A 72089-nucleotide genomic window follows, 5' to 3' on the forward strand; every position below is an offset into this window, starting at 1 on the left:
TAAGTTTCTCCTGTAAAACAGACTGAAACATCCTCCTGCCTGCTCTGTTTCATTTCCAGCAAAAATGTCTTTGAAACCATGGGAGTAAAAACCAAAGATATCTCTGAAGACCCAGAGGGATCCCACGAACTGAAATTCTAGTGTTCTGGAGCTGAACTACATTTGCAGCTGTCTCACAAGTGGAGGGCTAATAGTCTAGATTTAAACATGCAATACTGTTCCTGAAAACATGGCCACACCAGACCCTTTTAAGTGTTTCAGGTGCCTGAACGTAATGAACATAGGTGAAAACCACAGGACATTCCTCCTCTTCTACCACTCAGATTACTTTATTTTTGTTTTCCATAGAAAGGAATTTTTTTTTCCCATCCATTTCCTAGAAATTCATCCCACAGGAACAGATTTGAAACTTCCGAGCATAAACTAGACTCTCATGACCTCAACACCTGTTCTGTGCTGGTGACTCCATCTGAAGTTCATTGCAACACCAGGAGCCTTTTATTATCAAAAGGAAGATAATGCCAAGCGTTTTCTAAGCTGCTGTGACAGCCTGTTGGTGTGTCACAGCTCCACAGCCCAAGGCTGAATGAGAAGAGATCCTTCGACAGCTACCTTTCCTCAGAAAACCTCTGGGATTTCTGATAGGGAGGAACCACTATCTCAGGACAATCCCCACAAAAGACGACATGCAGGGAAGTTTCCAGCAGTCACAAAAAACATGTCTGGAAGGGATCACAAAAGACCCTCTCGCACTGCCTTATTTCATGCAAAGAGCTAGCAGCCACTCCCCATCTTATGAAACACTGGGAGAAATTGCAAGGCCACCTTTCAGGAGCAGTCAAGAAGATGAGCGAGACAGAACAATCAGCCCCAACACCAATAGAAAATGAAAGGGAAGTTGGGCAACATGACCACTGCTTAGGCTGGACCTGAAACAAAGATGACCTAATCCAGGGTTATTTTTTATAGATGAAAAGGTGAAAATTATATAGATTTTTACAGCACTGATAGTAACTTAACAGAATTGTTTTCAAAGATTAGGGAAGAAAAAAGCTGAATAAAAATCTGATAGTGGACAGGTAATCAAGTCAGAGGTGACAACCTTCAATAATTAAAAGAAGGAAGACCAACACAGTGACTTAACTAGCTACCAAAGGCGTTCCCCTTCAAGGGATTGCTGCTCTGCCAGACAGAAAAAACCCACATAAATACTGGTTTGATTCACATTTTAATGTGCCACATACTTCATTATCATCTTATACAACATTACATTAATTTACACAGAATATTTATATCAACTGGTAAAGTATCGATGTAACAAAACTAAACACAAAACTGCTGCTTTGAAGTTTGTTTTCGATTAAACCACTGGTAAATTCCCATCTTTGTCTGAACAGTCGTGTAAATAGGATGAATTGGAGTCCAGCACGTCCTCAGGATGATGCGATTTCTACTGCAAGTATCACGGGCAAGCATCCAACATCTTGATCTCCCTGGACAATCAACAACCCAAGAAACATCATGTGAAAGGACGAAGGTGTTGGGTGGTGTCTAATAATTCCGCTGCTTCCTCCGCGCCACTGCTAAGCGCAAGGCCTGAATAATCAACTTCTCGTTATTGAGGACATTGTAATCAGTCAGATTCACCAGTTTGTCAAAATTCTCTTCACTGAAACACACCTCCCTTGTTGTAAATGGGGAGAGGATGCTGGAGACGTCAACTTTGCCCTCGGCCATCTCTTCAGGACTCCTTTCCACACCTGAGGGACAAACCACAAGGAGATGCACCAACAAGGTTTTGTTGCAGGATGGAGCTCATCTCAGTCATTTAAGTAATTATGGGTAGAAAAGGGAGATTTGGAGGGAAAGGCAGGATTTGCCAGAGGGACATTAAATTAGTCTAGGAACACCATATTCTTGTCTCTGGATCAATTCTCTGTCCAAAAATGTAAACCCAAACAGCTGGGAAAGGGAACAGCATTGATTACCAGCAGCAGCGCTTGCTGACCACTTCTTGGACCATGAAGCCTTTGCTACCCAAACTAGAAAAGGGCAAGCAAAAGGAAGGCAAAATACTCTTGTACTGGGTGAAATAACAACCTTCTCACTGAAAGTTCATGAGAAATGATGGCACTAACAGGACATAGTTCATACCAAAACCAAAGATCTCTGTCTAGAGTCTTCAGTCTGGGAGATTACTTTTAAATATGAATAAAACCCAGATGAATGGACTACTGCCAAAACCTCCAGAAGGTTTTGCCTCTGTCTTTGCAGCAGAGCATAATGAATATACGTCTGGAGACTAAAACAGCTTGCGTGGAGGACCCATGCTGCATGTATTTTGGGAGTTTTACCTACATATTACATCTAGTAAATCCCATGGAATAAACGCCTATTTTCATCTCAAATGTATTAAGAAAGCTTTCCACAGTTCAGATGCACTGACAGAGACTGGTTATATTTGTTAGTGATGAGACTGATAATGCCAGCAGCATTGGAAAGAAGTTCAGAGATGATGGTGAGATGTCAAATATGAAATGCAGAGGACATGCTAGGTGACCTTTTAGTAAAATTTGTAGCCACAGATGACTCACCAGGAGCTTTGTATTTCTCGAAGGTGTCATTCACTAGGGGGAAGAAAAGTACTGTTGGAGCTTGTGGACTGTCAGCATCTTCAAACACATAGCACTCCTTCAAGTTTTCTCTGTCTTCCTCACTTATCTCAATTTTGGGAAATGGAATTCCTTGCCCGGAGAAGTACTTTGCAATCTGATCCAGAGGCTGGATATATGAATAAAATAAATAAAATTAATAACAAGGAATCACAATTTTAAAAGGAATCAGGCATATGGATTTTTGTAGCTCCAGCTGAAAATATAAATATTCTAAGGCTTTATCCTATGTTCTGCTTTTATCCTATGTTCTGCACTGCTTTAGGCAAAACAAGAAAACAATCACTTTCTTTGAGTCTGCAAATGGAGTCAAAAGCCACAGGACTGATTTTATAATTCCAGTGAAGCAGGTTCAGAAGGGGAAGGCAAAGAAACTGCAAGAATGAAGAAGGAACACATCAGTCTAAATCATTCTGCGTCATTGTCTTGAACTTCATTTTTTACCACTTCCCCAATCTTTGTCCTCTGCATGGTTTATGATTATTTGATAATGACTCCCTATTAACAAAGATATTCATCAGCATACCTTATGACCTCATGAAAAAAAAACTTTAGCAGCTATATTTACTATAAGTCTATATTTTATATTATTTCATTATATATGCAGCACTAATTATATTCTTTTTCATTATTACTCAAATCTGGCATCAGCCCATACATTTCCCTAAGAGTGGCACAAGATAAACGGGCCTAGAGACATAAAAGTTTTCCCATTTAATCTGTTAAAATATTGTTGGAACTTTCACTTTCCTCTGTAACTTGCTCAGTTCAAGTATAACCAAAATCAGTATCAGAGCTCGAGAGTACTTCTTGGTCAAAACTCTTCAAAAACTCTTGGCTCCACTGCAGTGAAGACCTTGATGATTTTAAAGTATCTATATCTATCACTGTCTTCTAATACGCTTCCTAGTTACTGAGAAATAAATCAACTAATAATCTAAATAATAAATCAGATAATAATAATCTAATTCCCATTCCAGTACTGGAAAGTTACTTGGTTTAACTGATGAGTGCTAGAGACCAAAAGACCACGAAGGAAAAAGATCTCAGATGTCAGGGCTTTTCTTACCAGTGTCTGAGATCCTCCACTGTAATTTAAATGCAGGATGACGTCCACCTCCCTCTGCGATCTCAGAAGCGGTGGGTAGCTGGTATTGATGAAAAACCCAGTATCAACCAGGGAGAGCTCATCGTCTGCTGTTTCCATCAGTTTATTTGGGAAGGAGTCTATCACTGTGTCTGAAACACAAACATGTATCATTACAACAAATAAAAAACAAGACTGCAGAAACTTAAAGAGGGAAGAATGGAGAATTCCCTTTGCCCTGTCTTCCTTTGACTCACTAACAGAACCGATTTATAGAAGTAAGCGGTACACCACAGCTTTCCTCTTCCTTCCTGGACACCTCAAGCAGCTTTGGCCCTAAAGGGGAGACGTCTCCTGCCTCCTCAGGCTGAGCTCCCCTTGCCCACTGGAACACAGACCCCAGGCAACCAAATTCAATTTCTACCCCTCAGCCCCTATCAAAAATGTAACGCTGTTCAAATCTGGCTTCCGTGTCTTCCATTTGTGGAAGGGAGGAATTTCAGGAAAAGTCAGTCTTGTTTGTTCCTCCTGGTTGGAAATCCTAAATGAATTCTCAAATCCAAACCTCCTCATAATATTACAGAAGAACATGCTGTGTTACTGTGCCTTTCCAGGTAGAAAATCCTTCACTCTCCAGGTACTTGTTATGCATCTGGAAGCCTCTAATAAAATTGGGGTACTGTGCAATGGTTGGGCGTCCTGTCAAGACATCTCGCAGAGCAGAGGAGAGGATGCTCGAAGGAGTGAATAGACACGTGTCTACCTCATAGGGATTCATGGACAGAAAAGGTTCTTCCTCTGCAAAAAGGAAAAAAGTCTTGAGTTTAGGAAAATTTTCTGAAATGATCAATATTTTTTAAAATGGAGAAACTAATAACCAGAGTTGTCACCATTCCCCACCCCAAAGGTCAAACGTAGTTATAAGCCCTATGCTATCAAACAAAACTCGGCATTAGGCAGTGAATTAAATGACAGCTACCTGCAGGCACAGCAAGCTGCCCGGCAGCAAACACCATCTCCTGCTCGGGGCTTCCTCAGATGATGCCCACTGTCAGCGTGTGGTGGAGCTAAGTTAGGAGACCAGTCACTCTGGCTTCCCTGGGCAATTAACAGCAAGGGAGACCTTGCTCCATGGGCAGTTTGTTGGAGAAGATAAAAACCATTTTCTCTAATGATGGTATTAGTGGCCAAGGAGGACCATATCCTAACTTCTTAAGATATGCTCCTAGGACAACATGATTTTTACATATCTACTGGAGACTAGTTTGTGTCTGTATGCCCTTGAGAAAAAAAAAGGCACAGCTTTGCCAAGAAACACAATTTCATTCCAAATTGGGCAGGAAAAATTTCTTAGCTGACATCTCTGCTTTGCATTCCTTGTTTGTCTCAGAGTTCAACAGCATCTCTTTAGGCATTAGACCTCTGCACAGAATGTAAGCAATATACCGGTTTTAAAAATTACCACAAAAACATCTCACCAATATCTTTTACTCTGTCTCTGGTCCATCTGCACCAGAAGTCCTCTGAATCAGCAGCCAAGTTCCAGACATACATCACATCTATGGAGAATATACTACTCCACATGCCTGTAATGTGAAAGAGAGAATAGAAACTGATTGACGGAGTAGTCTTGAAAGAATTTTAATTGATACATACCTGCAGTCCTTCCCCTTGGATACTTCCTTTCTGTTTTGACGGATTTCTTCCTGGGCACCCTTCCCAAGTATGTCCTTGCTAACACAAACCTACACCTGCTCAACCTGTTTGCCGGCGCCTTCCCAGCACCATCCAACCATGTGCTCACTCACACCAGCTGCCTCTCAAGCAGGGCCACCTTTCCGTCCCAGCAATAGTCACCTTGCATATAGCAGATCCGAGTCTCCGAGAGTCTCTTCACCATCCTTCCCATAAAGAACTCGCTTCCAAAATGTTCTGCGGGAATAGACGCTCCATATTTCAGGAGGCCGACTTCGTAAGGAGTGAACTCCAGCCATTCTATGGCAACAGCAGCCAGATCATGAAAAGGCAATAACATGTTAAATATTGCTAAACGTAAGAGTACTAGAGAGCAGGAACAAAGCAGCGGAAAGGAACAGGCTAGGTCATAACATGCTGTTCACCAGCTACAGCTGTATCTATATTGCCTGAAGCCCAAATGCCCTAAGTTCCTTTCACAAGGAGGGAGGGCAGTCCCAGGCAGAGATACAGCAATCCCCAGCAGAAAAAGCCTGGTCTGAATGAAACCACAAGCATTCCTTGCAGTTAATCTTACCCAAAAGTATGTGTTGCTCATGTGTAACTTGCTCCCTTTAGGGCACCAGTGACAGAAAGCTTAGCATTCACTTGGTGCCTTGTACTCAGTTGCTTACATTGAATACTGCAGAAAATCCTAGCAAAAGGAATAGCAATTTTCCTGCCACTGGAACCAAAAATGCAAAGTTTTGCCCTCAACTGTTCAAAATAAGACCTTGTGGAAGCATCACAAGAATTAGTTTCTTTACAAGGTTTTTGTGACCACAATAAATTGTGAGTTTGGCATCTTCTGTGGTATAATTATATTTTCACTTCTGGCAACACAGAGAACTCAAATTCTAAAGAATAAACATCTTGGGATTTTTTTGTGTTTAAGTGCTAGTCACTACTATCTGAAATTTTAAAAGTTTGGGGGTATTCTTTTATCCTGCAGTTAGAACTACAGGACCATTGTATTGTGGAAGTAGATTACATGAATTTAGTCTTAGCTCAGATTACTTAAATTATAAAGTTGTTAAGAAATCTAAACCATAACCATTACCTCTGAACGCCTGAGCACTGTAGTTGGACTTGAGGTTGATTGCCACATAGATGGGCAACGGGTTCTGACCATTATCCACTGCCTGCCGTTGGTCTGAGAGTCTGTGTTCATCTTTCTGGTTTTGATTAAAAATGGTTAATGGAATGAGGCAAAAAAACCCTTCCACTTGAAATAATACAATATGAATTATCAGCTTTGTCCAGGTTCTCCTTCCCGTTCTCTGCTCACTGACTTGTTCAGAAATATCTGACATAGGATATTCTGGATTTGGCAGGTACCCCATAAGAAGCAGCTACGCCCTACATGGGTTATTGGATTTTGAGCAATGCAGAGAAGTTGCTTGTAGATTCAGCAAGGAAAAAAAAACACTCCCAGGAAGAAATATGCAGGTAAGTGAAAGATACTTTCCTCGGCTGGATCTCAGCAAACAAAAGTGACCAAAATTTGAGATATTTTGCAAGTATATTCATATAAGATATTTCATCGCATGTGACAATTTAAAACTTCTGGTATAAACACAAACTAGGAGGAAACTACTTATGTTATACTCTTTTTTAAGTATCAAAATTTCTATCACTTTTCTTAAAACTTGGTAACTTATTTAGAGAATGGCTTTTTTTCTTGCTATTTGAATCATCTCCATACACAGTCTATAACAAAGTCACTTTATAAATGCACATCTTCTTTGATGCTAGTGAAGCACATTATTTCAAAGTTTTAAGAGCCTGTTCTAGTCAGAATATTTCACATCCAAAGTGATCAGTTTACATTTCAGATTATTATTTTCTCGGGGTTTTTCTTTCTTTGAGACAGAAGAACACCTCTGACTGCAATGCCATGACTCCTGCAGTTCAAGGTCAACCTTACTTTAAAGCAAAAGTAGTGTTTTAATAGTGGATCTGAATATACAGAATTTAATCAACCACTAGTTATTTGCATTAGTAGTAGTGAACGGCATGCCAGGACTTCTCCTTTATAGCTATAGCAAGTTCATCAGGTTTCTAGAGAAAGGAGTAATACCTTGTCATGCAGCATGGATTCAATGACCAGCCCCCACAGGTCTATGAAGGATGTGTTATGTCCTTCTTTAGTCCTCTCCATCAGGTCATTATAATAGTATTTCAAACAGTCCAAAGAAAAACAGCAGATCTTGGACTTGGTTACTTGCTTGCGAGCTTCCTTAATTGCATCCTCCAGATATTTTTGTGACCAATTAGCATCCTCGTATAAGTTTGCCATTGTCCTGAAGAAACATTAGAAGAAAATAATGAAAGAAGAGTAACGCTGCGGTTTGCCTTCAGAGACTTTTGTGAAACCTGTTTGTCTGTTTCTGAATTCTTACAGGGTTCCCGACTCCAAAGTAAACACACCTAAAACACTCCCATTTCAAGAGCAAATAAAACCTCCAAGCCTTCCTGTTTTGATGATAGAAATTTATATTGGCTCAGAAATGATCTGAGAAATCCAAGGGAGAAAAAAAAAAAGAAAACACTACCACCCAAGGCTATTAAATGCAAAGACTCCACAAGTCCTCAGAAAATCCATTTTTTTGGAAGGTGGGGAGTATTCTAGGGAGCAATCACTACTAGTTTGCTCTAGTCCTACATTTGTTTCCAAGGATCTGCTAACAGCTCCTGTCTGTCAGAGAATAGGACGGTCCTTCTGTCTTGGGCACATCCTGGTACAGCCGCTCTTACTTGTCTTCTTGAAATCAGAACACAGGTTCATTTCAATCTCCACACACATACAGAGAAGTTAAAAGAATTTTGGCAAATACTGAAACAAACCTACCATTAAGGTTTGGACTTATATAAAGGACTGACACACAATTCAGTGCAAAAAAACCCACTCCACTACACCCTCCAACCAGGTGTAGATGAGTGCAGCTACCTGGCACACACTTGATTAAATACTTCAGTTACTTTAAGTATGACATCGTCTGCTGTAGGCTCGCTGGGAGAAGAAAGCACTTTACAGTGAACAATCACGGCTGCACTCTCTCTGAGGTCAGTCACTTGGATTGTCTGTGACAGTATTAATTCCATTAGCCCCAAATACATCTTTTACCAGAGGGAGATGCACTCTAAATCCAAAATGGAAGTGAGAATAACCAGCAAATGGCAGGATAAATTCTTCTTCCCATCTTTCTTCAATTTCCAGTTTAAAGACCAATTCGTTGTATTCGGTCTAAAGTATAACTGATAAAATACAAGAAGGTAACAGAACATTTACAGGAAAATATCAGCCATAGACTGTGCCAGACTGGTGACAAAGGCAGCTGATGAACGTGACAATTGTCTCTTATTCAGTATGTCTTGTTTCTTTGCTCTAGGCGGACACAGAGATTGTGTGGAAAGTGGAAATGTTTTGTGCTTTAGTAAGTGCCACGTAAGGTGAGGGTGCTGTACAAAGAGCCAACAGTACTGAGCGGAGAGGACAAACATAAACCTTGTTTGGGTCATTCTCACCATGTGGTACCCGATAAACCACCGATGTAGGAAATGCAGTCTAACAGGCTGAGCTTCTGGAGACCCAGGAGGCTGCCATACATGGCTGTCAGCGATCGCGTCCCTCCCCCAGTCGTCGTGATGGCCACCACCGGCACCTGTTCGACACAGCCAGGCAGGAGGAGGGAAAGCCAGGCAGGGATTAGAGGCAAGCCATCCTTCTTACTGCAGAAAGCAGGCAGCAGGTTACGGGCATGGGTACGAGCAGTGACGTTACTCCAAGGAAAAAGGACGCGCTGGTTGCAAAAGGCCTCTGTTGCCACCACCCGACTGGTGGGAGAGGGAAGGATTATGTCTTACCCACCCAGATCGCGTAGGCGGGAGGCTGATTACTTAACATATAATTGGAAACCAACATCATCACCCTGGAATTCTTCTCGAAGTGTATTATTAGAAGCTGTCATATAAAATACAGGATTTACCATGCCGGAGCAGATTAAGGACCCATGACTCTGCCTCAAACAATGACCAGTGTCTCAGAAGAAGGCACAGAACCCTGTGATCAGCCAGACCACACCATGGCCAAAGCCTTCCTGGCCTCAGGCCACTGATGACTTTATGTCCTGCAGCACAGGCACCAGTGGGGCTTCCCTTCCTCCAAGGCCAAGTGGAACTGAGGAGACAGACTACTCTTCTCTTGATCTTGCCCTGATCTAGCACACCCTCTGCTTCCATTAGCATCTTGGGCTGTGTGGATGCTCACATGCCCCGTGGAAAATGTCTATTTATACCTTTCATGCATCAGCTTCTAATTTTATCACGTGATCTGCTGTTCTAAAGACAATGAATATAGCTTGAATAAAATATTTTTCCCATGCTGTTCAAAAAAAAAAAAAAACAAAAAAAACCTCAAACAAAAACCAAACCAAAACACTAAAACTCAAAAGTTGTTCTTCTTATCCTAAACTTGGTAGGAACTTAAAATCTAGGAAACTTTATAAAATAATTATGAGACAAAATCTGATCATCTTAACTAAAATAAGAATAATTTCAAAAAGTTATATCTTTGGTTTTTTATGTTTTCTATCTTTTTCATTATAAATTGAAATTCTAATGATAATTTTTTTTTAGTTCAAATGTAAATCAGTTCATAAGGTAAAGAGGATTTTTTTCCCCACAATTTTGGGGTTAAATACGTGAATAGCAGGGCCAAATTAGACCTTTTCAAAAAGCAGCTTCGGTCTTACCATTTTGGTCTTATGACCTCAATCACTTTTCTATGTGTCTGGAAACTCTGCGGCAGCTATGTAAAAACGTTGTTTCAGCCTTTCTTGAAAACTTTATTTCCTATATTATTCTCTGTTCTGAAATCCAAAATATGATTATTAGTTTTTTTAAATCTGTCCCTTATCTACAGCACTATTTCTTTTAATTGTCAGCTAAAGAGGATTCTCACTGTTGGTATGTTTGTACTTTCCTGATTTTCAACAACTCAGCTAGGTGTAAACTTGTGACTGAATTATGGGCAGCATGAGCAAGGGCTACAGTGCTAAAGCTACAACTCAATGCTGTTCAGCCCACTGTTCTGTTCTAACTTGATGGTTTTATTCTAGTTTTCCCAACAATACACCTTTTTTGCTGCAGAAACCAGCCAAAATAATTTTATTCAGATGTCTGTGTGAAGATTTTTGCTTCCCCCCTCAAAATCCTTTACAAATGCTATGATCAGCACTTTGTCTCTGAGCAGCACTCCATATATAAATTTTGCACCCCACTATAAATTTTCCTCCTCAGACCTATGAGCAATATCCAAAAAAGCAAGAATGGGTTGAAATGAGGAGCTATTGAGAAGTTTTGGGGTCTGTAAAGTCATTATCTTGCCCTTCCCACTCTGCTGCATGAAGCAGTGACTGCTTTTCTTGCTCATCCCTTGCACCAGAACAGCAGCAATAATTAAGCCAGTTTAATTTCTGGTTTCAATTTGTGACCCAGGCCCTGATCCCCAGAGAGGGATCACTACCAGGGAGTGAATTAGCTTGCCTCATGCTCTTTCAGATCCTCCTCCAACTGAAGAACCTTTTTCAGAGCAGCAGCAACGTATTTCTTCCTTTTCCGCAGAAAATCTTGCTCTTGTGCGCACAGGCTAAACCCCAAGCGCACATCCAGGCCTCCTGAGCTGGAAGAGACAATAGGACAAATCAACACACACATAATTTACAGCCAATTTCAAGACCTGTTGGGCAGGTAGTCAGTAAACTCTGCAAAATATCTGTAAAACAAGGTATTTCCAAGTCTGCAAGTTGATTAAGGAACAGAAGAAAAAGTAGTAATAACGAGGATGAAAAGGAGTTTCTAAGGTACTTTAGTTTTCTTGTGAACACAGGCACAAAGACAAGATGCACAAAGACAAGACACACAAGCCAAGGAAAGATCACCAAAAGGGATGATTTCAGGAGTAATTTTTTTTGAATATATTTTTGTCAGCATATCATACTAGAAAACTCGAGAAGATGCCCACGTGGGCAGCCACACTGAATTTTCTCCCTTGAGAAATGTGAAGCACAAGCCCAAAAAAATTTGCAGGGAAAAAAGAAAAAGGTACAAACCAAATCAAACATCAGCTAATGTTTTATGCCTTCAACAATACAAATACATCTGTTGCTGAGAAGAGCAAATTGACCAAATTCCATGGGTCACATCACCCTCTGGTGGCTGCCAGCCCCATCCTGACCTTTTTTCTCACCAATATTTCACAAACTTGAATGTTTCAAGGGTTAATGCTAGTAACGCCTGTTCTTCAGCAAATTTGGTACCTCACCGTGTAATTTGGAAAACAGAATAAGGTCAGTTGAGTGACCTGATAACAGCAAACAACATTTTTAGCAGTAGATCAAAATTTCTCTTGCTGTCTATAAATCTGTTAGATTTACTTTTCAGTACATTTTGTTATCGGCTAAGATTGGGCAGGTAGCTCTTCTTTCTATGCTCTGAATTTCACCTTCACAAACTGCTCTCACGCTCTGAAAATCCACTTTGCTGCTCTTCTGCATATCACCCAACATTAATACGAAGTTTTCAGCTGTGCCATAAAACCTCTTTCTTTTCCATTTTACCCATCCCTGGTGCAATTCTGTGCCTGCGAGTGGGGTGACAGAGGCGCAGCTGGTCTGGTCTCAGCAGTTCTGTTCAGTAAAGCAGAAGGGGCAGAAGCTGGGCAGCTCTGCTTCATTTTGGTGACTTGGCAAAGTTCAAGAGGGATAGAGTTTATACTTCAGTTATTACGCAGAGCTATTGGCACCAATGGGCAACGAAATACTTGAGTAGCGCCGTTGCCCTCCTGTCTAAGAACAGTAGTCCTAAAAAGGGCTAATTTACTCTGAAGAAACCTACCGAGGCTTATAAACACATATGGATCCTGTAACTGCTGCAGACTTGCGCTTACCTCAGGCACCATGTGAGTACAGGACAAAGCACTCACATGGCACATGCTCCTCTCTCCACCTAGCATAGGAAAAACCTAGATAACTAGTTTACGGTAATCCTGGGTGATAGGACAAGAAGAGGCTATCTTACCATTTCTTTGCTGTCAAGGACAAGTGAAAAGAATGATCCTAGAAAGCCAGAAAATAAAACTAATTACGACCAACTTTCAAAAAAATTCTTTTCTTCAAGCTCAAGCAATGCTTATTCAGTAAGATGAGAGGTTCTCAACTAGTAATTCCTATGGCTAAGGACAGTATTTTTGTACAATTAATCAAAGTCTTACTCCCCACTCCTCTTATCTAACAAGTTGGTTTGTCTGGGGCAGTTAGCATGCCATGAGCTTGCATGTTACGCCAGCTCGCAATGTGCACAATTAGAAGGAGCAAGAAGAATGAGACAAATTATCTTATTGAAAACAAAACCAAAAAGCAAACAACAAAAAACCCACATGAAACCCCAAAACATCAACAACAAAAAATTAAAAAACAACACTAGATCATACATACAAAAGCATTATCAGTATCAATATTCAGACAAGTTAAGATCTGAATTAAGCTCTTATTCTGGATTGTTTTTTGAATTACTAGCTGTTCTGGAATTACCTCAATATCCAAAACATAATTTTTTGAATGCATGTGCACATGATGGTCATTTTTGTTCCTTGAAACCACTTAATTACTATTTTGGGATGCAGGCTTGCAATAATTTTCATATTCTTGTAATTATTGTCAACACATGCTTCCTTAAAAGTAAATAAGACAGTCTGAATTTCTTTAAACATTTTCAAAAACAGCTCAACAATTTTTATACAGTGGTTTTGTTCACTTGGTAACTTTACTTCTAGCAAGACAATATTAAGCACATTTTGAAAATCTTTATTTCAAACAGTTCACAGCACTCACCTCTTCTACTATTATTTCTTTCTGCAAAGGAAGTGAATTCAGAGGGAAAGAAAGGACCTCAGATTTCTCCGCCAGCTGAAACAGTGTAAAAAGTGGTAGGGATGCACACGTGAAAAGTTTGTCATCTCTAGAACTTCTCCTACTAAGAGACCTACTTCAGTTCACCAGTTACAGTAATTTGCTTCTCCTAATTCCATTGAGGGGAACGCACCTCTTCTGGCAATGTGATATCCAGTCTTGTCTGGTCATTTATGACGCAGTGAAATACAATAATCCTAAGGCTGGGGTCAGAGTCCAGCAAAATCTTCTGGCTTCCTTCATGGGATCCTTTCACTGTCAACATAAGCTCCTGGTCTAAAGAGAGAGGCAGGGAACACAATTTTAATGATGCCAAGCAAACACATGTAACTAATCAATAAAATCCACTTCTACCCTGCATGCTTTTTGCCTGGCATTCCTTACACGATGACTTGGTGGCTGAAGCAGACTGAAAACTGATTTAAAACATCCTGGTGGATCTGTATAAATTATCAGTAGACAGAAATTGGTTAAGTGCTTTCCACGAATAAATAAAACCAAGATTTAGATTTAAAGGAGTGTCAGTTCAAAAGCGTTTTGAATTATTTACATTGAATAAGAGAGTAATTTACTTGATGTCAGTTCGTTCTGGTTCATCATGTACATTTTATTGCATGTTGTGTCTGCTACGACATTCAAATGACTCGAAACCCAAAGCAGATCACTTGACATGTCCCCTCACGTCACAAAAACTGAAAGAACCTGTCAACCCAAAGCCCGTGCTCCTTGTACAGAAAAGCCTTTATGTTTACAGAGAGATTGTATGCTCCTCTCTTGCAAAATCAGGGCCAAGGCGCATATCATTTTGGGTTACTAAATCTTACTCCCCGTGTTACATTTCAGTCTGAAACTTCCTGTAATGCAACTCAGCCATTGCTATAATTTTCTTCATAAAGGCCAATTTTCCATTCATTAGTTATCTTGAAACAGCCACATTTTTTTGAGATTTGCCCCATGAGCAGCTTTATACAAGCTACTGTTTATTTGAATGAAATTAAAGGCCCAAGAAGAGTCCTGCTATACTTAATTAGAGCTACATTTTACAGGAAAAGTCCTGGTTTGGTGGTGGTTTGCATTTTGTGCAAACCCCTTCAATATAATTTTACATTTAAACTTAAGAGCTTAAGTTTATTGGTTTTGCTCTAGGAGCCAAAACAAAAAAAATCCCTTTCAGCACCCTGAATGTGCAGAAACTTTGTACGTACTCATACCCAAATCAAACATACAGGATAAGATTTCTACATATTGATTTATGATAACGCTAAAAGAGCATCCAACTTAGTGAAAAAATTTCATTTTGAGCAAGCAATAAATAAAGAGAACTAAGACAATTTTCCCCAACTTTTAAATTCTATTATATACCGCTCTATTTTTGCATCAGTTTAAGATCTGTCTCAGAACTGAATACTTGACTAACTTGAATTTTGACAGATAAAATCTTTCTGCAAGGTGGGGTGTGGTGACACCATGTATTATGTGACACAGCTAGAGTAACACGTACAACGATTATTAATTTTTCGACATCTGTTACAACGACTGAATCACAACACAAAAACAATAGGCTAATGAAGCAATAACCTCACTTGTGGATTGCTGCTTCAGCTTCCCCAGATCGACTCGAACCTCCAAACAGGAAACCTCACGTGCCTGTAGCAAGAGAAAATAAATGACGATTGCGAGAAGTGTAAATGTCATTGTGAAGTGATTCATACCCTTCTCAGCCAACCCCTCTAGCTGATCAATGAGTAACACAATTATTATCTATTACTATGCCTTCAGATAACATGAGGGCAATAGTATTTTTTTTCTAAGTTCGAAAGTGAGGATGAACAACTCGTGAGCTGGACAGTGCAGCTGATAGCACTGGCTTTGGGACACAGCTCAAAAGGTTCCAGAGTTAAAAATAAGAATTTTTGGTATGCAGGCATGGGGAAGATGATAAGAAATATACATTACCACTAGTACTCCGTTAGTAATAATAGCATCAGGATAGTCCAGTCTGAAAAATAAAATGGAAAATACAATGCCATGGGTGGGAAAACTTGAATAAATATTTAAGTCTATGAGTTAACACACTGCGCATTTCCCCTCCCATCAACTTTGCCGTTTCTGACTTTAATTTGCTTACTCAAAATTATTCAAAAAAGCATAGCTCTAGATGACGAGTTGCAAGTTTTTTCTATTCACCCCTAAGAGAACACAAAGTTGGATTTTTACTCCTGAGATTTTTCATACTTGCTTTAGTAAATGTATTCTGATATGTGATATACTTGGTTTGAGGAGAACTGGAGGTTGTTACAACTGTCTTATTTTGATCACAGCACAATTTGATCCAAGGTTTTGTACGTGAAAAACTAATACACTTGTGTAGATTTCCACAATTTCCCCAAAACTACCAAAACAGCAGAATAAATTGTAGTCACCTCTATAAAGTGATTTGCAAAACACCTGTAAGATTTTAATATGTCACTGTATGTGTAGATGTGTTTCCACTTACCCATTTAGAAGTGTATTAATATACTGCAGATGCCATTCTCTATAAATGCTTGAATATTTTTCCCTCAGAACAAACAGGCAATGTCTGGGGAATTTACCATTTGATTAGTTTCCCATTTTATTAAATTGCAGATGTAATTTCATACAATATCTCAATAACTCAGATTAGTCCAAGGGGAATATATAGATACGTACATAAAATTATAAGGATTGAGCACCTCAACCTGCTGCCGCCAATACGAAATGTTTATTCAGACTTGACAAGATTATACATTCTGTAGTCTTACATAGTTAATACAGTTTGAGATACATATTTCATCTCAGTTGAATATGCTGCCTTCAAAATCACATGAATGTCATTATTATTATCATCCATTTTAAAAGGTTTATCACAACTATTAGATTCCAGTATAAACACACATTAAAGTAGCTTTGTAAAATTTCTCATGACAAAGAATTCTACCAAAATCTCAAAGCTGATAAACAGTTTAAAGTTTCATTTTCAAATCAGTGTTTCTACCTGCATGCAGGGAAATGGGTTTAAGTACCACTCAAGTGTCTTATGGTATCACTACCATGAAATCCTTCACTAAAAAAATCAAGGAAAGCAAAGAAACAGCATGGTGAATATTAAAAGATCCTGGCCTGGCGAAATGAAGGTGGACAGATGAGAAAAGATGTCTCTTTGTGGGGGTAAATACCCATTAGAACATAGTATTTATTTAAGGTATTGGTATCAGCAAAGTATAAAGTTAGGCTGACAGGTAGGAGGTCCAAGGTGGAAGAACCTGTGCTGTTGGACAGAACAGCTTGGATGGATCCTGGAAAGAACCAGGAGAGCACAGGCACCAAGCACTGGCAGCTGAGATGTCCCTCTTGGGGTGTCATCTCTGCGGTCACTGCTGTCAGGAAGTCCAGCTGGTTTTTGGTTACTCTCCACACTGCATCTCCAACTTCTATATCCCAAATTTCGAGTTTTCTATTTGTCACAGCATAAGAGAGATGCTTTCAATTTTATTTATTTCTAACCTAGCAATCCATACACTTGTTTTAAGAGCAACAAAGGCACTCACCTTTCTCTGAAGCCTTGGAGCTCAGCTGTGGCTAGAAACATGCCTGAGCTGGATGCAGAAGAGCTCTTTCTATTCATGTTGGACGGAAGTATTTTGAATATTTTGCCTATCTTTAGAGCATTGAATAATGTCCAGTTCTTAGGACCAGCTGGCAATTTCTTTAACAATCAACTCGCTATTAGACAGCCCTCACTACACGTACTAACATTCCTGTCCTCTCCTCCATCACAGCTTATGATTTGTGGCTTTTTTTAATGCAGACCTCAGTTTTCCCATGAGAACTGGGACTGTGTTATGGCTCGTAGCAGGGGAAGCCAGGAACAGAGACCTGGGCATCCTTCTCACCATTAACTCTCGATTGAAGGGGTGCCTAAGACTACAGTAGACTCTGAACCTAGGGATCACCTTCGCAACACCTGGTATGCACCAAACACCTTCTTCCTTTAAGATCATGCCTGACTTATAATAAAGTGGGCAATGTTGTATAAGAAGTCACAGTCAAATACATTCTCGTTTTATAGTTTGCCTTTAGGCTGCTGTGCTCCATTTCACTGGAGAATCTGCATTTCTTTTACACCTATCTGCAAATATTATTATCTTTTTCATATCAGATCCAGCTTCTCTTCCTTTTAGTAGCTTCCACATAGTGCAGGCTACTTTTCCAAGCTTTCTGATGAAACAGGAAAAGCATGGGTGATGGTACTATTTGAATAAAGAAAACCATATTCACCTCAGAGATTCCTTGGTTGTCATCTTTCTTGACTTGAAACTTTTGTCACCAGTGCTCCTTGAGGCTCTGTGACTTTCTGTCACAAAAACACAAACACAAACAGTACATTTGGCTCCCATGGATGGAGATTCAGCCTACTCAGAGGTTCCTCAGCAGCACCCCAACCAAATGGCTAGCTGCTGGTCCCTCCTTCAGCATGGGGGAAATTTCTCAAAATAACACAGCAGAACTACAGAAAGAAAATAAAAGACTTTTATTTTCTAAAACTCATGCTTTTGTCATATTTCAATAATTAATACTTAACTTTTATACAACTTTTTGTACACCTATTTACATTTATTTGCATTAAGTAGGCTTTGTTTTAAACATCGTCTTTCACATTTGAAAAAAAAAGAAAAAAAAAAAAGGTAGAGGGAGCTGAGATGAAAAGTTGTGTAAGAGTGGTCCTTCATTCTTCTAAGAGTTGTTTGAGATGCACCTCCTCAACTTGGGACATCTGTAAGATCAAAAGAGGCCAAGATCAGGAGACCCAGCAAACACTCTGGGGCCCTCAGACCTCTCCTTGGAAAATCAAAGTACCTTTTAGTTTATCAGAAGTCTTTTTGTGGCCCCCTAATATCACGTGTGGGCTTCAGAAGTCAGAGGGGAGGGGGATGTTGAGCGAACGAAGCCACCTAGTCCAGCGGGACCCCGTGTCTGTAGCAACTCTTATAGGTTCATGCTGTTGCTGGACCCTACCAGTGGGAACACAAGGGGAGAAATCCTACATCATCATTGATAACCACCAGAAAACAACACAAAAAGCAGCAAAAGTACGCAAATCAGTGACCTGTGTACAACGACCTTACCTGTTCTGTCGCTGCTGCTCGAGGGCAGCAGCTCTCACGCCAGCTGGGCTCGTGTTATGGGCCCATAAAACACCATGTGGGCGTTTGCCATCCCTTGGCTTGGTTGCTGGTGAAAAAGGCACTTGGAGGAAGGGTCATGCCTTCCTCTCCATGTCCTTGGGATCAAACGTCTGGCTCTCAGCACTCGCCGCAGGCAGCGGCAGCCAAGAGGTGAGCATTTGCAGGAGTGGCGTAAGAGTGAAGCAAAACGAGAGAAGGGATTCATCTTGTGGAAACCAAGCTACCAAAGTGAAGATTTTCTTCCATTTTAAATAAAAGATAATGGGAATGAATGCAGGAACCAATTTTGTACAGCCCACCAGGGTATCATGAGGGGGATTTTTACAATGTTCTTTGGTAAATCAAAACACAATTTTTGCAGTGAGGTCAACAGGCAAATAAAACGCATGAGTGAAAAAGTCACTACTGTAGCTGCAACCCAAGAAAGTTTCTTTGCCTGGGCTTGCACTTCATGTGTGATATTATTCATGTGAAATGCCAGAAAGAAAGAACAGGCTAACAACGTAAATTTTGCAATTGGTAAAGTCTATAATGAAGATGTGGAAGGAATGAAAACTACTTCAGATAAACAGCATCAGACAAAATGTGCTGGTGGGAATAATTATTAATTTCAGAGATAAACCGCCATATTTACTCCCAAAAAGCATGTTCTCATTGCACTGTTCACAACACCGGACTTGTAGAAACTGTGCTTCATGGTTATCCGTACTTCTTATTAGCGCTATGGTTGTCTCTCCCCTTCTGAAAATCACCCCTAATCGCTGTCAACACTTCTCCCATCCAGCAACACCAAAACCCCTCGCAAAGACCCGCTGAGCTTGTTCAATACAAGAGAGCACGGTTTGATCCAGAGCTTTCTGGTGACCCATCTCAGCTACTTCAGTCTCTCAGACCTTTTCAGGGCTCTGCAGATTATCCCAGGTAATATGACCCATTGTCTCCAAATTCAGTGCACAAACCCTTTCATTAATTACTCCTAACTTCACACTTTTTGGTGTTGAGGGGAGAAAAATCCCCTCCTAACATCCTACGAAGACCATGATATTTAATCAATTCAGATGCACTTACACCTTTATTCCATATCTGACTGACGGGCAGGACAGCTTTGACCACCATGTATATGCAAGAAATAATGCAAATGAAGGATAGCAGGGGAAAAGTCTATCCACCTTCTGACAAGAAGCCCTTTTTACCCAGAGAAGTGTATGAGGATCTCACAGGGATGTTCCCTGACTTATGATGCAGCAATTTCTTCCATTTGCATGCAGAGTTCTTCAGGCCACGATTATTACACAGATCACCCAGGTACTATGAATGATAAAAGTGGCCCAGATGTGTTCTTGCTATAGCAACTGAGCCCATGACCATGATTCTTTCTAAAACCTCTTCCTTGGGACTGCCAAGGGTCCTTCTTATTTGTACAGTCCTGACCATCATCTTACAACCAGTAGAATTCCTACACAGACAGCCCCTGTAGAAACTGCTGAATTTCTGACTTTATCTACTGAACATGTCTTCAAGAAAAGGCAATTGGCTGCAAGGCCCAAGGGAAGAGTTTGATATGGAATCGGCGCACACATGCTCTGAGATGAATCCCAGCCTCCATTGTCATATGCAAACCCACTCACGCACAACATTCAAGTCAGACAACCTGCCTGGACCTCCCTCATCAAAAGACAGGATTATCAGGAGTAGGATTCTCTGTACCAACTCGTTAAGCCATCCTAACTTGCAAAGGAAGGAAGACCATAGACAGGCAAACTTGGGACATCTACGGAAGCTCCCCTCCCCAATTCTATGACAATGTCTAGCCATTGCTGGGCTTTCTGCCAATTTTGGGGCACAGTAAACAACAATCAGTGTGCCCTGGCGAGTCTCCACAAGTTGTAGCAGGAGATTCTGAGACTGCTTTCTCTCTGATGGCTTTTTTATTTCTGAACAGTAGGAAATCTTTCCTTCTCCTTTCATAACACTGAGCTACTGTCCTTTCTCCAGCAAGTCCCAATTTCCCCTTCTGTGAGGAATAAACATGTTATTGAAAGTCTCCAGCAGCATATTATTCTGCCAGGCGCTTCTGAAGTGCCCCGAATGCCTTGAGAAGGTCGTGGCAATATCATCCCTTCTCTAATATTGTTTTAACACCACTTGCAGTCCAATAGGGGGTCGGTTAGCTCAGTCGGTTAGAGCATGGTGCTGATAACACCAAGGTCACCAGTTTGATCCCCGTTCAGTCCACGTGTGTTGCCTGATCTAGTTGAGAGGCATCCCTGCCCATGACAGGGAGGCTGGATTAAATGATCTCTAAGGTCTCTTCCAGCCTAGGCCATTCTAGGATTCTAAGGTCTATGAATAACATAGAGAGGCGTCCCTGCCCATGACAGGGAGGTTGGACTAGATGATCTCTAAGGTCCCTTCCAGCTTAGACCATTCTATGATTCTACGATCAAACTGGTAACAGAAATCCCTACCAGTAACTTCCTTAGAGTCATAAAGCCTATTATGCGGAAAGACTAGAACACCCGTGATCCCACACCAGACTCCCTCTCCAGTTAGAGTGACAAGCTCCCAAATTTGTCCCACAGCATGAATGACCTGAAGTAAACATGTCCACTAGTCAAACTCCACCAATACCTTTTGAGCCTACCAAGTGAAGGTAGTGCTGCTCCTCCAGTTTTCATGCTTCCTCAGCCTCCCACAGTGATCTCTGCTCCTTACTAGATGCAGAATTTTTAGTTCTTCTCCCGGCTGGAGGTGATACTCAAGCCTACCACAGCTCCCCACGTGTAGCCAAATGGGCTGAATGGAGCAGCTTACAGGAGAGCATTTTATAATGCTGTGCATTTGAAAAGCCAGATTCCCCAAGAATGAGGGACCTAAGACATTGGGGCTTGGCACTCCTCTTTCTAAGGGTCAAAATATTTTAATTGTCCTCATACTTCCTTCTGTATTAATTTAATGACAGAAGGAAAACAGGAGGAAGTTGGTGCCCAGGAGGTAGTAGGCAAATAGGGCAAAAATAACATTTTCAGATATTTAAAATCTAAAAATATGTATTCTGAAATTCCAGTTTTCTAGATTGAAATAAAACATCTAGATACTGCTTCCAGAGACTGTAGATTTAAGAGGCAACATCTCATATGAACCAGCTATCCAGACTATTTTACACAGCTTATTTAGAATTTAGAACTCTACTCACGTGTTCTGCAATGTGAACTCCACCTCCAGCTCCTCACGTGCCTGAAGAGGGGAAAAAGAAAGAAAAGGTATATTACTTATTTTTCTTCGTAGTTTTCATTATATCAGTTACATATAATTTGTAATATATATATTTAAAATAGCACTTGGGAAAATTCCCAGAAGAATAATTTCAAAAAAAGCCTGTGGTGCTAACTAAAAATATTGAATTTAAGCATAGTGAAAAAACAGTTGCTAAAATTATTTTTAAAAAAAATCTAAATATCATGTAAGCATGTAGATGTAGGAACTGCTATTCTGCTAATAGAGCCATTTTTCAGATTTTAGTTCCCAACACAAAAAGAAATCAGCTGCTTTAATATTATTAAAGTGCTTGAAAATTCAGAACTTATACTAAGAGTCAAAGATGCCAGAAATATCCAGAATTAAGGCATTGGGTAATTAATTCTAGTTGGTTCCACCCTAGATTTTTAGCACAGATATTTGCTCTTAACAAATACTACCATGGAGCAATCATACAGAAAATAAGTCTTTTCTTATAAAACACAAATTAAGTAGATTTTTTATTCCTATAATGAAATACCACAGAAGGAAGGAAAAAAATTGCTTTTTTTCTTATCAATACCATTGCTCACCTGCGGATTCAGCTGAAACCTCACTCGAACAGTTCGTCCTACAGTGAGTTTATCTATGTCAAAGAGAACAGTGCAGAGTTCATCATCCCTGGTGACCGTGTCTTCATCACAAACCTTCAGCTCCAGCACATTCTGCAAGAAGAGGTTAAGAGTATCATGGAGTTATTTTTGTATCTAATAGCTTGATAGGGCAATAAAATCTTGAGACTAGGTTTTCCTCCCGCTCCCCACCAGTTTTAGGGGTAGCAGGAAAACAGAGAAATGGAAAAGGGAAAGGGATTTGGGAGTATTAACTCGTCCTGATAACTGTACAAACACAAAGAAGCAGGCTTGTGTGCCTCAGGAAATTAAACAAGACAAGCAGGTCACATAGAACACGTGATAAATAACTGTACTGAGTGTTTCCACATGTATTTTATGGTCTTTGGCTCTAAGTGTATAAAACAGGTACTTAAAGAACGTTTGAAGGAGTTCCTTTCCATCATACATAGAACTAAGTGATCTTAGTGCTATTTTTACGCAATCTTTATCTTGAGTTTCACTTGTATAGGGCAAGATCATGAAAAGGAATAATACCAAGGAGGATGTAAGCACCAGAGGTTTTTCTGAGGACTCTTTAACACCTCCAGTGTTTGGAAAATAGCACTATACTTATTGGTTTATTGCCATTTTGCACCATCTACTAACCATCTGCAGACAGCAAACGGTGAAAACCATTTATTTTCACTACCTTCACTCGGCGGTCGATCTTATAGCAGAAAGCCTCATTCCACACAGGGTTTTTGCTGTTCCTGATGGTTCTGGTCCGAACCTTCTCACTTGAGGCAGTAGGCAGCCACAGTGTCACATAGCAGTCTGAAAGGGTGACTGTAGAAGAAGAAGACGAGCAGAGTGACAATAGATCCAGAGAAAGAATTACTGCACAATGCACACTTAACCCTAGTAAGACAAAAATAACACGGGGGGGAACTTATTCCTAAAAATACACCGGGTGAGGGGCAAATAACACCGTGAAGCACTCATGGCAAAGCAGAAGAATCCTCACACATTTGCCACACTTATTCCCACCTTTTCACTGTAAATTAGGCTTTCTTTTCTTTTAAAATGTTACTTCATATCTGAAATAACATGGTACTCCATGTGCAGTACATGCATGCCTCTCCGTGCTGCATTTGGCTTTACATTCATCACTATTCAAATGACTGAGACAGGATAATGTTGTCAAAACATGAAAATATCTCCTGGTACATGTCCTCTGCCACAGGCACTCCCATCAGCTCCGGAATGGCTGTGCTGATGCTTAGATCTCACAATCTTCATTGTGGGCTGCAGAGAGACTTGTTTTCTAGCGTTTCCTCCCCAGATTCCGTGCCTTAACTAATTTAAAGCCATTATCAGAGTACTGGCTTAAATGAAGAACAACAGATTTAAATTTTTTTTGGCCAAAAAGCAAAGCTGAGAAGTTTTATTTCCCATCACAAATTTAAGTGTACCAATTTCATAGTCATTTATGTATTTGATAACATTTTTAGAAGTTGTGCCTTTCTTAGCAACCCTTTTGGAAAACAAAATCAGTTTTGGCACCACAGTTAAATTACTATTCATCCTTCCTACTGCTCTATCTGCAGACTGGAAAAACCTGGCCATCACCCATGCCTGGGGAAGGAGACTGTGGGTGCCACCAAAGACATCAGCTCCTTTCATACCCTGAACTCCCATGTTTGAAGGGAGAACCTCCAGGGAGGAAGACTTGCAGAGGCTTGATACAGGTGCCGATGGCTTTTCTCTTATACCTATAAAGCAACACATATTCTCCCTATTTCACCTTAGCAATGCTCAACTAATCGTCTGGTTCTTATAGCAACCTTGTGAGTCAGAAGAGGTCAAATAATTCAACCCATAATCAATCCCTGCATCATGCTCAAAACCTGTAACAGTGTTATTACATCATATTAGGTACAATTTTCTTCACCTATTTCATTTTTATCATTTGGTAACAGCTAGAAATTTCAGGGATTGTTTCTACCAGCCATACTTTTCCCAAGCTTGTGTACTTAACCACGCTATCACAATCAGTAAAGCCTTGATAATGACTGCGGGAAGGGAAGGAAAGGAATCCCAGAAAGTGGCCTTAGCCAAACATGATCAGAAGGGCACAAGCAATCAGATGTAAATTTGCATGTAAGTGCACTGCAGAAAACGTGAATGACTTGCCCAAGATCCCATAATGCAGTCAGTGTCAGGGTCTAGATTTCCAGGCCCATACCCAAATCTATTAAAATTGTCTTGCTCTGGAACAACAGCAGGGAGAAATACTTTAAGAGTATATTTATTTTTCACTGTTGAAGTAAATCAGAACATGAGAATCAGAGATCACAAAGAAAGATTCACTTCAATAAGTTAAGCACAAACACTGCACTAACGAGAAGAAAACAAAACAAACCCCAAAACTAAAAACAACAAAAAATCCCCACACCCAAGCCCAAACCAACCAACCAAAACCCACATTGACATGGAGAACACCAAGGTTTAATTAGAAAAATAGGAAAGTTAAAGTGGAAGAAATAAATGGTAACTCAGAACTGTAACAAGCATTATATTGTTATCATTATAAAAGAGGTACAAAAGGGATATTTTCACATAGTTGAAAATCCTGAGGTTTCGAGGAAAACTGAAATGTTTGCCTTTCTAATGCCTCAGAAAAGAAAAGGACTACCTGCAACATCCTTCTCACTGCAGACAAAAAACAAACAGGTTTTCCACAATAACTCAAGTTCCTTCAGGAAACAAACTTTCTGCTGAGACAATATTCTTGCTGAAAAGTTTTCAGATCTTTCTGTCAGATCAGGATGCCCAAGTTCTGAGTATGGGGCGTCTCAAGGGAGTAACGATATGATATTCATCTGCTCTTCAGATCCAAATACAAGGTAACGAAGCAATAGGATAGGGCAGACGGGCTTCACGAAGAAAGACTACGATTCAGTTGCAACCTGGACTGTGTCAAAAGAAGCACGGCCAGCAGGTTGAGGGAGGTGATTCTAACCCTCTACTCTGCTCTAGTGAGACCTCACCTGGAGTACTGTGTCCAGCTCTAGAGCCTCCGCCACAAGAAGGACACGGACGTGCTGGAGCAGGTCCAGAGGAGGCCACAAAAATGATCAGAGGGCTGGAGCACCTCTCCTATAAAGACAGGCTGAGAGAGTTGGGGCTGTTCAGCCTGGAGAAAAGAAGGCTCTGGGGAGATCTTACAGTGGCAGGGGGGTTGGACTAGATGATCTTTAAAGGTCCTTTCCAACTCAACACATTGTATGATTCAGCGTGGTAAGGAGTGACTGTCAGCAAGCTGTTCCTAAGGAGGACAACCACAATGAACTGAAGCAGAACCAGGCGGCCTGCTGGAGGGCACAGATGCACACGCAATCGTGCGTGCTGGTTTGCAGATGCATTTGCAGTGACTGCCCTTGGTTGGTGCAGATCACCCCTGAGGTAGCTGAACATGTGGATTTTGTTAAACAAGAAGTCGTGCGTACAACTGTAAGGCCACAAAGGGTGTGCTTCTGTACAGGAAAACAGACCTCTGATCTCTAAGAAACCCAGAATTTTGCATCTTATAAGGTGCTGTCACATCATCTACTAAGCCAAACCCCTTTATCAAAATGGCACAGTAATTATCATACAACAAAGCAGTTCGATCATCTGTCAATGCTAGAGTAAAAAAATATTATGACATAAGCAGTAAACAAGGCATTCAGTGAATCACAACAGATTTTTTTAAAGCTAGAAAATTAAAGGAAAAAGATAAATAAGTACAGGAGCATTACATTGCAGAAGACACAGGAGTAAGTAACCCAGAACACCACAAGTAAGTGCAGCAGAGATTTATTCCCCGATAGTAATCATTAATTAAAAAATACTGTTGTTGTTAAACACGGCTTCCACGTGTTCCAACCACATCCCTCCAGCCAAAAACCACCAAATACAACCTCAGATAAGTTTGCTCTCTACTCTTCTTGCATACTTATAAATTCTGCAGAAGTAATAGAATGTTTTTGGGTATAATTTTGCTATTTTCATAGGCTTTCTCACTTCTGATGATGTTATGTTTACATCACCAGTCCCCTTCTTTCTTTTGTCCAGAAATTCTGTAGGGAATACCCAGGTCTCTTAGTCAAAAGTACAAGAATTTTCATTATTTAAAGAGCAGCCCTCTGATCAGCAGAGCTAAGTTGGATGACATAAGGGTAGGAAATACATCTCATGCAGTGAGGTACGAAAGCAAGAGATCAAAAAAAGAGATCAAACCTTGCTTGAGTTAGCCTCTTTATACTTAAGAACAGAAAGCAATGTTTCAGTTTCACAATAAAATTAATTCTTTCAAACTTGCAGCAATATATATATCAGTAACACTCACCAAATATTTACTTTCAAGAATTATAATAAACATCTAAGAATAGTAGAGGTACTCACGTAAGTCTGCCTTCCGGACATTCCTCACTCTTAGTATTTTTACAGTGAGCAAGTTGAAAGGAGATACTGGTCTCTGCCCGACAATTCAAAAGAAAGAAAAAAAAGGAAACAGAAAACATTGACAGTTAGAGACTGCTGCAACCCTAAAGTTCTAAGGACATAAGTTATAAAAAGGTTTTTGAAGTTGAGCCAGTATCACTTATCAAACCAAGTGGAGCAGGGTGAAAAATTTTTTTGGCGCAGAATCTTCTTCGGGTCTGAAATAGAAGCAACAGATTTCTAAAGCACACAGGAGTTGAGAACAGGTGCTGAGAGGTCAACACGATAAAGATGGCTCCTTTCTAACACCAGTCCATTACTATCGCAACGGATGCCCCTATGGCACACACAGGCGTGGGCGTCCTCCCCTCTGACACCCCACGGCCTGCAAGAGAACAGGTGGTATCTGGGACACCAAACACGGTCACCGTAGCTGTGGAAGGAGAGCTCAGCGACCCCCATGCACCAGCACAAGCTCCTGCACCAGCACAAGCTCCCACGCGCAGCCTACAGGGCCAGAAACGCAGCCGATGGGGATGAGATGCTTTTCATGATGGCTTTGATTCATCTCTGATCTTCAGCCCCAACCCCCTAGCAGAAAGCTGTGAAACTCCTCCCAGAGACAGTTTCAGGAATTAACTCACAACTCCACCAGATATCAGACACCTTGGGCTCAGACACACTAATTCTACAGTGGCTCATAACTTCCCTGGCTCATACTAACATGGCCTTATATTCCTCAGGCTATAAATTAACTCTTTCCTCATTTCACCTTGGAGATAACTACTTAAGATCTTTCTCTCCTCTCCCACACTAACATCTCTGCTCTGTAGGTACCATCTTTCCTTTTAAAACCAATGTATGTTCAGATTTCATTTCTCTCTACTCTTCTTTCAAATTGGTATTTAGCTTTGAGTCTACTGATTTTGTTGTAGAACAGAAACAGATGTTTCATGCGCAAAAAACTTGTCTAAGCTTTCCATCTATATCAGGTGGGAAGAACATATAGTAACTCTACCCATAAATCCCCTCACACCTACAATCATAGACATATTATACCTTAGTAAAGTTAACCCAGTGTCCTAACACATATGGGTCTTATTATTTTGCATCTGAAGTGTCTGTATTAATCATAAGTAGCAAAAGTAAAAATGATACATGGATGTTAACTAATAAAATGTACCTTGCTGCTCTTTCCTTCGTACATGCTATAACTATTGTCCAACCATTTGTCTTTCCAGCTGTGGCACAAGGCTTATCCTGAAGTGTTTCACAATGCTTTGACAAAGCATTAAGCAGCTGGCAATCTGGTGTGACATTGGACACTAACACAACATAATGAAGTAGGTCCTTCTTCCCACCGACGAAAACCTCAGCACCTCTGAAAATGCAGCAGAGATGAAGAACAGCCTCCAAGAAACAGCCTGGATAATCCCTGGCATATCCTCTTGCACTTCCCTTAGGGTCAGCAAGGGGTCTGAAGATACAGAATTGAAGGTCAACAAGGCAGCAGCAGGAGGGTTGGAGCAGTCAGTGACATGGACATATTTGTTCTACAGTACCTTAACATATCCAGACTCTAGCACAGGGCACAGTTTTATGGTGCATGGTTTGCAAGCACTTGAATCGTCAGCTGTGGGACATTTCAGCTGTGTATGACATCTCTACCTGCTCCATTACCCCAAACATGGCCACAAAGGAGAACTCGAACAGATACACCTTGACAGAAAACTAGTTCTTTGCAGGGGAGGGGAAGATTACAGTCTCCAGTCAAAAGCAACCAAAGGACAAAAAGACATCACGCTCAAATTATACAGTGGAACTGCCAGAACTGCTTCTCTATATGCATTAAATAGAACTGGGTCAAACACAGAAGCACTCCTAAGCAGAGAGACCAACAGCCAAGGCTTGTCTATTCCTTCCAAAACCACTGATGTTTGCTACATTTACGCTTGGTCCCTGCTTTCTCACCCTATAAATCCTAAATATTTTTGTCCTCAGCAGTGGTATTTCAGCAGAAGAGGTGGAGCATATCTTTACCCAGGAAGGATGGGGTTTGCACCCCTTGAATACAGAAGAATGGACTTAGGCAGAAGTTCTCCATCCCCAGAGAAGTGCTGTGATAACTAGGCTGGACACCATTTTAAAGGAAATAATGTTAGCTCTTTCAAAAATAGCTCTACTCTACCTCTGCTTTCTGCATCTCAAGTGGACAGTGGTACCTCCCTGCAGCCCTAAGTGGCACAAAGAGATAGGATCTAAGAAGTGTGTTTCTGTGCTCAGCTGTCCCCGTTACCTATTTACGCAGGTATTTATCCCTGCTCAGCTGTGGCAATTCCCATCCTGGTGTATCTAACTCTCCAAACACCCTGAATCAATTCTCAGCACCTTGCTCTGGGTTGCAGAGTCCACTCCCATGCTAGAGACTTGCAAGTCAGACCTTATAGCTCCTAACCTTTAGGTGCTCAAATGCTTTGTCACGTCTAGCTGTCAGTCACACAGAAAAACTACTTGGGGGTGCATCTTAAACAGGATAATCTGCTAGCAATAGGCAATGACTTCCACATCTTTCCCTTTAATGTGATGATGACCATATCACACACTGGGTAAGTTCTGAGGTCAGAAGCCTCCCAGGTCAGTTATTACGCACACTTAGACTTTCAACTTCTGTATTTATTTTGTCTGAGACATGGTTGTTACCTCATAGACCGGAAACACAAGCCAGGCATTTTAATAATCACTGTTGAAACTACTTAAATATATAAGATTGCAAATGCAGGACTTGGTCACCCTATCCTACGTCAGATAAAAGTTCAATTAAGTCCTGTGGCACGTTTGCGCAATCCTTAAGTATCTAGTCCTAGGGAAGTCAATAGAACTGTTCCTGTACATGAACGCTCATCCATATGAATAAGAGATACATAACCAGGCTCTAAAACTGCTCTGTTTCAGTAAAATTCCAGCCTTAAAAGTTATCTTTTTTCCTTGAGGAGACTAGAGTAAAACACACACAACATTCCCAAGTTACATCATGTGAAAGGGCAATTATTTAAGTAAAACAGTGTGTTAGCTCTATTTGGAGCAGGCCACTCTTCTCCTAGCTTTCTCTTCTAAAAGAAATAGAAATCTCACTACTTAAAAAAACCCACACTATGAAGAACAACACAGAAAACAGCCCTGCCAAAAACAGTGGCAGGACTTCAAAAGACAGATAGTGGCCTTGCTTCTGATCTGGGTCAGGTATGTGTCACCTTTTAACTTCAAAGAGTTTTGGAGCCTCAAGGATGGGCAGGATTTCATGACGTTCCAGTGTCTGTCACTTCAGGCAAACGCAGCAGAAACACTTTTCCCTCCATTACATGTTTTGTATTTAGTTCATACGTTTTAAAATATCCCATTCCTGGGTCTTACTAAGCCAGTAAAGTCAGTGGGGTTGTTCCAGAAAAAAAAAAACCCACAAAAAAAAACAAAAAAAACCCCCTCCACAAATGGAGGAGAAGCTACTCAAGGACTGTTTCTTTCCAAGAGCTATGCAAAAATTATGTGGCTTCAGATTGCCATTTTCATGTAATTTTTCTTCTCTTCCTGCTTCTCTTCCAGCTTGAGTGTTAGAATGAATCCAAATCTTAGAAGAGAAACCAAATCAAGCACTACCACAGTTCAACCTGGCTTTTTCTCAAGACCATGCTAGCCTATATTGTTTTGATACGATGCAGTTATTTGAGTAATCCAAAAAGTACTACTTTTTTTGCCTGTCACCTTAAGGGCACTAACAACATTTTCATACCAAATATCTTACATATTCTCTTTAATTTTGAAGGCCACTCAAGCTTAAATCACACACATCCCGTGGGTTGCTCTGAAACCCTAGTAAAGAAAGGTGATTTTCTTAACTGATATATTAAGCAACAAAAACCAACTCAGATATACTATACTTACATATTTATCATAATAAATACCAACTTTCATGGGGAAAAAAAAAAAACAAAACAAACCCTCAGGTCCTTCCTGATTTCCTTTAATAGTTAGGACAGAAAGAAGGGGCTCAGGATACTACTCTAAACCATGTGCTATATTCTAACCATATGTGCTATATATATTCTAAAGTCACTGAAGCATTCTGGTCTCATATCTAGATACCTACTAACAATGTAGAAAGCCCTACGGATAAAAAACAAAACAAAACAAAACAGCTCGATCCTCTAAATACAGACTAACATACTTCCTTATGGCTGTGAGCATATACACAGAGGCCTAAACATAATCTTAAATGCTGTTTTTTGAAGAAACTCTGCATAGTCTTTGCTACACCACAGTATTTCACTTTGACTAGAGAAGGTAAGTAGCTCTCGGGCACTATCATGTATCAGACGCTATCAAGAACAGCAAACTTTCATGAGGCAGACTGAATTTACCACTGTTGGGACGATCTCTGTATCCCTGCAAATCCCTCATGTGGACTCAAAGCCTAGAATAAACCCAGCTGGGAACCCCCCACCATCACTGCAGCAGGGGCCAGAGTCCATCTTTCCGACTACAGAGCCCCAGGGTGTTGCAGCCCCAAACCCACTATGAGCATCTGCAGAAAGCCCCGTGCTCTTGCCTCTGCCGTTGTTCCCATTTGCTGGCTCATAGCAGCTTATCTGATATATTTTCCTTTATGCTAATACCCACTAAAGTGAACATCTGCTAATTGCCATGGGAATTTCCATTTGCCCATGCAAAGCATTCGGCCTCTGCTCAGCCTGTACGAAACACCTCGTTGCTCTGATTTTTGGCATTCAGAGAAGTTTGGGCACTGCTCCCACTCCTACGAGGCTGATGAGATCGGGCTTGCCAGGAGGCTGAACACAACTTGTTTATTCCACAGTTTTACCTGTTTCGACGCTGTGTTTTTAAACACAGCATTACACAGAGAATTGCAAGCTCAACAACAGATCATTACAGCAAAAAGAGACTACAAGGAATACTACAGCACTAAGAACCATGGAAAGACCTGCTCCTTATGAAGGAATAAAGACAAGCAGGTGCTTCATCCAAAGGAATCAAACATACAAAAAAGGCATATAGAAAATAATATAGAAGTACAAACCAGCCCAGAAACAATGCAACACCTGCTCACAGCAGCGTAAGCATCAGACACCGACAGAAACCAGACTACTGAGCGTTTACTGAGAGCCCACGCAATATTTCATCTACAGAGTTGAAGTCACAGCTCAGCTTTTCAGCATCCAGCAAATATTGGAGCGCAGTTTTCCCCCAAGCCATTGAATTCCTAACATTTTTTCTGGTGATCTACATTCAGCACTGGACAACACTTAATGAAGGGCCAGCTAATCACCACCTACCGTTCTCACCGCTGGTGCTGAGGTGCCCGTAAAAGTCTAGGAAAAACAACACAAGGCAAAGTTAAGAAAGCTAAGCTCCATGTTAAACTCTTATTTTACGCTGACACTTTAAAACATCTCACATTTAAAGCCATGCTTAGAGCTATCCTCATTAACAACACTTATTACGTACTTTACCAACCACCAGACCTACCACAACTGTGTGCCAACTTTGTATTTCCTCAGTATGAAGTTTTTTGGTTTTAAGGAAGCACAACAGGTTATACTGTCAGCCTTCAAACATAGCTTGAAAATGCAGGCATGCCATGAGGTTCTGTAAAAGGCTAGACTGGGAGAACCATGAGATCTGAGAAACATCAAACTTGCTTTCTGTGGATTGCCAGCACACCTCAAACAGTTCATTCTCCTCCGTGATCAACTTAACTGGAACATCAGACGACTTCTTGTTTGCTACTGGCTTCTTCACTTACCTCATTTGAACTTAAATTTGATCCCATCGCAGCCCCAGTTGCATGTAAGTCCAATGTTAAAAGACACCAAGTTGTACAGCTGGCAGGAGCTCCTCATGCAGGTTAGGAGTGGAGGAATAGGGATTTTATGACAAGGTTCTCCCACTCCACCCCTTTATTATTTCCAGTCATTAGGCAGTCCCCTCCCTGCTTCCTGCAGCCTATTAGAGCACCTCAACTGAGTCAGCAGAACAAAGAATGATTTCTTTTGTACCTACTGTGATGGCTGGGAGGACACACTGAGGCTCCTTTCAGCCCAGGGGTTGCTTTCTTGAAAACACTGCTGCTAGGAACAAGTTTCACATTTGCTACACCCCCCCAAAAAAGCACTTGTAACTAATTAAATCACAGCTCTCTATCTCTACACTGCCACCATCATGGTGGAGAGAGATCTCAACAGCTTCTTTCCACACTACAAGTTCAGATACTTCTGGCAGTCTTCCCACAGCAGCACATAGTTCAGCAAGGTAAGCAAACCAATTGCAGTTCCACAACTAAGCGACTGCAGGACCCATGTTCCCTCTCAGCAACGAGAGGGAAGGGAGGAGCTGTAAGCAGTAGGTGAAACTTGGGGGCGGAAGGGTGAGGCAGGAGAGGGCTGTGGTCTCCTGCGTGGGCCAGGGAGAGCAGAAGTTCATCCATCCTTAGAGATGACTTCAAAGGGACCTTGTGTGCTCACTCCCATGGCGGTCCCAGCAGACACCCTGGGAGAAACACCAGGCAGAGAGCCCTTCCCGATTCCTCTTCGCTCTGCTGTGCAGTGACTCACTGCCTGTAAGAGCTGTGTATCACACTAGCCCTGAATTAGCACATATCTGCAAGGCTGGTAGACTTTGGAACGTGCAAGACCACACTCTCACCCGGCCACACTCCTTCCGGCCCGTCTTGTTGACGACAGGAGGCAGCTGGTTCTCACTCTTGCATCACAAGATCCAAGCAGTTATGCTAAAATTGATCTCATTCCCACTGATGAATGACTGACTTCATTCAGGGAAAGAAAGTAAACTTGCCAACAGCAGCAGATGTCACCCAAACGCACTCCCCTGTGCCATGGAGGCCAGGATCAAAGCAGTTTTGCACAGACGAAGAGAGCAGGTGTCATCTGAGGAAACGTCAATAGAATAAAATCCTCTTTTTACATGCAAGTCGCTTCCTTATATGTTCATGTCTGCACACGTGATGACTGTTCAGAAGGTCTTATCCAAGATGAGCTGTGGTACTACTTGGTGGTTTTCATCTAGAGCATTTAAGAGCTTGCTGCTCAGTCTGTAGTCACACTTCGCACAGCTTTCTCAGGAGATCAAAGGAAAAAGGCTCATAAGTATGAAACTACAGCATCTGAAACGCTCCTTGAAAGAATGACCAAAAAGATATTTCCAATGGACATGAGCATCTCTACCCCAAAGACAAAATACCTCCCTTAATTTCTGTCTTTATTACTTTATATCTGTGTTACTTATAAACAAATTCAGGCAAAGCAGCCACAGCTGAGAATCATTTGTGTTCTTGCAAAACTGGTCTTCGCAACTTTTGAAAGAAGAATGCTTCCCTGGAAAGATTCCAGAATTAAAATTTCATGTGGGAATATGTTTCAGTTAAAAATGTCTGTAAAACTTCCTCTATCAAAGGAAAGAGACTGGGTTATCCAACTTCCCTAAGTTGTCTCAGCAGTTGTATATACCTATATACATTTATACCATCCCAACAGCCAATGTAAGATTCCCTGACATTACATTCTCTTACCCATGTCACTTTTAAGATCCATAAGCGAGATACCACTTCACAATCTAGAACATCATTCCAGTCAGGGCGTTTTGCCTGCTGAATGGTTTCCTGATGCTCAGGTTATGTTTTCCCTTTCTCAAAATCATGTCATCACCGCCATACCCAAAACATGCTCCTAATAATTCTTCCTCTCCTGCTCATGACCACCACCAAGTTTTGTAGCTGTTGACATCTTTCCTTAACTGCTGCTTGTCCAAGCCACACAAGAAGGCTTTGGAATAAAGTATCTTTAAAAGCTCAGTGCAAGTCAAGATTTACAATCTCAACCGTTTTCATTCATGCAGTAAGTTCCTGACTGAACTAAGAGCTCACTGCTCATAAGACCCGTAACAGCAAGGCCTTGTCGTCAGTGAGAAAACTTTAACTTGTTGACAGCTCTAAGGAACTACACAATCTACTTCAAAAAAAATCATAATAGTGTAGTTTGTCCCACTGGCATTTTAGAGGTAGAAATGTGTCCCTAGGGTTACGATTTCAAAAAGATTACTACTTCAAAGGTTAAGTACTTTGTTGGCGTTTTTTTGCATTTTTCCTTAGTTCTTCCACAATTCAAGGAGAATTTCAGAGACAATTATCAAGCATGCAGTAAGTAAACTCGTGTGTGATGTTATCCAAAGTCCTGGCTCTTTCGAGCAATCATGTTTGCAGTGTAAATAATTTTAAACCAGTAGTGATCTTTATATACATGTTACTTACACTCTTTGCTTTTTAAAGACTAGAGAGACTGCTTTACTAATGAGAGGACACACAGCAGTCTCTTTAAAGGTCTGAGCAATTGCAAGACAAGTAAGGAGAAGGATGTAATTTTCCTTTGCTCTCCATCTACTTTGTAGTGCACATTTACATGAATGTGACTTTGTATCTGTGTCTTGTTTAAGGGAACTTGGAGCAAATATAAGTATCCTGCTGATCTGAGGCAGTCAAAATTCATCTAAATTACCCTGTTGCAAGCATTAGTTTCCCCAACGTGGTATCTGAATAATTGTATACCTCAGTGCAATAGGTTGCAGGTAGCGATAACAGCTGAATGCGGTATCCCACGGTTACCTTATACACCACTTCATCACCTTCTGATAATGTGGGACTACAGAAATGTATGACTAATGGGGGATTTCATATTATTGCAAGAGAAAAGTATCTTTGTGCCTTGGGATGACAGTGGGAGTTGGTCATCATTTAAACACCTTGAACGTGACAGGAAGGGTATGCAAATATCCAAAAACATGCTAGAGGTGTTACAAAATGACAGCCAGGTGACGCATTAGTAAAAAAAGTACTCAGAATTAACAAATAAAGCAAATTAACAAATAAAGTAAATACGGTATCAGATTTATAGAAATATAGTGTCAGATCTATAGTTGGGGAATTTTCCCTAGCTCTAGCATTTCAGTTTGGTTTTTTATTATTTTTATTTTTTTAAAATACAATTCCATAAGCTACAAAACCAATACAGACCTCATCCTATCAAACAAGACAGCAAGCAGTCCAAGTCAAATTCCAGTTACACAATGGACCTAAGATCAATAATCTCTGCACACAAGAAGATTTACCACGGATGAAGAGTCACTTCCTTCCCCATAGTATCAGACTTCAGTCTGAAAATTCAGCTTTGACTAGATACTTATTGGCCTGTCACTAATCTAAAGCAACTGTCTGGCATTTAAAAAAAAAGAAGAAAAGAATAATGTAACTTACACATTAATATGTTTGTATTTTATTTTCATGTTGATACATACAACACCTTCAATATATCTGTTCTTCAATACTCTGCAATATCCTTGATGCTTTGTATCACATAAGGTAAAAATAAAAAAAATTACAAATCATATAAGATGCAGAAAAAGATTTCCTGAGAGAGCACTCTTGGAGAAGGGAGCACGAGTTAAAGAACTCTGAAATTTTTTGTATCATCCATTTGTAGGCAGGACAGACCTTCAATCTGAATCTGAATTTAAATTCCTGCGAATGAAAGGTGAATGATCCATCACCAGAGATTGAGATTGCACTAACTCATTGGGGTGGGGGGGATTATTTTTACTTAACGTACTGTTCTGATTATGACATATATGAGGGAGGATAGTGCCTTCAAAAGACTATTGAGAAACTTCATTAAAGCAATTCCACATGCCTTCAATATATTCTGGAGAGATAAAATCTCCCTCCTCCTACCCACTCACCCCAAGCAATCGTGCAGTTTTCCTATCCAAAAATCACCAGTAACATATCAGCCCAGCTGTTCCCAATACATGCAATCCTTTAAATACATGCCTTTGGTTTTGGTGCAACAGCATTTCAGCTCCAATCCTTATCTCAAAAATCAGCAGCTCACAGCCTCTCTCTCTCCGCCTCCACCTGTGCTCTGCAGATCTGAGCATCCAGCAGCATCTCTCTCTGCCTTTGCAGGAACAGGCCGAAGTTCTTTGACCTTCATTCAACAATTCAGACACTGCTCAAGGAACTTTTTTGCTTTCCTAACCTCACCAGACCGCAGGCATGTGGAACACCAGCACCAGCCTGTGTCAGGTCATTAGCCAGTAATTCCTCTGGTGTAAGTGTGGCAATACACATAGCCCTGGACTTTTGCAAGAAAACCTAGAGCCAATTTCAGTCTGAACCAATTCTCAGAATATCAGGAAGTCACGCCATGTCACCAGCTAATTAAGGGAGCAACTTCATCTATGGTGAGCCTGAGAGTTGTTTGAATCCTAAGTGAGACTCTAAAGATTCACAGCTAATTGCTTACAGGACCATGTCGTTAACGTTTAGCAGAGCTTGTGTGACAGGTCACAAAAGGGTGTTTTCACAAAAAGAAATTGTTGTTGGCCTACCTGGATCTTCAATGGAATGAGTATGTCAATGCTGATTCACTTCAAAATGTCTGATATGTCACCGAGCCTCAGCTCCTTCCTTAGGAAAACAGCAACAGTACCACTGAACATCTCTCATTATTTTTATTAATAGCTGACAAGGCATTTGAACAAACAGCTCTTCCCCTGTCCTTTTACCCTGTTTTTCACCATCACATCACAGGTGGGATTCTGAGATACTGCAGCAAGGCAAACAACATAAGCAAGTTTTAATAGGACAGAAGCAGCCTTTCCTTCCCCAGACAAAAACCCAAATGAGTCCACTGCTGAGAAAACCCACAGGCCACCAAGGTAAGAGCCAAGTCCCAGCTTGGACAACAGCATTTGTCTGACTGGAAGGAAAGTCAAAACATCGAGCTGTAAAGCTGGACAATTTGGCCAGCCTAAGATTTTTCAGTGGCTTGCTCAACAGATTTCTTAAAATGGACTCCCTTTCCTCAGCTCATTCTAAGCCATCATAATTTTCTGCACCTGCTGCCAAAACCACACATCATCACCACACCTTGGGTGAGTAAAGCCAAAGGCTCAACGCCAAGTGTTGCAACCACCAAAAAGCCGTCGGTGGAATACAGCAGGCACAAACTGCACTGCCTCTCTTACATCTTCTGGAGCTGTAAAAATAAATCTTGATGATCTTTAAAATACTTAAAAGATACTTAGCAAAAAAAAGCCTAATCAATTTCTACAACTCTGGTTTATTATCATTTAAAAATAAACTTACAAACAGACCTGAGCTGTCAGAGTGACATCTTCCTTTTCTTCTTTGTTCACAGAAAACTATTGTCGTCTTACTGGTGACACATAGCACCAAATCATTCTGAACGGGGGCAAGAAAATAACGTGAAAAATTTCCCTTCTGGTTAAGAGGGCAGAGGTGAAAAATTTACCAGTAACCGACAAAAAGGAAAGAGTTGTTAGACTCAACAACCTTTGAAAGGTGATACCACGGTTTCTGCCAGCCGTTTCCTCCTACGAAGGGAGATGTTATTGGTTTGATTCATATTGCAAAGCTTGACAGGAGACACCTGCTACTGTTACCTCCTGTTAATTGAACCGATGGATAGAAAAAGGACTGTCTTAGAGATAACAAAATAAGATGTTATCTCCCACTTGATAAACGGAGATCCGTAAGACTAGATGACAAAGCGCATTACCTTCTCATCATGGCACAAGAGAGGGAGACACAAGATCCCAGACTCCTAAGGTTTTGGAAACATGCTGCTTGCATAGATATGAATGCACTTTTTTTTTAAAATACTCACACCAGTGTAATGAGTGAGAAGACTGCAAAGGGGAACAGAAAAGACCGTTGAAAATACAGACACATATACATTGCTAGCCACTTGCTGCACTATTTGCTACTGAATTAACACTTTGGCATTTCCAAATGCCAATATTTGCACTTGTAAACCTCAAATTATCCTTGTTGAAGTAGAAGCTTTTCTTTCATCTTTCCCCAAGAGTCTATAGCAAAGCTCATGGATGCCTTTGTTCCATCAATATTTGATTTCTTGGTATCAGAAGCAAGAAGCATTTTTTCCTATACCAACTCACTAGCTGAGCAGAGTCCATAGAAGTTAATAAAACTTTAAAAAAACCAAAGAACCTAAATTTCAATGATTGCATCTATAAGACTCTTATTTTTAATAAGGTTATGCATAGGTACTTAGTACTTCAAAGGCAGCTATTACACTGCATGTATATTGATATATACAAGAGAAAGAAAGATCAAAAAATGACCAGTTAAATACATATTCTTAATCAATCATTTATCTAAAAACAAGTATGGAAATCTGATTAATGCTCTCCTGTCTGTGTTTTGGATGGCAGCGGGAATTAAATTGTAGCAGCAGCTACACACTGACCATCATAACACTGCAGAAGTCAAAGGGGTTGGGTATCTCAAACCCTAATGCCATCGCAAACACCTGTGAGCTCACAGCAGGTGAATAAATGAAGACACAGTTATGGCCAAAACTTAGGCTGCAAAAACTGTTTTTCCAGCCCTGAAACCTTAACTGTTGTCACTTAGCTTCAAAACCTGCTTGGTAGGCAACAGTTCAGAGAGAAGTTCAGCCAAAATGGATGCAGATGGATAATTTTTATCAGACAGTTGGCAGAAAAATCAGGCTAGGTAGTTCATCAAAAATGCAAACTCAGAGTAATGACAGCCAAGCAGGCAAGTTCACTGCAGATAAGATTTCTGCCTAACAGATGGATGCTGTGAAAACATAAGACATTGTACAGCTCCATTCTTCAATTATCAGCCTTCCTTTTCCTGGGGCGAACATTTCTGGTATCCAGTTTACTCTTTATTGTCACAAGCAGAGATCTGTGAACAAGGCAAGGCTTTGCTTCATCTTTGCTTTGGTTTCTGGTTGAAAGACCACACACCACCAAGATTTGCACTCAGATCTGACACAGACTTTTGTGAGGTTGAAATCTCATTCTTCCATGGCTGTATACACAAATAGGACCCTGTAGCTATACATCTGTCTTTCCATTCCCTGAAACAGTGAAGAGAATTTTTAGGAGTAATCATGATTTGTCAATGACTTTAATGCCAGAACCAGCACTAGTCCTCACAGAGTACTGAATAAAATACATAATTTTCTTTTAACAAGCTAGTATGGATGTTGATTCTGCATGGATTCCCGTTCCCTGAATATTTATTAGTCCACAACCAAAGCCTTTGTATACCTCCTCCTGATGAGATTGGTCAAAACATACTTTAAGAAATTTTAGACAACCGAGGTGACGAACAGTTTTTAAACCGCTTCTTTCGTTCCACTGCAGTTCGCAAAGCCTGAAGAATTAAATGCTTATTGTTCAGGATGTTGTAGCTGCACAGGTTCAGCAACCTGTTGAAAGCCTCTTCAGTGTATGTAAGCAGACCAGTGCCATAGGAACCAACACAGCTGGGCACATCGACCTTTCCCTGCTCCATCTCTGTGGGACTGCGCTCCACATCTGAAGTAAGAACATCGCAAAGTTCAACATAGTAAAGTTACCGAGGTGGAAGACCCTACCAGGCAATGCAAAAAACCCACAGCAACAGCCACAAGAAACTGAATTCTCTCAGGAAAATAGTTCAAGATTTAGTTACTCTCAAGGTGCCAGACTAATGAAATCCACTCCTTTGCTCCTTGACTACAGTCACAGATGATCCAGAACTGAGTGGCAGAACAACTTTTCCATGCAAAATGCTTTCCTCTCTAAATTAAAGGTTTCCATCAGAATATTTCACTTTTGCAGATTTTTATTTTGTATTTTTAAGTTTTCCATTGGGTAGTGTGATGGCAGGTCCTTATCTGGTAGGAAATTATGCCAGGAAGCTCCTGGATTGGGAATTCTCCTCTCAGGTTGCTGAGATTTCAAACATATGGAGTAAGACAAGTAAGATGAACTACATGAGGTCTTTTCCAATAAGCTGATACATGTATTTTTGCTCAGTTTTTGAGGATGATTTCCTGGATCATACTAAATTAGCAACAAGAAAATTGGAGTTGATGGATGCAAAAGTATTTGTAAACTGAAACTGAATTTGCCAAGTAGTTTTTCTGGTAAAGTAAACAAATCCCTATTTATTCTATTACTGAATTAAAGAAAAATGCATAGAAATCACAGATATCATAGAAGCTTGTTATCTTGGGAAATCCTCTGCTTCATTATATGTTTTCAGCACTTTCTACTCCCGAATTTTTTTTCATGTAAACACAGTAATGAGAGGATTCTAGCTTTGTTAACTAAGTTAAGGCAGTATCTCATAATAAGACTGCTAAGTGACATTGTTAGCTACCAGTGGATATAACTCAGGAGCCACTTCCTGGCCTTTATTACCAAAGGAATTCAGACTATCCCAGATGACGGCCAAGGGGGTTTGCCTCAAGCTACAGCTATTCATGATTTTAATTTTGAAACTCTTCAGTTCAATCCCCGATTAGTTGACCAGCACTATATCCATCAGAACAGGACTGGGAATACAATAACTTAGCCAACCAAGAAGCTTGCCAGTCTCTTGTTTTACAAGAACAAATTCAATGGATAAACTGGATGAGACAACCCCAAAAAACAATCAATGCTGTTAACTTACTTGGTGCCTTGTATTTTTGGAAGGTATCACACACCAGTGGGAAATAGGCTAATATTGGTGCCTCCAAGCTGTCCTCAAATACATAACATTCCTTCAGGTGCTCCCGGTCTTCCTGGCTCAGTTCCGTGCCAGGAAATGGGATCCTGTGCTCCAAACAGTACTCTGAGAACAGGTCCAGGGGCTGGTTCAGCAAAGAGGAGAGTTGCAACACAAAGAGAGGTTGAAATAAGGCTGTCAAGCCCCATAACTCATATTTTGCTGCACTAGGCAATCTGTGATTGATTTATAGGTTTACAAAGAAGGATAGCTATGCACTGGAACAAACATACCCTTTTGATTTTAATAGATCCTAGGTAACAGAGATTTGGTTGGGTTGCTTAACACTGTACATTTTTCAATCAAGATTACTGTTTTCTGAAATTTATATGAAATTTTAGATCATTCCTGTGATTTAGTGGGCATAGCAGAGGACTCAGATCAGGAAGTTTTGATTACACGTGGAATCTCAGATCACAGGGTTTTGAGTGTTGGCGTTCCGTGCATGTAGCAATTAATGTCTTTATGTCCTTCCACAAACAAATAACATTAATTCCAGCCATATACACCCCTCCGTGTTTCTTCAAACAATGAAAAACAAAACCTTGAAACTTATGCAAACACAAAGAGTCAAACATTAAAAAACCCTGCAAATTTTCATTCAAATACAGCAAAATTATGTATTTAAGGTTGGATTAAATGATCTCTAAGGTCCCTTCCAACCTAGGCCATTCTATGATTCTATGATTCTATGACTGTAATTGTTCGTTAACTAACTACTGAAGAATTTGGTAACACAACGATAAATCTGCACAGATGCACAGAACAGGTGATCTTCTATGTGTCTGTGTCCAATTGCATGTCCCAGAAAGCTACTGAAAATAGCGCCAATAAAGACAGGGATGTTATGGTCACCATGCTGAATGATATCACCGACATGATCATTTAACTTAAGCAAAAAGAAACATTATCTGGAAAAAAAACAAAGAAAAAGAAAAAAGAAGAAAAAAAGAGGAAATGTAGTAGTTCATCTGCTGGAGTTGTACAGATAAAGAATCACTATTTCAAAACATCACCAGAGTCTGTGATCCTCCGCTGTAATTTAAGTGCAAAATGACATCCACTTTCCTCTCTGGTCTCAGAAGTGGAGGGCAGCTGGTGTTGATGAAGAAAGCTGTATCTACCAGCTGGAGGTAGTCACCCATTGCATTCAGCTGGTTGGGAGAAGTATCCAGCACTGTGTCTGAAAGTCAAAAACTTCTGTTACCAAATAATTACTGCAGGAGCAAGTCCACCTTTTTCCAAATCAGCATAACGAAGGATGGACAGACGAACGAAAGAACAAATAAAAAGACATCCCACACTTTTATTAGTTTTTGACACAAAGCCTACAGTTAAATATTTGTCTTGGATACAATTTTAGTATCTGTAGCTCAACTCTGAGATCAGTAAGAGGGAGCAGTTCTGAGACTCAGCTTCATCCAAAGCAATATTAAGCTGATTATTCAACTGGTGTAAATTTGTGGCTATTTAGCTTCAGTGGAAGCTGTAAGTCATTCTTTAGTGGCTTTTCCTAGGAAGGACAGAATTCAAGCAAGCCTGTCACGGCTTCTCCAAGACAGAAACAAAATCAGCAGTAAATCAACTGGGCCTCATCAAAACCAGTTCCACAGACAAATTGATCAAATAATATTAATCAAAAATTGCCTTTATGCTAAAACTTATCAAGTATTTGTCCTCAGCAAGTATCAACACTCACATCACCTTCAAAGATGCATCTAAAACAATTTACTAATACCTTTCCACATGCAAAAGCTCTCGTTCTCTAAATAGTTGTTATGCAGCTGCAAGCCCTTGAGGAAATTGTGGTAAGTTGAAACCACTGGCCGTCCGGTCATCATTTCTCGAAGAGTATTAGAAAGGCAACCTTTGGGAATGGATATGCTAGTTGCCTGTTCGTGAGGCTTCTTGGGCAGAGCAGGGTGCTCCTCTGCAGAAAGAATGAGAAGAGGATATATGTCTGAATTTGTTTAGAGTGTCTCCCTGACATTAATAATAACAAAGAAAGAGGTGGGCAGCCAAACCACCGTGGCCCCATCTATGACGCAGCGCACACACCGACATGCAGACAGCTCTGGCCAGAGGGGGGTTTCGGTGTCACAGCATCACTTTGTTGTTCCCTGCCTGGCCTCTCCTCCCTAAAGGGCTCCTGGTAATCCTCTCATGACTAACAAATATCCCCCCAGGGATGTTGCACAGTGAGCAGCACAATGTTTTTTCCTGTTTTTCCTTCATTCCCAAAGGCTTGGTGTCCCCTAACCCAGAAATAGGACACAAAACCAAACCCTTTACCAAATGCCAGGTTTCAGGTTTCATAGGGTGAAGACAACACAAATGCACATGAAAAGTAATCCAAATAACTAACCAATGTCATGCTCAGTGCCTCGGGTCCATCTGTGCCAGAAGTCCTCTGAATGACCAGAGAGGTAGACAGCATCCATAAAACTGGGGGAAAATATATTACTCCATGTGCCTTGAAAATTTAAAAAAAAAAAAGAAAAACAACATACTTAATAGTATTTTGAATTTTTAGAGCACAGCTAAGGCAACATACTTGTATTCAGCCTCTGTGGTTGTTTACATTAGCACTAGTTTAGTTATGAAATATTACAAATTTTAAAATAAATATAATATGCCATGCCATTCTACATAACATCTGACTTTTGACTAGGCCATTTCCAAAACTCCGCTGTTTATAAAAGTCAGCAATTTTAAATACTTAAGAAGATCAGTTATAATGTGTGGGTTCTGATTTGGTCTAACCTAACAAGTTCAGCAAATTAATTCTATTTGTCTCAAGAGTTTGCTTCCTCTTTTGTCACTTTTGGCTGGTTTGAGATTTAAACTGCATCAGACACGTTATCTGGTGTACTAGTATTGCTGCTTGCAGACCTGCAGTTATTAGAAGCCAGCTCTGTGTAGCCAGCTACGTGGTTATACAGGTGATGTTTTTCTGAGATAGTAAATCACCTTCCAAGAAGCAGATGCGGGACTCTGGGATCTTCTTCATCAGGTGACCCATGAAGAACTCGCTGCCAAAATCCTCTGAATGAACAAAGGCCCCGTATTTCAGGAAACCCACCTCATAAGGTGTGAACTCCACCCATTCTGCAAATAAGGTAGCAAGAGGGTCTTATTGCAGCCATCTGAACATAGGTAAAAATAATAGCTTAGAAAATCAAAAGCTGGAAGAACAAGACCTGTAGCTTCAGCACGTTGGTGACAGTTTGAAGCACTGTGTTACAGAAACAAACAAGCACCCTTGAGTGCGCTATGTGTTAGACTGGTGAACACAAAAAGCTAAATTCACCTCCTCCACTAAGACTGAAAATCCAGTCGGCTTGGGGTTCGGGTCCATTTCTGTACTAAGAAGCAAAAACTGGGCCTGAAAATCCACCGACTGCCAAAGCCCTGTGCAAGATGTGGTGGGTTTAGTTCTTCTGAGTCAGCAGTGACAATGGCTACCACTCATTCTTAGACTGGTAAACACTGCCTGGTGAAGATCAAAACCCACACAAACCTTGGCTGAAGGAGCCAGGACTGAAAACTGTGCTGAGAAGCAGATGATCAGGTTCAGTTGCAGGACCTCCCGATTTGGGCCAGAAAACATCAGGGAAATAGTTGCTGGTAATCAACATTGCTGATAAGGGCCCAGAGCACTGCCTCTCCTCCAATTTCTTGCTGGCTGCTGGGAGCTGCCTGTTGCTCTCATCACCCTCCACCTCCTCCCCCAGCTTCTCACAGCTCTCTTGGACAACCACTGCCAGGGCAGGAGCCCCAGCAGCTGAAAGAGGCTGTGAGGAAATGGAGATAACAGAGAGAAAGAGCAGCAGCAGTGGCTCTCAGGGCTGCCAGCAAAAGCTTTAAGTAATAGGGAGGAGGAAACTCCTTAGATTTACACAAGCGTGTATAATAATCGTTACCTTTAAAATCCAGAGTGCTAAAGTCATCCTTGACATTGAGGGACAGGTATATGGGCAGCGGATTCTGCCCCTGATTTACTGCCAGTTGCTGATCAGAGAGTTTGTGAGTACTTTCCTGTTTATAAAGAAGTCATTGTAAAAGATGAACATGACGCACAGACTTAATACAGTACCTAAGAACGGACTATCAGTAAAACATCTCCTAAGCCTCAGCAGATTTTGTTCTGCTTGACCACACAAGTGTGGTCATGTGTTACCTGTCATCAGTGACAGTGCTTTGGTGAAGGTTGCTTCTAGGAATTTTGGAACAGGGAATTGAGCAAAAAATGTGACAAACTTGTCTGTGCAGTCAGCTGAATATGACTCGCTTTATCTTTTCTTACAATATATTTAGCTACCTTGGAGGTGCTGGGGATAAAAGTCAAGCAGTGCTCATTTCATTCAGTACAGCTTTGTTTGCTGTTATGGTTCTATATTTCTATGCCTGAATCTGGCTCTGTCAGAGCCACCTCTCCTCTCCCTGTTATTAGAATGCTCGTTTGATCTGAAATTAAAGATGGAAAATCAGTTTCATTAACACCTTGACTTTTGATGCTCAGACATTTCCGCTAGATGCTTTTATTTTAGGCTTATTGCGTCATTTTTTCTTCTAAAAAGCCCAAGAAAGACCTCTCAGAAGTTTTGAGAGCATTCCCTATAACTTAATCCACAACTTTAAACACGAAAAGTTAGACATTCTCTGGAATAAGGGATGGATATATAATACCTGATGATGCAGCATACAATCAATGAAAAGCCCCCATAAATCTGTAAAGGACAGATTGTGCCCCTCTCGCTTTCTTTCACAAAGCTCCTTTTCATAGTATTTCATATGATCCAATGAGAAAGAGTGCAGCTTGCTCTTGGCCACATGTTTCCTGATATCACCAACTGGTCCTCTGAGATCCTTCTGTGACCAATTTGCATCTTCATATAACCTTGCCATGGTCCTGGATAAAGAAAAATGCACAGTGGTTCATCACTGGGTACATGACAATTCATGAGCTTACACCACACATAAGCATTTTGTTTCAGGATACACAAGACTCTCACCCTCTAACCGTTACCTTGGCAGAGTAGTTGAAAACTTTAGAACTCTACAATTATATTTTTGCTGCAGGGATTTAAAATCATCGTAGCTCGTTTTTTCTCAAAATCAAAAGAGTAGTAGGCAACACCCATAACTTAACACAAGCTTTTACTAGAATTATCCAGGTTCAAGCCTCAGCTCCTGCCCAGTCTGCTTAAGATTTCTGTTCCCACAGAACAGGCAGATGCCAGTCATCCCTTCTTATCCTCACCTCACTTGTTCTAGTTCTGACTAGTGTCTTTTTAGGGCAGCCCTCCAGAGGCAAAGGGTTTTAAAACCCTAGACCCCTGTTAGTCACACAAAAAACACCATATTTCTCAGGGCATTTCTTTCAAATTTGCCTTTTCAGAGCCATGTAAGAGTTGAGCCAGACAAATATTAAAAGAAGATTTCTGAAGTGTTACATGCAACTAGGAACTCGAAGGATACACACTGGAAGGGAAAACAAAATTACTTCTCTCCCAGGCAGTAATCCTCGTATTTCACATTCCCAGGAAAATGCCAGCTTTTTGGCCTACTGGTCCCTTGTTGATAGCCACTTTCATTCAAAATTAAACACCAAGACACCTCTACTCTTCATTTTAGCATAGGGACCTTTGCTGCCATGTAACTGGGAAATGAGAAATGGAGCTGAGTCAGAGAATTTTCATTAAAAAATAGCCATGTTTCTCATTCACTCTCTGCGTCAGACACCAATTTTGCAACAGAAACAAGGAGAACTCATAATGCATGGCACGGGAGAAGGGCATGCATCCAAGTCACAGAACAGCTGTGAGTAGGTTTGTCACCTACACTGAACTGCAGGAACGTAAAGGTAAATCACCCTGCCCTGTGCTCTTTTCATTCCTGTAAACGCTTCAGCGCAGTTATGGAAATACAGAAGTTCTTACTCACTTTGTTGCTTGCAGCTAGGATTAAAAAGGGCTACGACATTGAGCAGTCCCATGAAACGGGTGAGCAACAAAAAGGAGGCAAGTCCCAGCATCGCACCAAGCAAAATTTATCAGCAAGGCAACACACTTCAACAGGTTATCACTCTGCTAACAAAAACAGCAAGCATGAGCCCAACTCTCCTTACCATGTTGTGGCAGATAAACCACTGATGTACGAGACACAATCCAGAACACCTAACTCCTGGAGAGCCAGCAGGCTGCCAAACATAGCTGTCATGGAACGCACTCCCCCTGCCGTGGTCATGACTGCCACCACTGGCACCTGCTCGACACACAAAGGCACAGAGTCAGTCCTTCATCATCAGATAAAACAGATAAGTGATGGGCATGAAGAGTAAGTAACAGCAACAGCCTGTTTCACGTAGGTTTGGATTCAGTTCACCCACTACATGGTGGTGCTTCCGTGTGCAAGTTGTGCAGTCTCTGGTGGGACCTGGCATATGTTGAAGGCATCTTCAGCTTTGGTAAGTCAGAGGCTGTAAGCACGGCTCTTGTATGGCACGATCTGTTTTCAGATTTGTAAAGGGTCTTTTCTAGATATTTTTCATTTTTCTTCGTGTCTTTTCCTCAAAATACATTTTAAAACTCTGAGTATGACTGAGGTCAGAGGAATAGAGCAAAAGCTGTCTGCACAAATTTTTCTTTCTCTGTTTATATACAACATTTGCTATTCTCCAGGCAGATGGTGCTTTATTTTAACAATCTCGTCATTACCCAGACTACATCATCCTTCCCTGACATCAATACTACATGTAATTTGGTCTTCATTTTCTCAGGGATGCAACAATTCTGTGGCCACCTTCCCTTTGCCCCATAGGCAGCACTTAATGAAAGCTGAGACAACATATTCATAAACATATCTTGCCATTACCTTTAGTCTTAGCTTTATTTTAACATCTACCTGGAGGCTTTGGGTGGTTTGGGTTTGTTTTTTTTTAATTAATATGACTCAATAAGCCTTTCTTTTGAGGTCCCTTCCAACCCCTAACATTCTGTGATTCTGTGATTCTCATTTAGTAATAACAAGTCCTTTTCTACTCATTATTTAAGTTCAGGTGCATTTTGACACAGTTGACAAATGCTGTCCTGCACACAGCATCAAGGGACAGGTGTGCTGGGAGCTGAGCAGAGCAGTGGAGGGAATCCAACACAGGCACACTCTCCCAGTCGAAGAAAGCATTTCCCTGACTTGCTCCAAGCCCCACAGCTCCCCAACAGATCCATTACTATCTTCCAGTAACAGAGCAGCTACCTCTGAGTCCAGGGATCCTCAAGAGAAGAGAAAGCAAGAGGTACCACACTGAAAACCACACAAGACAGATGCTGCTGTAGCAGTTAACCAAGGGAGAGTCACAGTCTTCCTCTGTGAGCCTTGCACAGCAACAGAGAGGTGCCAAACTGTGAAGAAATAGTTCCAGTCCAAGCAACCAAATTTCAGCAAGCTTGATTTAGGGCAAGAAAGCTGGTGAAGGGCCTGGAGAATAGATCTTACGAGGAGCGACTGAGGGAGCTGCGACTGTTCAGTTTGACGAAGAGGAGGCTGAGGGGGGATCTCATCATGCTCTACAATTACTTGAAAGGACATTGTAGAGAGGTTGGTGCTGGTCTCTTCTCACAGGTAATTAGGGACAGAACCAGGGGGAATGGTTGCAAATTGCAACAGGGCAAGTTTAGGCTGGACATTAGGAAGAAATTCTTCACGGAAAGAGCGGTCAGACACTGGAACAGACTGACTGGGGAGGTGGTTGAATCGCCATCCCTGGATGTGTTCAAGTGTCGCTTAGATGGGGTGTTGGGTGATATGGTTTAGGGGTGAACTTGTAGTGTAGGGTTAATGGTTGGACTGGATGATCCCAAGGGTCTTTTCCAGCCTGAATTGTTCTATGATTCTATGATTATAAATACATTCAGCTCAACTAATACATTATTTCAGTGCCCCTGAGTGAGGACAGAGGTTAGCAGAGAGTAAGAGAGCTATAACTGACCTCCTGACGATTCATCTCTCACCTTCTGTGCCAAAAGTTCTTGGATACGGCCTTAGGTGCAAGTGGAAATCTGGCCTATACATTTTAATCTAGAAGATGCAGAAGTGCTGTATGGATTGTCACGTGAAAACATCACATCCACTTCATTGAAACTGGGACAAAATACTTTAAGTTCCCAAGATGCTGTCCTGCATACCTCATCCTCCTGCAGGTCTTCATCTAGATGAAGAACACTTTTCAGAGCAGCAGCAACCACCTTCTTCCTTTTACAGATGAAATCTCGCTCCTCTGCACATAGATCAAACCCCAGCCGCAGATCTAAATTCTTGCGACTAGAGCATAAGCACAGAACAAGACGTGTTACCTCTAAGCCACTTCTAGAGCTTGAGACATCAAGCAAACACAGCAACAAGAAGTCAGTTTAAAGAAAGGCTACTTCCACACACATGAAAGTTCCCCTATGCAAATCAAAGCATGAATATCACATCATAAGTATTTCTGCCTTCCTGTGGAGATTTTAGACCAGAATAAACATGAACTGTTTCACACAATCATGAGAAAGTTACATGAATCAAATTCTCTGCTGACAAAAAAACAAAGAACATAACTAAATTCAAGCTGTTTCAGACCGAGCTCTGAAATTTGGACACCTCTTCACACTCTCTTGTTACGTAAGTGTTTTCTGAGGGGCAGAGAGGGGTCTAAGCAGTTACTTTAACCTAACACACTTTAGGCAAAATAAGCCTAACACAGTATTAGGCTTATTTCTACTAAGAACTTGTGCTATAAATACTTGAGTCAGAAGATGTCTTTTAAGTTTATCCGTACATGAGTGCGCATTTGCGGAACCTGCGCTCCTGGGTCGGTGGTGTCCGGTGGAGCTGGCAGGGAGAGGAGTCAAAGAGCAGCTCCTCGGAGTAACTGTCCCCTGCGGAGGGGGTTTGCTGGCACAGAAAGGGACAGGTTGCAGAAAGGGAAAGGTTGCTCCTGCCTTCTCCTGCTGCCCTCCTACGTGACTACCCTAGCAGCATGTTTGAGAGGCTGAGGGAGCTGGGGATGTTTAGCCTGGAGAAAAGGAGACTGAGGGGGGACCTTACCACTCTCTACAACTCCCTGAAGGGAGGTTGTAGTCAGGTGGGAGTTGGGCTCTTCTCCCGAGCAACCAGTGACAGGACGAGAGGACATGGCCTGAAACTGCGTCAGGGGAGGTTCAGGTTGGATCTCAGGCAGCCCTTCCTCACAGAGAGGATGCTCATGCACTGGGATGTGCTGCCCAGGGAAGTGGTGCAGTCACCGTCCCTGGAGGGGTGTAAGGAAAGGCTGGATGTGGCACTTAGTGCCGTGGTCTAGCTGTTGTGACGGTGTTGGGTCATAGGCTGGCCTGTACGATTTCAGAGGTCTTTTCCAGCCTCAACAATTCTGTGATATGATTATGACCATGATACACATCTTTAATTCTGTAACTTCTCTTTTCACAGGGGTATTGTTTCAGGTATTGGTTTTTTGGTTTGGGGTTTTTTTTCAGTGAAAAGGTTATTTTGTTCCTTCCTGTGACTCATAATTTAACGTCTGCAATTAGTGCTTGTAATGTAGCTAACTAATCAGTAGGGGGTAATATTGTCTTTTGGAAAAATTGCACCAAGCCAGCCAATAAATTCATTGGTTCATTTTTTTTCATTGAAAAATGTCCTGTGGAGGATTGGTAAATGCATAAGGCTGTTAGAAACATGTTAGAAATGTGTTATGCACATGTGTATGTATTATAGATAAAGGTTACAAGAGGGAAGGATTATTAAATAACAAATTCAGGAAGCATCAGCATTAGGGAAAACTGTGTGACTGGGTTATAGCCCATGACTATCTACCACCTATTCTATGCTGAACTCTTACTATCCAGTTTAAAAGCATGTATCATTGTATTAACTCTTCCCTATATTTTAGTATCTTTCCTATATTTTAGTTTAACCAATTACAATCTTTATTTCTGGTTTTGAAATGAGTGAGTTTAAGCTGTAACTTCCTTTCATCTGAAGACAATACCATGAAAGAAAATGGCCTAAGTAATCATTGAACAAAAAAATAAAAGATTTACCCATCTTCTTCCTTCACAGACACCTCGTAAGATTCACCCTGGGAATTGAGAATGAACACACCACGGATTTTAAATAGAATTGAAAACTTGCAAAAAGAAGTTTTACAGCATTAGCAGTTATTCAGATACACAGTCTCATGATCAATCTCCGGTCTCTTCTGCACACAAAATACTTCTAAAATAATCAGTCATTCTGAATATGCTGCATTTTCCCTGCATAATAGTTATACTTTAAAGTGTATGCAGAGCTGAGCATACACATAACTCTGCTATTACATTTTTAATAACAAAGTTAACAACAGACTAGGTATCACATAGATATACATTACCTTTGCGGAAATAATTCCAAACAGTGTCAAATATTACTCACTCTCATCACTGTCACTTTCTTTTCCAAGTCCAGAGAACGGAGAGGCACGGCCAGGGGACTGCTTACATCCACTTTCTTAGGTGATCCACGCTGAAATAAAGTGGGAGAAAAAAAACTTGTTATAAAGAAGAAAGTTATTTGCAACCCACAGGTACAAATCTACCAGAGAAGGGCTAATTCCTCATGCTTCTCCCAAAAGTTACTGTAGCTGTTATCACCCTTCAGAAGTAAGACTTACACCACAGAAAAAGTGCTCCTTTGGCAGGGTCATGTGCAGCCTGGGTTGACTGTGCTTGACATAGTGGAACACGGTGGTTTCACTGCTTCCTCGTCTGCAGCAAGGACTGAGGGAAACATCCTGAGTCCCTTCATAAGATCCTCTCATTGTGAACGTGAAATCTCTCCCTAAGAACAAGAAGCAAACCGCAAATAGGTGTTACCTCCGTCTAGCCCTGAAGAACAACAAATAAAAATGCCCCAAGTAAAGATTTGGCCTTAGTGCAATCAACATTAATTTAGGCCACCATGCTTTCTCTCCTCCATAATCAGTGTGAACAAGGGCGAGACTGAATAAGCAGCAAAATGCTGGTGCAGCATCACAACTGCTCCCCTCCCAAGCGACAGGCAGCATGGGGTAGACCCACAGATGGCACGAGCAGCATTCATGCAACCCCCGAGTCCTTCCTCTCCTGATAGTTGTGTCTCCTCTCTTCTACTTTCTAATCTCATCACAGATATTTCAGTTCCACCACACTGCAGTGATGTTTCTGAGTTTCCCAGCCACCCCCACATTTTCCCTTAAGCTACACAGTCACACCATCTCCAGAAGATTCTCACTATTAGCAAATAGGTAAATTGGGAAACACCTCAATCCTCACACAGATACAGACTAAACCAGATCAAACATTTATCTAGATTCAGCTGCATCCCCTATAGCACAAAAAGCAGCAACAAACGATTTAAATCAATAACCTCACTTGTGTAAGGGCTCTTCCTTTTTGTTTCATTCACATGTACTTCCAAATGGGAAACTTCACGAGACTGAAAGAGATAAGCAATAAAATCACCAGTCACAGAAACAGTTCAGGATCCTCACTGAGGACCTAAGAGTCCTGTAGAAACACCAGGCTTGGCCATGATGTCCTGTAAATACAAAGAAATTGCAGAGGCTGATTCTCTTGTATAAATCATGCCAGCAGTACTGTGGGCAAGGTTGCTAAGACAGATGGGGACCTGACCACTATATTTAAATATAATTCATCCCTAAAAGTTAACAAAAGACATTTTTTTCTCCCCATCTAGGCCACACTTCAACTTTTATCTAAAAAAGACTGAGCTGTAAGGTAACTACGCTCTGCAGAAAACTGGACATATGGGCCTGTACTTCAGCACCTTTGGGATGAAGTTGAAACTTGCCAAGAGAGTGCTCCATAGGAGCATCACACAGGCTTTGGGACATGATGTGAAAAGAGCCTTTCGTTCCAAGGGGGACATTCAGCAATAAACTCTGCAGCAACATTGGATTCACTCCCTTGCCAAGTTTCCTTGTTTGCTGCCGTTTCAATTGGTGCTGCTTCAAGCCTCTTCCAACATGGAACACACTTACAGGCATGACCAAATTCAAGACTTTACAACCACACCCACATCTCATCTGGAAAAGAGTAAAGGCTATGCCTAAAGGCATTGTTCTTCCAACTACATCCTTCAGTTCTGCCCTACCATAAAAAAATAAGCATAAAAAGAATAAACCAATTACCACTAGTACACCATTAGTAGTGATGTTCTCAGACACACCTGGACTGGAAAGCAAAATGGAAAAAGTTTATTTCAGAGTGGGTATTTGACCAATAATGTTTTAAATGCAAATAGTTCCCTGAGCTCGGTTTTTCTAGCTGCCAAGTGCCATTAGCACTTTCAACTCCCACTCCATCTCACACTCACTGCCAGGTCACAGTCTCACAGCTCCCGGGGACACCATCTCTTTCTCATCTCCCCTGATCAGCATCATCCCTCCTTAGTTTGAATTACAAATAAAACACCTACCCTCAGCTATAAATAGTAAGAGAAATTGTCACTCAAGAAGAGATTTCAACAGATTCAGGAAACAAAAGCACCCACAGGGGAGATGCTGAGATGGGATTTCTGAGCAAAGGTACATGGAGCCGCTTCCCCAGCGCTATGTTATCACTCTCTAAAAAAGTTTTCAGATGACAAATTCTGTACCATTTAAGCTTTACTCACATGGCTTCCAGTAGAAATTCCACTTCTAGTTCTTCCTGAGTCTGAAACAAGATTGATTTTTCATTTGAGGAAAATGAACAAATGAACTTTTTCCTTTAACAGAGCTCTGATGCTTTTGTACAACCCTCCCTGGCAAGGTTTTGCATTCCCACAGCCTCTGCATCAACAGTGTAAACAGATGGAAGCCACCCTTTCACAAACCAAGTGACTCCAAAAGAGAAAAGTATCATGGAATAGTGGGCAAAGGTCCCATTATTAATTTATTAGTAGGATGAGACATAAGTCAATCAATGCCAAGGAAGGGAGGTGTAACAGGTGAAGTATGTAGGAGAACATACTTGAAAAAAAAAATGGAATTACATGGCAAGTAAGTCTGGGTTAAAACAAACGAAAAGAAAAGCAGAGTATAGTGACTAAAGAAAAAGTTGTGAGAAGAGAGGAACTTGGGAAATGAAAATTGCCCGGGTTAAGATGGAATACTGAAGCTGTGAAGGGGAATGAGGGATCAAGCTCACAAAGGCAAAATCAAGATGAAAAAGAGGGAAGAGTGTAAATGTAGGGAAGAGCACCAGAGTAACACATCAACAACACAAGAGGGATTGAAGAATTGTTCTTACTTCCCTGCAGCCGTTTGCTGGATCAGTCTGTACCGGGTACAGCCAATCCAAGAAATACCACACAAAAACGTATACCACAGAAGTCTTCTATATTGCCCACAGGGAAGAAAACACAATTAGTGGACGATAAAACTCTTCCTGACAAGTGACAGTAAAAGTTTTCATTCAGAGTCAGAACTACCCTTCACTGTCAAATCTCTCCTCTGTCTGACTGCACAGCAGACTTCAACTTTGTGAAGAAACTGGGAAAAGCATGTCAAGGCTGATAATGTTGCTGCAAAGGTAAAATTGTCACTACAGTAAAGGTGAAAAGTGGGTATTTCTGAATTTACTAGTTCATGTCAGCAAATGAGACGTCTCAGGTGGTTTCTTTAAAAGTTGCATCCGTGGCATGTAGCCTACCAGCAGGTGGTTCTGCCTGCTTATTTCTTCCAAAATCTTAGTTTCATGAGAATTCTGTTGCAACAGTTTGTAACAGAATGCTGAGAGATGGATTTTAGAAAGCAGTCACCTTACAGAGATACAAGACACTTTATCGAACATCAGACTGTGACCAGTCTGTACTACCCAAACTCACTGACAGTCTCTTCCAATTTTCTCCAAAGAACAGGAGAAACAATGTTCAGGAGACCCTGGCTTGTAACATCTGCCTAATAGTGCCTGCCTTATGTTCTCATCCTTCTTATGCTGTTGCACACAGGCTCACACAAATCACATTTCTATTAAGTCCCACTCACGTTTTTGTGGGTGAAAAACGTGGAGCAAAGCAATGGAAAGACTCGTTAGACCACACAGTGTGCAAGAGGCACGCAGGACGCAACCTGATGCTCTGATATTACCCATCCACCCTCCTCAGCCCTCCTTTGGAGATACTTTTGGTAGATGAAACAAATCATTATGGGCACAGCTGGCAGTACTGCCTGTTATTAAAGTTGCCCGATGTGTTCCATTACTAAGTCACTTAAAAAAAATTAACTCTAAGTGTTCTAAAATTCCATGTAGAGACCATAACTTGTGATGCCTCATGGGCATCTGAGTTGTGATTTCAATAAGGATGGCTTGACCAAGACATTCCTGAGACACAGCTCAGCTTATCGCCTCAGCTTCCAACTTGCTAAGCCAATGGGTTACCCCAACCCTGCACATGCCTCAGAGCAACCTCAGGGCTTGAATCACACCTTAAATGACCTCAGTTAGGTGAGTTTTTTCCTAAGGAAGGCTGTAGACAGCTGGAGCAGGTATATTGAAATCCTTAGCAAGAACCGGCTTTCTAAGTAAAGTAAAAATGTAAAAAGAAACAGTGATATGAAAAACAGCCAACAGTTTTGCAAACAGCCTGGCACAGAGGTTTAGAAATAAAGAGAGCACATGCAATTCCTAGGAACTGTAAACCCAAAGCCCTTGTTGGAAGTGTGAAAAAAGTCCTGAAGCCTTGTTACCACACAGCCTCCAAGTAGAGAAGGTGTTACATTTTGAAGAAAGTAACCTGAATATCTATTTTGCTCACTTAAAAGATGGATGTGATTTTCTACCTGTCCTCTCAGCAATTTCACCCACTAAACATTTCACAAGAAGCTCTTTTTCCTCTCTTTAATACAGCCAAACACAATATTCTTTGAGACATATGCAGGAAATAAAACTCATAGGTCACACAGTGACCTATAAGAAAAGAACGAAATAAGGGCAAGATTCTGATTCATTAAGCCCTATCTATTCTACGCTGGTTAAGCTTCCCTAAAAAATAAAATTGTAACCCTGTAACAAAAGATCATAAACGGACTTGGAGAATTTCTTTTTTAAGTTGTTTATCAGAAGAAAAAAAGATAAAATTTTCATGATAATACATAACAATTTACCAAATACAGGACAAAGCCCTTGGTGAAGCTCAGAGAAAGTAACCTAGTGAGCTACTGGCCAAAGGGTCAGGGGCAGCTGCCCAGATCAGGGAACAGGTTTGTTCCCATCTCTCCTCTGCCAGCCTCCTACAACAGGAACAAGATCTCTAACCATCAGCTTTTTCAAATTTTGACTCTTACTTTCTCTGTTTTTTTCAAAATACATTTTTGAAATCTCAAAGAAAAAAAATCAGAATAGGAAAACACTTAATCGCAATCACAACAAAGGGGTGACTGTTTTGGACTCCTCTTAAACCCTGAGCGTTTAAGTTTGTGCTTTAATAAAGTCTTTTTATCAGTCTTTGTGTGTGAGAACAACTCAATTTAATATAGGTAGTAACTTGGGATAAAATTCTGATCACAAGCGTTATTTTATCTATTGACTTAGTTCAATTCATCTTTTTATTTCTCACCTTTGGATTCAACTCAAAATTGAGGTGAACTTTTTCTCCAGGGTGGATTTTAGCTACATCAAAGCGAACCGTCAAAAGCTGGTCATCTGGTGTAAGAGTGTCCTCATCACAGACTGTCAGCTCCAGGATGTTCTGAGGAGAGAGGCAGAGAAGGATGTAAATGCCAAAATCTGGGATTCTGAGCCCAGAATGAAGGTCTAACAGGAGTCAGCATGTCACCCTTGCATTGTTCAATTTGGACAGACTCCTGTGATGGAGTGGAGCTCAGTTCACGGCCCCCGTGGCTCAGACTGCAAAGACACAGACTAACCCTAAAAGAAGGAAATTATCAGATTTGTCAGGGAACAAGAGCACAAAAGAAAAGCAGGATAAGTGAAAATCTACGCACTGGACAGAGCAGATAGTAATTTTGAATCCACAAAGGATCTGATGAACAGCACATGTACTATCTTGAGAAACCCTGGCATATCAGCAGAAAGTAATGACAGAGGGCAAACCTTTAGCCTTTTGCAAATGGAAGGCAAAGCACGTTAACAAACACTTTTAACAAGATTTAAATTGTAGTGATTCCCCTTGCAATTCCTCAGGGTTCAGATTACCCATAGTGGTGTGAGGAGACGCAGCACTGTTAAGCCACAGGAAGCTGACCTGTGTCTAGGACCTTGTAACACTCACACTCTGACTGCTAATCTGTTTCTGCTAACTCTACAACCATTTTAACAGGTTTTTTTTAAAAAAAAAACAACACCTCCTCTGGGACAGAAAGTAGCATTCAGGTTTATACCAGATGATCTATGACCTTCTGAGTTTACACTCATTCAAAGTATGGTTTCTGTTATAAGTCTGCAAGTCAGATGTACTGTTTGCTTTCCTAACGCCTGCTTTTCAAAAACCTACAGGCATTTGAAAATATGCCTGTCCAATGACAGTATAGTTAGCATTAAAAGATATTTTTATATTTTTAAAAACAGGCTCAAAGCTCTCATCAAGAGTTTGCACGCAGCAGCAGATGACCTTGTAGAAAGGATCTGCTCACCATCACACGTGTAGATCCTACCTTTACTTCCCTCTGTATCATGAAGTGGAAAGTTTCATTCCAGACAGGGTTTTTGCAGTTGCGTACAGTTCTTGTCCGGGCTTCTCGACATGAAGCTGTTGGCAGCCACAGCTTGACATAGCAATCAGTTTGGCTCACTGTGTTAACAAAAAGATGTATAATTAGTACAGCAGCACTTTCTGCTTTTGCATAGTCAGGGGAAAAAAAACATTAACCTCTGAGAATACCCAAAGGAAAACATTCTGGGTTAAAACCACTAATTCTATTTAATAACAAAAGCCAAAACATTCTATTTCAACAGTGCTGAAATATTCTGGCTCTTCTGATTTTTTTCCACTTCTATTTTCAAATATTTGCCAGGCCACAAGCAAATTTTTATACAACTTCACTCCCTGAAATTTCACTTTTTCAGAAAAAAAGAAGAATTTCGAAGGAGGAAATTTTTTGACCTGATATAGCAATAAAGACACAAACAGAGCGGCCCCCAACACAACTACTGATTTTCCCCTATATCTTCCGCAAAGATGCCCCTTTAAAAGGGGAAATGGAAAACCTGTGGGTAAAGGGACAGTGAAGAGTTAGAAGAAAGGGAAATATCATGGAGCAGACGGTGAAGGGAAGGATATCTTCTTTCCCAATACAGAATTTATATTTTCTTGAATTTCTATTGTTAACCTTTTTCTAAATTATATTGAGTCTAAAAGAAAATGCAAAAAGATAGAACCTCTTCAGTCAAACAACCTGAGACATGATTGTCATCCAAGCAACAGGTGCACAAGAGCATTAAATTCAGGTGACAGCGACTTTCTTGCTAACCTGTCAACATACGCCATTAGGGATACTTACACAGATCTGCTTTGCGGAGATTTCTCATGCTTATAATTTTCACAGTAAGCCAGCACAACTGAGGCACTTCTGGCTGCAGAACAATGAGAAAAATACTCTAATTATTCACAAATAACTCAGATATAACTAACACAGCCTATCCTACAGCATAGCAAAGGCTATTCTCTCATTAATGCAGTGAATATTTTGACTAGGTGGAGTCCATGGAATTAATTTTAATTATTTGAAACAATTTCTGAGAAGAAATTACTTCCTGTGATTTGACTACATTTAATGTCAGATTCCAGTTATGTTTACTAACCAGTTGTCTTAAGTTTTCTAAAGACTTCATAATTAGACATGAAGTTTTAACGCAGGAAGTAGTAAGAAATACTCACAAGACAGTTTCCACAAAAAAAAGAAGCCATTACATAATCGGCCCTGTAGAATCCAGCTGCCTTCAAACTATGAAGTTTGCTCCTCAAATTTCAGTCTGGGTGCAACAGATGACAGCACAGCACTTCCCAGCTTGGGGACCACGAGATGTGCTCCTTCCTCCAGCAGGGACTGCTGCCCACCTGCCCCAGAAGTCCCCATAAGGCAGCTCTGGCATTTCAGGGCAAATCTAACCTGACATAAGGCAGAAGCAGCCGTGTATTTTTTTTTCTCTGGCTCTCTAAGACACTGAGTGTGATAACCTGTCATCCAGAGGTGGGGTCTACCTTAATCAAAATGAGTATATCATGCAGAACTGATACATGTACACAAACTAGGAGCTGGAGGAAAACCAGAACTGAGGAAAGCGTGAATCACAAAACGTCTCAATAATGTAAGAAAATGGGAAGTTGTAAACTGAATTACAGATTTGATAGGATGAGAATAAAACTGCCAGTGTGTTCGATTACGCAGTTAAACACAAAGAAGCAAGAATCAAAGTTATAATTGCATATGAATGCACATACACATGCAAAAAACCAAAGGTGCACAAATAGGTGGTTCATAACATCCTGGCTTATTCAGGACTTTTGCATATTAAATTATTTTAAACATATGTTCACATTAAAAACACTAGGCTGACCTAATTGATTTACCAGGGAGAAGCACTGAGGTATAGCAATGTACTGACATCCCATAGTGTAGGGCTCTACAAGGAAATAGCTTGAAGATTCCACAACCCTCTCTTTTTTGTTTTCCCCCCTCTACTTCTCACCATAGCTACACACAACCCTATATACCTGGTTGCAGGAAAAACAACAATATCTTGAAAAACATGAGAAATAAAATAGTATATACAGAAGCAGTAGCTCCAATAAACTGAAAGGAACAATTAAATCTCCAAAGCATCATAATTTCTGAGAAACTGTCTTTTTAGGATCTCTCTGTGTACCTTTATTTTGATACACCAGTGTCCTGACAGGAGCAGGTTAACTATCTAAAAAACAGTAAGTCAACCGGCTAGATACTATTTAGAGGCCACAGAAAAAAATCGTAGCCCAACAGTTTTCTCTTGGAAAGCGCTATTTGAACAAAACCAAAGGTTTGGAAGAAACCCATCAACCTCAGCAGAATTTTTGGCAGCAAAAATTCTGGAGATAGAGAGAATGACAGGAGTAGATGATCCAAACAGCTGAAAGCTCAACATTTCTTCCCAAAGAGAGGGAATTAATTTTTCCTTCTCAGCTTTAGTACTATCCATACTTAAGAGTTTGGACAAAACTTGTTCATGAGATGGCGGAAGTACCAAGAAAATATGGAGGCACAAATCCAATTATTCTTCCATAGTGCTAGCAGCTAGTGAGCTTGCTGCTCTCCCAGACCTAGCAAAGAGAACTCGAACTTCTGCCCTGAATACAGCTAGAGAGCAATTCAGGGAAACAAAACAAACAAAAAAATCGCACATCATACTTTTTTTAAAATGTTATCATTTAATATTATTTCAACCAGCCATTACTCAGAAAATGGAATGATTTGTTACATATCTACCACATTCAGTACTTTCCAACACCTTTTGCCAGTTGAGTTTCATAAAAATTAACAGTGAGAATTATTTTAAGTGGCAGACCCTGAATAAGCCATTTTATCTGCTGATCTACTTCTGTAAAGCAAAGGAAAAACAATTTGAAGACTGAGCCCTGGGAGTTACAAGGTATGACTACTATCATAAAGTGATGTCACAGTAAAATCAAGACCAAAATCCAGCTCTCCCAGTTCTGTGCCCAGCATCTAAACCACAAGATCATCACCTCTCCAACCCCTAAGTCACAGTGAATGTTTTCCACTCTAGAGAACATACTCGCAGAAGAAACAAATATTCCCTTCACTAGCCGTTAAAAAAATATCACCTCTCATAATAACAGCGAAGCTTAGGGAGAGGTGGGAAAGGCTGATGGAAAGCTGCAGGTGGCAGCTCATACCCCTCAGTCCTCTCCCTGCAACCCAGAAGCTGCCCTCTGTACAGTACCTCATCTTCAGCGCTGCGTGGTCTTTCATGATTCCTTCTGATCCCAGTCTTCCTGTGCAGGTTGGTTTGCATGAACTGATCCTGGGGACGAGGAGCCGAGAGAGAGAGGCCAGTGATGAACTCAGTCAACAACCTGTTTTCAGTTTCTCCTCAGATTCACCAAGGCAATAGCAGGGGGCTGTACCATTTCTCCTCCTCATAACATGACACATCTCCATCTCACCAAGACCACGTATCTGCTGCTCTTACTAATAAATCTGCCCACTGAAGACCCGGTTGACTTTCAAAGAGCAAAATTCCCCAGGCATTCACTTTTGATGAATTTCAACCAAGATAGCCAAACAGATCCTCCTGCCCCACCGCCAGTTTTCTCTTACCAAAAGTGAACAGGCTGATGATCCCATGAGTATCTCTGCTTCATAAAAGGCAACACCTTAATGGTCCAGTGTGTGTGTGTGTCTCACAGCTGGCAGGTGCTCCTGGGCCACACTATTTTCAAACCAATTGAGGCAGGGAAGAGCTGTATAGATTGACTCATAGCTCCACCTCCCACTGATTTCAAAAGCACAAATTATGCACTTGTTCTGTGCCACATAAAGAGTTTTTTGGGTTTTTTTTTGTAACACCACAGTGACACAGAGGTAAGGGGGAGATGGGTCAAACATTTTACCATAGGCTAATCCCAAAACAAAATAATTATCTACCCCTGTTAGGTCTGAATAACCACACACATTTTTTAGAACTCTTGAGTTTCTAAGTCAGACAGAAAATCCCTCTTTGAAGCAGCAGAATTTTTAACAAAAAATAAATCTGACCTTCAATCATTTCTAATGAAAGTATCTGACTACTCAAAGTGTCCTGTAGAGGAAAGCTATCTTATCTAATGTTTCAAATGATTGTTATAATTAGCCTGGTCTTTCATAGACTCAGGCATCATCTACATAAAAGTTCCTGCTTTAGGTTATGCTATCATTTATGCAAAAAAAAAAAGTGTGATGAATTCCTAGCTACAAGTTTTTTGGTTGAGTTGGTTTTTATTTTCTGGAGCAGTCTTATTAAAATAAAGATTTATTTCACTTGATTATATAACAATGTTTTTGAAATAGAACTCCCTGATTTGAAACAAGAGGCTGAACATGACAGCCATCACATCACTTAGCCCAGGCTCTGAAGTCATTTTATGGCTCACTTAGACGAGAGTGGATTCTCTCCAGCTCTACCAGAAGAAAAGTTATCCACCCAGTTAGATAATCTGCCACGCTTCCCACTCAACTCCGACCATTTCCACAATCTCCTTATTTGGCCTTTTCATAAATCAAGTGATATTACCTGCTCAAGCAGCTATGTTGCTTTACTATACATGCTTGATCTGCACATCATAAGAAGAAATCCAGCCAAACAGCTCTCTGTGCAAAAGCACCACCAACAGCAGTGCAGGTGAGCCAGGCAGCCGCAGGACAGAAGTCATGATAGTATTTCACTAATAGCACGATAACAGAAGCCTTCAGCAGCACTAGTTACACAGATATACAAGGTCTAGAGACACACAGACTCTTAACCCAGGCCACCTGAGTTGCAGCACAGGTGCTTGGGGTGGCAGAGGAGCAGATCAGCAGCAGCAGCACCAGGACAAGCTCTGCAGCCTCTCAAGAGGCAACTGCAAGGGCTGGAGACTCCTGCTTGCCACTAAGAGCCCAGATCAATTTTAACAAAGGCCTGTCACAGAAATTTGAGACTGGTAACATCTCAAAATTCTCACGGGGATTTTTGATTTTGTTTTTCATTACCTCCTGAAAAAAATCTGTCAGGCAGCAACTCTAAATATCAGACTTCATTCACATAACTCAAGTAAAAAATCCCAAAACTAAATCATCCAGAACACCCTTTTTGACCTAGATACTGACAAAATCTGAAGTAACAGTGATTGAAACCCACATGAAACTTTCATGCAATTTTCAGAGCATCCATTTAAAGCATTCAGGTAAGTAAAAGAACAAGAGACATTAAGCTACATTTCCCAGTTTGATAATAGAGAGATCACCACTGGACCAGGTTGCCCAGAGAAGCTGTGGACGCTCCATTCCTGGAAGTGTTCACAGCCAGGCTGGTTATCCAGCAACCTGGTCTAGTGGCAGGGGGTTGGAACTAGATGATGTTTAAGGTCCCTTCCAACCCAAACCATTGGGTAACTCTATGAATTACTCAAGAGGACTTTCCTCTCAAGCAGCACAACCGAAGTCACCTCATTCACCCCTGAGGGAATGTTGAAGTCACAGCACCCAGGATCCACCTGCATTTTCAGCTCAGAGCAGAAGATATCACCTGTTTAGCACTAATTCACAGGAGACTGGGTGGTGCCACACTAGAGGTTCTAAAGTAGTATCTACACCATCAGTCAAGCGCGCAACTGCGTGCGTGGGCTCACAGCCTCCGGGCAAAGGAATTTATCATGCTCCTACAGCAAAAGAAAAAACCTCAAGACATCTTCAGTCCTTGTACTTTATTGACACTCACTTTTATTACTTTTTTGATTACAACTGTGGACGAAAACACGGGAGTGCAAACTAAGTATTGAGTATGAGTTTGTAATTGGAGCTGAGTCACCCTTCATAGCTAATGAAAGCAACAGGCTTAAGTGTTCTCTGGTAGCACCTAAGGGCTAAACTGCTTTTTGGAAGTACCCAGCTCTCCCCAGTGACTATTATTATTGTCCTGCTCTGTTCTGGCACTTTAGTTATTTACTTATAGCTAGAAGCCTGCTTCCCTCCCCCATTTTCATTCTGGAAAGCATTTGTACACAGTGCTGCAAAGAAGATGACTAGTGGGTGTGCAGCAGCATCTACCAAGTATTTTGAAAACACCCATTAACCATGACCTAACTATCCATACACTTTATCTGGACACTTGTTTGGGTGGTGAAGAGTGAACCCAGGTGGTCAAGAAGGCCAACAGCATCCTGGCCTGTATCAGAATTAGTATGGCCAGCAGGGCAGTGATTGTCCCCTGTACTTGGCTCTGGTGAGGCCACACCTTGAATCCTGTGTTCAGTTTTGAATCATAGAATGGCCTAGGCTGGAAGGGACCTTAGAGATCACCTAGTCCAACCTCCCTGTCATGGGCAGGGACACCTCTCAACTAGATCAGGCTACTCAAGGCTCTGTCCAACTTGGCCTTGAACCCCTCCAGGGAGGGGCCAGCCACAACATCTCTGGGCAATTTATTCCAAAGTCTTGCCGCCTTTGTACTGAAGAATTTCTTCCTAAGGTCCAATCTAAATCTCTTCTCCTTCAACTTAAACCCATTTCCCCTTGCCCTATCGCTGGACACTCTGTACAAAGTCCCTCCCCAGCCTTCCTGTAGGTTCCCTTCAGGTATTGGAAGGCAGCTATTACGTCCCACCGAAGTCTTCTCTTTTCCAGACTGAACAGTCTCAGCTCCCGCAGCCTGTCCTCATTTTGGGCCCCTCACTACAAGGAAGACATTGAGGTGCTGGAGCACATCCAGAGTAGAGCAGCGAAGCTGGCATAAAATGAAATCTCTGGTGAGTTTTGAAATAATCTTAATGGCAGGGGAGCTCCCTTGCTCTACAGTATTAGCGACTGGCTGCATGGTGGAATGCTAAAGGAAAAATAACCCCCCACCCTACATGTAAAATGTGGATGGGACTGCAATGGGTACTAACACCGATGAGGGGGTAACAACACTGCACTTGCACAAGAGTTGCGCTACAGTTTACATTTAGATGCCTAGAGCTGCTTTGCAGTTAGGAGCCCTTAGCACTGGAGATGGAAACAAACACACTGCAAAGGTGCAGAGACTGGTTAACCTCATTGCAGTGGTGCAGGAACCTACTTGAATTTCCACTTGTTACAAAGCAGGAGGAAATGTTTGTGGTGGTCAAGTTTGGCAAGGCCAGTAACCATAATTAGCCTTTTATAAAAATTTTTTTCCCACCCATTGGGATTATGTAATGATATTTGTTTGTTTTCAAGCTGAAGGTTGCATGTAAGATTTAATTACCTATGATATTGCAGGACTCGTTGTTAAGGATTTGAATTTTCATCCATAATTTCTGAGCAGCTTTTATTCTCCTCCAAGTTATCACACTTAGTTAATTGAGCTTTGCAGCTCTACATGTTCACCCTTAAGTTAAACTCAGCCTAATGTTTACATCAACACCCTAGGCTGAAACTACATGAGGCATAAATCACAGTCTCTGTGGAATTTTCATTGCAATTTCTGGCATGTAGGGCATGATAGAACTCTTAGCAAATCTAAGCTCATCTAACTGCAATAGTCAGCAACCTAATAACCAGTTCACAAAAAACCCAGTCGAAACACAAACAAAAAACCAAAAAAAACCCCAACAACACACCCCCCCCACACACATACTAGCAGCACTGCTGAGCTTAATTGCAATTGTGGATAAAAGCACAACAGTCAAAAATCATAGGCATGACTATACACCCATAAAACTACAGCAGGGAAGATGGGGCACGCTGTCGTCAAGGCACCCAGAAAAACAGCCAGGGCTGTTACAAAAAGTCAAAACTTATTCTAACCCAAAAAGCACCATGCATTCCAACAGACAAAACATATTACAGATTCAGATGCAAGTTGGGAATTATCACTGCACAACTGGATTTAGGAATTTGCAACTATTCCTCTAGAAATATGACCCAAAATGTGCACACACTCACTCACTAAAAATGGAGAAACCCCTCACTGAAGGGTACCAAACCTGTAGGTCCTTTTTAAAAATTACTGTGTTCAGATGCTGACTTCTTATGTGAACACGTTTCAAGACAGGACTTGTTTCTGTTCTTCAGGTGGCAACTCCTGACTCAGTTACCAAACTCTAGGAGATTATTAGGATAGGATGCCATATATTTTTAAGATACAGTGCATCAAATCGAATGCAGAAATAGCTGCTAGTCTGGATGCTCTGTGGTATCTTCCTGTTTCCATGTGAGATCATTGGCTAAAAGTGTCAGATCTGAGCTCCTAAAGCTGGTGGCCTAAATGTCTGAACAGATCAGCTCCTACAAAAAGTGGAGGCAATAGACCTTTAGCTGGTCTCAGTTCAGTGTCTGGTCTTTCTAAAGCCAGACACTCCTTGGCTGAGTCTTGTCCCTGCTCCTGCATGTTATGTGTAGAAGGGGTCGAGTCCTGTCTCAAAAGTTTAGTATTTTGTATGCTCTCAGTCAGTTTGGCTGTCACAGCTGGATAGAGAGCGCTTCAGGTAGAACATTGGGGCAGTTCATTTGGCCTTGTCCTTTTACTTGCCTTTATCACAGGGAATGAATGCTGAAAGTAGCAGACAAATCTAAAGGAGTATATCAATTTCTAGAAAATTAAATATTTGTTTACACATATGGGGGGAGTGTGTGTGTATATATATATATATCTATGTATGGTTTTTTATGTATGTATAATTCCAAGTGCACAATTATTGGGGAGTTCTCTCACCATCCCTCTACCTTAGTTTTACCAAAAATAAAAATTAACAAAAAGCCTGTCTGTGAAAGCTTCCCAAAAGGCCAAAGGTGTCATTAGCCAACCTCTTTAAAGTAGCTGTCTGGCTTTAAGTCTTTAGACAGAAGTTCCTAAAATATTGGCTACCCCTGCCCCTGTCTATCAAAAGAATGATAAATCTCTCAAAACGTGTAATGAATAACTTGAAAATCTGAATATTTCTTTTCTCAGATGACTACTTTGGCTGTATCAACTTCTGCGGTACTGGGCTACTGCATGGGTGCATATCTGAATTTGACAGGACGGTCATTAATAAAAAGTTTGAAAAATAAGATACAGTGATGGAGGGAGACAGAAGAAGGAAGGCAACAATGATGTGACAACAACAGGAGACGTTTGTGGGATTAAGGCACCTTTACCTAAACTTTAGTTCTAACTGCAAGGTAACAATCTTGGCTAAAACTTTACCAGAGTGCTTGGCCTTCAAAAACTAACCTTTCTCACGGCATCTGATGTAGGATAATTATCTAAAAATTACTTAATTGCCTACATAGCATTGTTCACACATCGGAACATCAAGAAAGTTTGCAGGACAGTGTGCAGCTGGTGCATAAGGAGCTCTCCCCTCAAAGGTTTCCATAACAAACTTAAGGGTTGGTACCATTAAGGGATCTTGATGTTTTGACTCTAAGTGAAAATCCCATGGAGGATGGAGCTTTGTGGAGATACCGTGGTGAAGCTCTGTGAACACAAAGGAACCTGCAGACGTCAAGGAGCCAGTTGATTGCACATTTACCTTCACGGCATTGTGGCACTTGCATTTTAAGTTTCATTCCACTTTGAATCACTGCATTTACAATAAGACCTGTGTTTGGAAAGTGACTGGCGATGCAGCCAGAAGATCTGCTGCCACAGATTGCAATCGAAGATTGCCTTCGATGCTGGAAGATAAACAAGAGGTTCATATGAAGCCACTAATACCATATTATATGCCATTAATAATTTCATGTGTTTCCTCACTACTACAGGCTTCAAAACTCAACAATAGCATTTTTATTATAAAAACCTTCTGAACGTATTTTTAAAAAAACATAGGAATTCTTTACTTAGGCAGGTGCACCAACACGAAGCACAACTAATTACAAAATACTAGTTGCTAAGCACTATACCTAAAAAGAAGCCCCAGAGAGAGAAGCTTCTCAGCTACTTAGAACATAACTTGGTCACCATCTGTGCAGGAAAACAAACCAGTATTTTTATGAATAGAAAACAGGTCCTTGTCCATGGAGATTCAGCAAAACAAAGGCTGTCATATCCACATACTTGTTTACAAGAAAAAGTGGCCTTTCAGGTGCAGGCAGTATGCTCTTTTTTTAGGTTGGGCATAGCTGAAAGATCAGGTTGTTAGAATCCAAAGTACCAGGTTAATTCACTTAGTTAAAATCAGAAGTATTTTTTTAAACTGGTTTTAAAATTATCCTGCTGTAGAGACAGCAAAGCAAGGTGACTGTGATTTAAGTGCAAGTCGATTTTAATCTCTGCACAACTTCCAATTCTTAGTAACATAATAAGCATAAACCACAGTTCTTCACCTTGGCAATTTCATCACTTTCAGTTTCTCAGTGGGTTTTCCACATTTTTAAAGCTCTTTAGGAAGCCATTCTGGTATTATCTTTCTCATCTCCCCTTTGATCAGGAGGCCTGTAGTGAATACCAACTACAATGTTCTTGTTGTTGGCTCAGCCTCTACTTTTCACAAGCTCTCAACCTGTTCATTGCAATTTTTCCAAGACAGCTCTGTGAAATCAACCCATTTTTTACATGTTTAAAGACTGTATGAAGAAATTCCATGAACTATAGATAGTAACTGGTGACTTTTCCAGCTGGATCATCCCTTGGTTCCTCCCTTACCCTCTAGAAACTCATTACCTTAGGAATGGCTGCCAAGCCTTATTTTTTTTTTTTGCAAATCATCACAGGCAGCTTCCTACAGAGTAAGCAGTAGTTTAGTACTCCACCCTTTAAGTACTAACTTCCTGTCATAGTTTGCTAGGTTTATCATGCCCTTCTCTATATAAATAAAAAAAAAACCACTTTATTGCCTTGTTCTCTTTAATTATTAGGCCCACATATCTTTTTCTAACAAAGAAGCCCTGCCATTGTGAAAGAACTTACAGAGAAGCTGTGATTGAGAAAATTCCATTGTATATGCCTTGCAAATCTGAGTAGATATAGGGTTTGGAGAAAAATATTCCACCTTTGCATCTATATGCTGGTGTCTAAATAGCGCTGTCTCCAGTGTCCAAGCATCTCTGATTAGGAAAGGACCTCAAATACAAGAAAGAAGTAGTTAATCAAAGCATGCAGTTCAACTTGGATTCACAGCAAAAGAAGAAAAAAAAAAAGGAGGGTGAATGGCTCAGGAGGAACACAGGAAACTCTCAGCCTACTACAACCAACCTTTTAAAGCCATGGCATGGTGGCGAGCCAAAAGGTAGCTGAGAAAACAAAATGTAAAAATCTTATGTGGAAATACATACAAAAGTCACTCAGCAAATATGACGAACCCTACAGATCAGGTAGCTGCACAGCACTGATTATAAAGAAAAACATGAACACTGACTTGCTGTTTCTCCTACTCCAGCTTAAGCAAATAAGTGCCAAGAACATAAAGGATACATCCTTCATGATATCAGGGAAGTTTAATCACCCAGATGTAGTCAGTGATTGAAATACACATAAAAAACCTCTCAGTTTCGAGTCATGCTTCCTCAGTCTCACAACAAAGAGATTACTTACAACATCAGTTCCAGATGGACTTGGTAAGTCACCTCCCACTATGAAGCATCCTGATGTAACAAAAGAAACTGTGCAATATAGTATCAACATAGACATTTTGCTTACTTTTTATTGGAATAAGGAAAAATATATCAAGATTGGTGTTCATCAGAAAAAATGTGAAAAGCAGAATAGCAAAACCAGTATTTATTATTAAAAATATATCAAGAATTATACCCTTTTATCAGCCTTTACATTATTCCAGAAAAGCCAATTTTCTGTCTTCAGTTTTCAAATAGAGAATCAGTAGTCAGGTCCATGTAAAAGTCAAAAAAGTGTTTGTTTGCCACCCTTTTGTATAAGGTATTTTCCACCAGCTTAATTCAGGATTTCTGAGCCCTCTGCAAAGTGAGGTGAATTCCACCCCCCAGCATGGCAGCATCTGACATTATTTCATTCATTTACATACCTTGAATATTGATGTCTAAAATATAGACACACACAGAAATTCCTTGAACAAAGGTCTGGCTGAACTGCAAGCCCAAGTATAAGGAAAAAATATCTAACTCAAACTCTTTGAAGGAGCCTTCCTTCCTCTTACACAGAAAGATAAAGGAAGAAGCAACAGAATGTCATGACGTGTCTTTAACTATTCAATAAAAAAAAAAGGGAACTACTATTTCCTCAAAAACAAATGGTTAGCAAAGTAAGGTACTCTATATTCTGTGAGATCAAAAGCCTTTATAATCCTTGAGAAGGGTAGGAAGGAAATACCACAGAGATCTTGCAGATCACAAATGGCAAAACCAGAAAGCAGATGATGACTGTTCAGTCTTGAAGCCATGGGCTGATGCCCACACACTAAGTTGAAAGCAAAGGGACACATTTCCTCTCTCAGTGCACAGTTACGATCTGGGGAGTTCCCTGCCAGATGATGCAAATTGTAAAAGTTCATGGAAGGAAGTTCAAAAAGCAAGAGTGATAAAGGTGTAGAAGAAACCAGCATTTCCATGAACCCCGTGGCACCTTTGACAAAAAGGGGTGCTTCACTCAGTGGAGTTTGGAAGATTATTCTGGATGCTTGAACTGTCTGAACCGACATCCCTAATCATCCAGGATCAGACACTGTTAAAGGAGACGCTGGGCTAGATGATTCCCTACTCTTCCCCACACGACAAAGCAACATCCAAGTTGTACTGTACATCCCTCGAGTTTTCATCAAAGCACCTGCCGTGAATTTTCACTGTCACATGTGCTACTGCCTTCCCAAGACAACAGTTTCCAGCTGTTCATTTTCAGCATTCCGTCTTGAACTACATGGATTTCGTACGCTGCAGCCTGTGTGTATCCTCAGCTGGGGAAGCTGCTCATGTATTGGACATATCGATGACTTTCTTCAACTTTCTCCTTTGCAGAGCCAAGCTCAGGGTACTGAAGATTGCGTCCTTGCTGTTCAGAACATTGTAGCGATTCACTTCCACCAACCTGCTGAAATCGTAGGGCTCAAAGGTGAAATTCAGCGTACGGTAAGGAGAATCTCTTGACTCAATGACAAAGTCACCAAAGGATTTCTCTTCTTCTGACTCACGTTTAACTCCTGAAGTCAGAATTTAAAAACAATAACTAAAAGAAAAATAAAAACCCAAAGCAAACAAAAAGCAATAATACAAAAGAAACAACAAAAAAATACTAAAAACAACAACTGTGGTAGAGTCATTTTAGTTGTCTTCCACAAGGAGCCTAATCACAGCTAACTCTGTCGAACCTTTTTTCCCCAAAGTTGTTCCTCAGAAATGTAAACTCCCTCAGGATCCAAAGTGCTTGGAACACAAAGTTTGATTACCCTTTCTACTTCCACTAGACTCCGAAATACAGGACTAAATACATTTTCATCACAATAAATTGTTTAGTGCAGCCATGATATCATGCTCAAAATAAGACATACAAAGCTCCATTCTTCTTGAAAGTGCTGTTCTACACTAAAAGAAAAGACACTTGAGTTCAACTGACCTTAGGAGGTTAGTATATATTCTTCCAATTACTCTAACTTGCGTTTTTAACACGTTGCCACTTAAATTTAAATACCGATTTTGAATGATGAACGTTGAAGTTATTTGCCAAAACCGCTTTTGCGTGCTGCTATTATAGAAATGGCAGTCTTAAGCCATATT

General features: G+C 40.8%; 3 protein-coding genes across 3 annotated transcripts in view; all 3 read right to left on the reverse strand.

The window, feature by feature from the left end:
* Window positions 1-1551: 1551 nt before the first annotated feature.
* Window positions 1552-32851, reverse strand: LOC104277600 (cytosolic phospholipase A2 epsilon-like). The gene is made up of 20 exons (XM_009874283.1): window positions 32825-32851; window positions 26968-27040; window positions 23231-23367; window positions 22501-22632; window positions 21867-21907; window positions 15420-15462; window positions 15047-15110; window positions 13597-13739; window positions 13386-13460; window positions 12574-12611; window positions 11041-11176; window positions 9022-9158; window positions 7574-7796; window positions 6554-6668; window positions 5617-5754; window positions 5238-5345; window positions 4366-4557; window positions 3742-3911; window positions 2595-2781; window positions 1552-1760 (listed from the first exon to the last, which is right to left on the reverse strand). The coding sequence occupies exons 1-20, from the start codon at window positions 32849-32851 to the stop codon at window positions 1552-1554; spliced, it is 2388 nt and encodes a 795-aa protein (XP_009872585.1).
* Window positions 32852-40246: 7395 nt separating this feature from the next.
* LOC104277602 (cytosolic phospholipase A2 epsilon-like) lies at window positions 40247-59268 on the reverse strand. Its single transcript, XM_009874285.1, has 17 exons — window positions 59226-59268; window positions 58380-58516; window positions 57323-57454; window positions 53134-53197; window positions 52395-52561; window positions 52157-52246; window positions 51787-51824; window positions 49891-50026; window positions 47835-47971; window positions 46394-46616; window positions 45628-45742; window positions 44675-44812; window positions 44070-44177; window positions 43443-43634; window positions 42721-42887; window positions 41609-41789; window positions 40247-40485 (listed from the first exon to the last, which is right to left on the reverse strand). Exons 1-17 carry the CDS (start codon window positions 59251-59253, stop codon window positions 40247-40249), a joined length of 2292 nt encoding a protein of 763 aa, XP_009872587.1. The 5' UTR covers window positions 59254-59268.
* A 12017-nt stretch (window positions 59269-71285) lies between these two features.
* The window catches only part of PLA2G4F (phospholipase A2, group IVF), a 21619-nt gene continuing 20815 nt past the window's right edge, over window positions 71286-72089 (reverse strand). Inside the window, exon 20 of the mRNA XM_009874284.1 lies at window positions 71286-71515. Within this exon, the coding sequence (XP_009872586.1) occupies window positions 71286-71515 (230 nt within the window). The remainder of the gene's footprint in view (window positions 71516-72089) is intronic.

The sequence above is a fragment of the Apaloderma vittatum genome, unplaced genomic scaffold, assembly GCF_000703405.1.
Source record: "Apaloderma vittatum isolate BGI_N311 unplaced genomic scaffold, ASM70340v1 scaffold8298, whole genome shotgun sequence".
NCBI classification, from domain to species: domain Eukaryota; kingdom Metazoa; phylum Chordata; class Aves; order Trogoniformes; family Trogonidae; genus Apaloderma; species Apaloderma vittatum.

Excerpts from the sequence above, each read along its gene's own strand:
- LOC104277600 (XM_009874283.1), bottom strand. The coding sequence starts at position 32,851 with ATGGGATCAAATTTAAGTTCAAATGAG. Across the intron at positions 6,669-7,573 it reads AATCCATGCTGCATGACAAG|AAAGATGAACACAGACTCTC; the intron begins GTATTACTCCTT and ends AATCAAAACCAG. Across the intron at positions 5,346-5,616 it reads TCGGATCTGCTATATGCAAG|GCATGTGGAGTAGTATATTC; the intron begins GTGACTATTGCT and ends TTCACATTACAG.
- LOC104277602 (XM_009874285.1), bottom strand. The coding sequence starts at position 59,253 with ATGAGAAATCTCCGCAAAGCAGATCTGT. Across the intron at positions 46,617-47,834 it reads GGTTTATCTGCCACAACATG|GACCATGGCAAGGTTATATG; the intron begins GTAAGGAGAGTT and ends TTCTTTATCCAG. Across the intron at positions 43,635-44,069 it reads AGGCACTGAGCATGACATTG|AGGAGCACCCTGCTCTGCCC; the intron begins GTTAGTTATTTG and ends TTCTTTCTGCAG.